Source organism: Emydura macquarii, unplaced genomic scaffold (assembly GCF_026122565.2).
Source record: "Emydura macquarii macquarii isolate MOO-44397 ecotype Brisbane River unplaced genomic scaffold, CSIRO-AGI_Emac_v2 contig_1477, whole genome shotgun sequence".
Classification (NCBI taxonomy): Eukaryota; Metazoa; Chordata; order Testudines; family Chelidae; genus Emydura; species Emydura macquarii.
Genome location: NW_027131614.1, coordinates 5,689,659 through 5,751,244, shown reverse-complemented (window position 1 = coordinate 5,751,244; position 61,586 = coordinate 5,689,659). Strand labels below are relative to the sequence as shown.

The 61,586-nt window shown below is 41.8% G+C and overlaps 1 protein-coding gene and 1 long non-coding RNA gene across 2 annotated transcripts; one reads left to right on the top strand and one right to left on the bottom strand.

Annotated features, from left to right (window-relative positions):
• Positions 1 to 22,947: 22,947 nt before the first annotated feature.
• On the bottom strand, positions 22,948 to 43,463 carry IL7 (interleukin 7). The gene is made up of 5 exons (XM_067553835.1): positions 43,454 to 43,463; positions 36,439 to 36,578; positions 33,752 to 33,838; positions 25,153 to 25,308; positions 22,948 to 24,148 (listed from the first exon to the last, which is right to left on the bottom strand). Exons 1-5 carry the CDS (start codon positions 43,461 to 43,463, stop codon positions 23,999 to 24,001), a joined length of 543 nt encoding a protein of 180 aa, XP_067409936.1. The 3' UTR covers positions 22,948 to 23,998.
• On the top strand, positions 43,189 to 57,247 carry LOC137156803 (uncharacterized). The gene is made up of 3 exons (XR_010920900.1): positions 43,189 to 43,323; positions 50,978 to 51,116; positions 56,176 to 57,247. It is a non-coding gene; the product is annotated as an uncharacterized lncRNA (long non-coding RNA).
• Positions 57,248 to 61,586: the final 4,339 nt, after the last annotated feature.

Here is a 61,586-nt window from a genome sequence, read left to right as displayed (position 1 = left end):
AAGGTAGTATAGTGAAGCATTTTGCCACATATGGTATGACCTTGCAATATTTTCAATTAATGTAATCCAAAAAGGACTATTCATATTTTTAGAGACTATAAATAATGGGGCCAATTACAAACAAAACATGTTTGATATCCATTTTGTGGATAACTTTCTCTGATTTTTATGGATATCTTTAGGGATTTAATGCTGTCACTTTGTAGGCCCTAAACTATTATTGCTGTTTTAGCATGACCAAATTCAGTGGAACAGAATTGTTTGGTAATCTCTCTGAGAAATTAAGTGCTTCTAGGAATTGTCTCTTTCCTGAGTGTATTGATATCTATTCTAATTCTACAATATGGCCGCTGAGCTGCCCATGTTTAGTGTGTAAGACTGGATAACTATGAAATGAGATGTATAAGAAGTAGACTTGATAGACTTTAACCAGATTTGGCTACAAGAAATCAAGAGGTATAGAAATACCTTTTGGCAGTTTCATATCTACGTGTGGAAATTACAGTCCTGCATGCATTGTGTACACAAATTGCAAGGGAAAATCTGCTACAGAACCCCATTAGGGCATCCAGTATCCTTCTGTGGGCCCTCTTCTCTGGTACGAATTTCGCCTCACTGATCATTGGGCGTTCCAAGTGCCCAAGGGATGTAAGAATGGGCCTAATATGGGTTTAGCCCATTATAGGGACACTGATTCTCAATATCTGACCTATTTAGTTTCTGTTCTTATATCTATTGGTGAATTAAATATTTTTTAAAATAAACAAATGGTAGCAGCCCAGCACTTGTGAGCAAGCCTGTAAAAACAGCAATGTGTGCCTACAACATAAAGGGAAAATTTAGTAAGGAAACAGATTAGTTTCAGGCTTCCAAAGATTTTATTGTGAATAGAGAAGTGAAAAAATTATTTACAGAATTATGAAAAATACCTTGAAAGTCTGTCCTTTGAAACCATAAATGCCAAGTTTGCCAATTCAGTGCATACGATACATTGATTTATATTCACTGTTCTTTGAGCTGTTGTGTAATGCAGTGCTTCAAAGTCAGGTTTCTGAAAATTATCCTAGAGTTATGCACCATTTATTTTCTTTTAATTGATATTTTGGATTTATTATTCTAAAGTTTAATTCAGCATTACAACATTTAAATGTAGATAACTTGACAAAATGTAACCTTTAATAAATAATGTGCATGTTTGAATCTTCTACAATAAAGACATGAAAACAGTAACATAAAATTTGATTAACTTCAGTATGCAGTAACAAACTGGATATCAGAGGCTTATGGTATATTCAGGTTTGTTTATCAAAATATATTTTATCTAATGTTATAAATTTTTTAACTATCCAATGCTATGTACAGATAACTGCATTGCACACTGTAGCAGCCCAGACTGAAAGATTGAATGGTTTTCGTAATATGAATGGTTTTCATAATACTCATTGCAGAAGCTGTTTGAACAGTATATGAAACACATAACAAGGAACTTCGTTAACTATCATATAAAAGCAAGAAATTAACATGTTGATTGACGGGAGATTAGTGAAGATCTTGAAAGCTTAGTGTTAGTCTCTCCAAGCATATGTATATGCATATGTTCTGTGTTGTTATCCAAAATTAAATTAAAGTTAAACTAATTTTTAATTAAAATGGACAGAACATAAGAGGAGGATTATGAACCCCAAAACTGCTGAATAACAGCATACTCACTGCACATTTTAAAAATCGCTGAATGACTTTGTTGGTTTAATTCCATGGTTACAGTATTACTTTAAGCCCCTATGACCTTGATGACTTTTATTGTCTACCCTATATATTATGCTAATAGTTCCCTTGCAGAATTTCTTTCACTCTGTAGGAGGGAGTCAGTGATGGGTTCCTGCATGAAGAGCAATTCTGAGGAGAAGTTTTGTGGTAGGTTCTGCATGAAGATGCTGCCATGCCCTCTTCCCTGTCATGAAGATGTTGAGTGCTGCCTCTTTTTAAGATTTAGGCCACCAGCACCTAGTATGAAGGCTGTGAAAAGAATTTCTTTGTCCCAGAAAGCAGCCACCAGACAGACTTCATGTTTTGCCTTCCCCTCTGCCTCTCCATTCCCTGTTTTCTTTTACTTTATCACTCTCTTTATCATTCTATCTCACATTTTCTTTAAAAATTGAACTTTTTGGCTGAGCTTTTCAAAGGCATTTGGACTCCCATTATATTTCCCCTGGTGGCTTTGAAAATCTCAGACTTTAAGATTTGTTGCCCAGTAATGAGACCCAGGTTGGTGTTCGGAGCTCTCCATGGTGCTCTGGCATGGAATCTGCTCCTGCAGTGCATCTAGTAATCAGTCCTCTATTGCACATGCTACAGGAAGTGAGGGGAACAGAGTGCTGACTGTAAAATGCATTTCAGCAACAGCCCCACTCTTAGAACATCCTGGATAGTGTCTGTTATCTGGGAGGCAGTAGCTCAGTGCGGTGATGGTACAGTGGTGGGCAGGGAGGAATGGGTGAAGACAATTTTGAAAAAATGAACATGAAAAAATTGTCACGATGGATATAGCAGAACAGTATCTCACTGCAGTAGCTTAAATGCCATTGAGTGAGGCACATCACAGTGCATGTTGGCATCCCTTATAACCATGAAATCAAATAATATTGTCTGGATACTACAAAAATCCCCTAGAAATGTTAGTTATCAGTCACATTGATTCTGTATCGTATGAGGAATAAAACTCTCCCAGTAGAAGCTTTCTTAAATTGTTGCTGGAAAAATTGTGTTTCTGGAAAAGGGGCTATTTTATTACTTTTATTTTTGCTAAGCAGTGAAACTTAAATGGGAACAAGATTTAGTGCTTGCAACTGTGTGTCAGACACTGAAAATAAATTTAAATAAAATGATGGTTAATGAAATTGAATGAATTTTATTTGCCTGCCTAAAAATAAATTACTTGCCTGGGGTCAGTGAATGAGTGCGATTTTTCAAGGTTCATTTATTATTAATCTTTGGCTATGTATCTTTGAAATTCAAAACATAATGGAGTACATAGTTCTATTGCCTTTCGATAAGCACGGCTGATTCCAAATCAGACTAGCCTATTGTGTAGCTTTTTTTTATAACCCCACCAGTAAGATTATCTGTGTCTTACAAATAATATTTGGTAGGAAATTATTATCAGTGTTTAGTAAATTAGCACTCAACTGCTTGAGACTTTCTTCCTAGATGTACAGTACACGGTATGAGGGATGACTGGTAAATATTTTCAGATGAAAAAGTTAGTTTACTTTTTTCTTATTATTTACAAATATTGAAGTGCAAACATGTTACCATGCTCATGGACAGTGTTGTATATGTATGTCGTAAGCAATTGGAGAATTTAGATTTTCCCTTTACAAATACGACCATTCTTCATTTGATGTGTACTAATTCAAAAGAAAATTATTTTACCCCATGTAAATACTAGCCTTTGAGACACTAATCAAATGTATTTTGAAGTTTCGTTCAGTTCAAAACCACTGTTGCAAATCTAGTTCTAGAATAAAAGCGGCCTATGCACCATTTCTTGTGTGGGCTTTTGGCGGATAAAGTGTAGGATTTGCCCTAGCGCTGAGCACTCCACATCTGCTCATCTCCAGTGGAATTTGTGTGCACTTGTCCTCTTTCAAGCACTGGCCCTTTGTGTGAGTCTCTTGTATGCATCTTCATAAGCCAAATTACCCATTTATTTATTTTTATGCCAGTGTTCACCTGTTTTATATAAATGGTTCATTGTTGTATCTGATATTACAGAGTTATCATTATTACATCTGTCATTGTTTGTGCCTGGCACTTTAATGCAGTGAATACTCTCACATTGTCATTAGCAAGAGTCTGATTTCTATCAAATGGCTTGAGTTTTTTGGTCACTTATTTGCTATGTTAAGTTTGAGTTCTCAAGTTTTAATTCTAGTTTAATTTGCAAATGTAATTTGTAAATAGCTCACCCTATACAATCTTGCCACTTGTTAACAATAAAGCAAATATGCCATATAAAACACTCTTGCATGTTTCTGTATTGCCAAGTGTAAGTTGTTAACCCTAGCATTTGTTTTGTTTAATACTGTGTATTTGAATCATATAAGTAATTTGAATTCTCAGGGTCCACAGGAAATATACTTACACTTGGGCCATGTAGTGTCTGCTTCAGATATCTGGGCCATCTAGTATCTTCCCCGGGACTTGAGAGACAGCTGAAACACTGCAGGTAAAACTTTCAAAAACATGTAAATGAATTCTATTGAGAATTAGGCTCCCAAATGCCTAAATTCATTTTGAAAATGGGATCAAGACACTTAAGGGGACCTTTGAAAATGTTATCCTGAATTTTAATTTAGTGTTTGTACAACTCCTGGAAAATGTAAAGTTCTGTATAACTGAGAACTGTTATCTTCATATTTATATACCTACTATTGAGTATGATCAGTATATAGAGAGCTTGTAGGGTTCTGTTTACGTTTTTCCGACTGTAAAAGAGTTGATTTTATACATAGTCAATCACTGGGATATCTGTGTTGAAAATGTAAATCTCATCTATATGGTAACTGAAAAGGCTGGATTCTCATTTTAATAATTTATCTATCTAGTCCAGACTATTAGATATAATCAACTAGTTGCATGACCAAACCCTGATATAGCTTTATTCTGCCATGTGAGGTAAATGTATTGCTTGGCTGTTTGCGATTATCCCTATTGGCAGTGAAATGGTTAAGTGTTGTTTCCGTACTAAAAGAACCAGAAGCTATATTTTTCCTGTCTTAGATTCACTGATGTGAACAGAAGCTGTAATTCATAATTTTTTGTCCAGTCCAGTTGAATTGAAACAGAGTTCCTCTTTTCATTTTACTTTTTTTACCCCTAATTTTAAAGCTGCTCCAGTTAGCATTTTTTTCTGGCCGCGCCACACCCTCCTCACGTCCTATTTTTGCTGCAGAGAAAAGCAGATACTTCCTCTTCAGCGCTCTGGGTGAAACTTATCTATCTGTAGAGGGGCCACAGAGGCCTATGCTCTGTTTAGATCCACTGGAGCCCTATTTTGAAGTGTAAGTGATGCATAGGCCTTGTATGGGCACTCTGCACAGGATGAATTTCACATTCCCTGAGTGAGTAACCTTGCAAAAGATTCCTTTCTCTGGGGAAATGTCTTAAAAAGTCTCCCCTAGGAATTCTGCGTTTTGGAATTGAGTGCAATGCTTGGGCTGTTTCCCCAAGTGCTCCCCTTCCCTCCAAACCAGGGAGTTTCAGCAACTCCTTATCTGCTCCGGTAGCCTTTGGTAGAGCTGTCTCGTGCTTTATTGCATAATAGATTGGGGGGAACAACAGGGATTTTCAGCCAAGTGGATTTAGCACCCGAACATTGGCTTGCCCTCCTTCACGATCACTATTGTGCTTCCAGCGTGAGCCCGCCCTTCCCTTTGCTGATGAGTGGTGGGGGGGGGGGAAGAGGGAGCAGTACTGGAGCAGCTTTTGAAACACTGCCAGTTTGTTCCCCACCAGAACCTGTGTCATGCCACAAAGCCTGCAAGACAGTTCAGGTTAAGGGAAGGAAAATGCCCTCACTGAGGCTCTACAGAGACAATTATCACACTGGCTTCCTTTTGTCCTGAGGACTACAGAGCGGACTACAGAGCTGGAGGAGGCTCTCCCAAACCTCTTGCTAATGGAGCCAGCCTTTTAGTTCTGTAAAGGAGATTCCAGGGGTGTATATTTTGTTGTTGTTTTTAACAACAAAGTCTTTCATCCCTTTTCCCTGCGAAGAAATCCTGGAAACCAAACACTGCAAACCAGATGCAAAAAACTGAAAGGAAAGTGCAGCTGAGCTTCCCATCTGCACCAAGAGGCTAGTGGGACCTAAAGGTCCTTCCACCACTAAATGTCGCTCGCTCGCTCGCTCACTCACTCACTCACCCACCTCTCCTTCCCCCCCCTTCCCCCCAAAACGGGCACCCTATCCAAAAGTATCATCCTACTAACCCTGCCTGCAAGCCTTAAGCCAGCCCTATGCAGAGTGGGCATGATGATCAGGGACAGCCGTGTGTTGCAAGTCGTGAGGGAGCAGGGACAGATGAGACATGACTAAAAGCTCACTTACAGCTGACTTTGCATGTTCAGCTCTTTCTGAATGTGTCCAGTACAGCTGTGACCACTGCCACAAGGGGTGCTCCTTGTATTTCCTACCATGCTGGAACAGGCCAATTAGTCCCTGCATCCCAATCCAGCTGGGCAAGAGCAGGAGAGGCCAGGCCACGCTGCTGTATGAATGAGTTCTCTAGCTACTGCAGCATGCCTTTCCCTGCCAGTGTCCAGCTATCTAGACCAGCCTGGAGTCTAAAGAGCTGGTGTTGGGAGAGTGCCTAGAGCCCTGTTCCACCCACTAGGTAGGGCAGACTGGTTCCCCACTTCAGCTCAGAGAAAGCTCCAGCAGTCACAGATGATCGCACCTTGAGACCAATTCCCTATCTGACCACTCAGTCCATCAGCAGAGGGACCCTAGCTAGATACCCTTTTTGTGCTGCCTATGGTGCGCAGCCAATACTGCTAAACTGCTAAAATCCTCTTGTGCCAAAACCACTTCCTGTCTTTGCACTGGTTTAGTTTAAAAATAAAAATCTGTCAATCAGGAGAAGCTGCTTGTGTCACCCTTTAACCTTTGTTTCATAGAAATCTGAACATTGAGGTGATAAGTGGTCTTTTCAAAATTGCTGTTTGTAGCCCATTTCCTGTAAAGCTGGTCATTCTTGGGAATGTTTTTTTTTTGTTTGTTTGTTTTTTAAATACCGGAGGCTATAGAAAGTTACAGACTGGAAGAGAACAAATTAAAGCATGCAAGTCATCGTGCCAAGCAGTTAGCATTGGTGACTAAATGATGATTCAGTAACCTTGGCAATAAGACACAAATAGAAAGAAAAACAGCCAGCAAACAATATTATAGTTTCTCAAGTAAGAATTATGATCCCCACTTGCTTGCAGGCACCTATTAATGTTGATAGAGTAAGTGGGCCTAGAGAGTCAAAGGTGCTAACATGATCCTGTGGAAAACTCCATTAAAAATCTTCATAATTGTTGACTAAAGATACAGAAAAAGAAGGGAACCTACCTGTTTCCTTTTAGATGGTAATATGCCTTTTGAGAAGAAAATAAGTTAATTGAGATGGGCTGGAGCTGCTGCTGCTGCTATTAAAGGTCAATCCTGCTTCCTTTAACACTAAACAAAACACACACATACATACAAGAGGGGAGAAAAGATAGAAAACGCAACTTCTGACTTTGGTGCAGATTCTTAATTTCAACCTGGCTGCTGCAAAAACACAGGCACTGTCTGATCAGCCACCCCGAGCCCTTGCAAACGTCCCAGTTTCACGGTATTCCTTTTACTGTCTTATTGGTCACGGGGCTCACGGCACTTGTGAAAGAAACAGTCTTGATTGGCTAAGCCCGGCTCTTCTTAAACAGAAAAAAAAAGAGAGGGATGGGAAAGAGGGGAAACAAGGTAGGGGAAGAAAAAGAATACATGAGGGAGGGAGGGAATGAGAGCAGGAACTAACATCTCATATCCTAGGTGGTATTTAGGACTTAACCCATGCTGGGAGACGTAGTGATGTAATTGGTTTCCCCTTTCTTTGGCCACGGTCTCAGGATCAGGAGATTGAAGGCTAAATGGTGCCACGGTGGCTCCTGGGATCCCAGAAGATGGCTTGAGTGACAACCATGATGGCACAGCTGATTCCTTTCAGTCCTCCCATCCTCTGATCTGTTTAATCCTCCTTCTGAAGCCTCTTTTTAAGGACCCACAAAAGGGAGCAATAGGCGCAATAAACCATCTCATTATTTTGCCCACCAGTTATGACTAATTTTTGGCACACCAATTTCGGTCCATTCATTTCCGATTCCATTCTCTTCTTCGGATGGTTTAAGAAGATCTTTTTGTTTGGACCTATTCAGTCTTTCTGTGTTTAAATTTTGCCAACTTTTATAAACAAGTGGATGTGACTGCTGAGTTGGATTTTCGTTATCATAGACAATGCAGAGTACAGGCCTTGGCAAAACGCACCAATATTTTGACTTCTCGAAAGGACCATGCCAAAGTACTGCACTTAGCCTCTTTTAGGGTTCCAAGAGGGCTGCTGCTCATGCCACTTGTTAGGCAGCCCATACTTTGGGATTTCAGTTTCTTGGAAGCTGCTAGTTATACATCTGTGCTCTTTTCAGTTAGTCCCTGTTGGGCTCTCCTTTGCTAATGGTAGTGATTATGAGGAAATAGGTCCTGGCTTGAGATGGTTTCTGAATTTCCACTGAAATTCAGTTGCTCCTTTCTCAGGCAAAAAAGCTGTTTTTTCCATTAGGTGTTACACAAGTGTTTCCACAGAAGTTTCCACAGTCTCCTGAATTACTGCACTCTCCTTGCAATCTATTACTTCCTGGATTGTTGTGGTAAAGGACTATGGAAAAGAACAAGCCAACGTTCAAAAAAGGGCTGGTTTCTTCACTGTGCTGGGTGAAAGCTACAGTGATCTGAAGCCAATAGAGAGAAAAGGAAGATCAAGTGAGTCCCAATCAGATTTCTTCTGCAGCATATGCACATACACAGCTACCTCAGTACTTAAAAGGAACATCCCTTAGGTTCCTAGAGGAGTGGGAAGTTTCATCCACTCAAAGAAACTCATATCTTGGGTTTCTAAATACATACAAATGAGGAGATGGCAAGAATCTCTATTCCTTACCATGAGTACTCTGTCCTCCTCACCAATCAAGAGCCCAGAGGCCTAAAAATGAAAACAAGAAAACCTAGCACTTCCTTCTGAGGATCAAATACCCACAGGCAGCATATCTATAATGCTTGAGAAGGATGACGGGATTGATTATCACAGCATCTTCCACTATACGAGGTGAATATCTAGGTTTGATGGATACTAGGCCTTAATCTGAATAACAACATGCTGGCAACATTCTCCCATCTGGAGTGTCATCTGCTTTCTCTTTCTGAAGGATTGGGAGAAAAATTTGAGGGGAAAATTTTTCTTTTCTTGTATGTTAAATCTTCTGTGACCATATTTGCTGCAAGAATCGTTGATCTATCTGTAGAGCTATGGAGTTTTGTTATCACAGATGGATGTTTTCTTTAGAAATAAGTCTTGGAGTTGGTAAACCCTATCTATTTTGATTTTCCCCCCTTTTACCTTGACTATCAGAAGCTTTGGGATCCAAAAGGAAAAACACTTAATCAGATCTGGGTTGTGTCCTAGTTCATAGGTGTGAGATAGCATTGGGGGAGAGATTTTAGCAAGATTCAATATGGGATTAAATATTTGTATCATTAACACGAATATCCAGATCTGATCCTTGGAAAACTGAAATGTCTAGTATTTCTGAGAACTTAAATTCCATTGTGGATGGTAAATTCAGGATCAGGTTCTTGTGTTGTTTTAGGAGTAGTTACTGCTTGCTGTGGATCTTGAATTTTTCCCTTGTCTGACCCTGCTTTTCTCGGGTTCTGTGTCTTTATTTGAGATTTTGTAGGGAATTTCCTTTTTGGAGATTAGTAAATACATTTTTATATCATAATCCAGGCAACTGATTTGCAAGAAAATCTATTTTTTCCCCAGCACTAAAATCCAAGATTCTAAAAAGCATTGACTTGGAATTGAAAGGATTTTTGAGGAGCAATTACATTAGGATGAGTCAGGAACTGACTCTTTTTTAAGTACCCTCTGCATAGTCCCACACTTGGGAATGCACCGATCAAGTGCAGTTAACACAGTGAAACCTTCTAGCAGTGATGCCTATTATATGCGCCTTGCCCCTCAGGCTACTTCATGATGGGATGACCATCAACGTTCTCTGTAATGGGATGGAGACAGAGCAGTAGCAGGGCTGTGTTATTACCCAACCCTTTTTTCCATCTATTTTACCATAATCTTGATTCTTATTCATGACCACATTTCTTCTGGAATTGGAATTGAGTATCACATGGACAGTCAGCTCTTTAATCTGCAGCATCTTCATTCTAAAAACGTATGCCTGATTCTATGGGAAGTACTGCCAGTTGGACCAGAAAATCCACTGACTCCCTGGCGGGACACCTGAAGAAAGCTGTTCCTGTATACAGCCTTCTGAGTGACTGCTTAGCTCTCCAGGTTTAGTGAGTATGATATATTGTAGTTAGTTTTAGGCTTTGTATTTAACTAGTATATTTATAGAAAACCTTGCACATTAAACCTTATTGATCTGCAAATCGGGTGTTCCGCGTCTCACTGGTATCCACACTGATCACTAAGCGTCCAGTATCAGCACAAAGCAAGTCCTCTTTTTTTCAACTTAGACATGGTAAGAGGATCCATGTGGGACAGAGGAAACATTCCTGAAAGTATATCTTTAAGAAGGGAGGCATTGACCCCCAAAGTGGGAAGAGCTGGCTGGCAATAGACTGCAGTGGTGTCACATCACACAACGAGCCTCAGTCTGTTTTGAAGAGAATTGCCTTGCTCAAGCGGATGAGAAATGGCAGATGAGGAAAGAAAGGGTATGGCATCCTGGCCACCAGTTGTGCTGTCTCCAAGTAGCCACCTGTCATGTATGTGGAAAAACCTGTAGCATACGAATCAGACTCCTCGGCTATCTTAAGTCCCATCAATGACTTTTCCCCCGGCATATATCAACCTTGTATTGATGGATAGCCGCTGCCGCCGGTGGCCCCTCCTTTTGTGTCCCTAGTACTCATGCCAGATATGGGGCGTGGCACGATTATCGCCTCAGTTCCTTCCAAATGCTGCAGCATTAGAATGTAAATCTCTTACATCTGCTTCTTTCTGTAATTAGTGCCGTAGCCTAAAAACCCTGAAACACTCCTATGACAAATAAATAGGATAGTGATTGTAATAGTTTTAGATGAGTAGTGTAGTAACTTAGTAGCTAAATAGTTAGTAAAGTTTATAGTTTAAAAAAATTTCTTTTTCTTAATTAGATTAGAAAGAGATAATAGCTATGATGGACATTAGCGCAAAAAAACAAGGCTTCAAGAAATGTGCATTGTGTGTGGCAGTCTTCTTTCCTCTGATGTGCAGGTATAGTGCTTGAAACGTTTGGGTGAAAGTCACTCACCAGCATGCTGCCAAATATGCAGCACACTCACCCCCTGAGCCAGGAGGGGAAGACAAAACAGACTGCAGGTCCTTCTGTTACAGGAGGTGATAAATGCTATGCCTGTCAGATCCGAGACTTCAAAGGGATCTGGCAGAAAAGGTACGAGACTGGAGTCAGTTTAATCTACTTCCAAATCCAAGAAGTCATCTGGATCTGGGATAAGAGCTTCAGTGCCAGGCTCCTATTCCAAGTCAATTGAGGCTCTGATGGTCACATCCTCAGCTCTGACCTCTGCCAAGATACAACCTACACCAACCCCAGATCCAGGCAGAAGTCATAAGGATCTGTGAGATGTGCCCAGAACATTTTCTGCAGTTCCAAGGAAGAGGAAAGCTAAGCATGTCTCTACCAGCAATTCTGATCACTCGCATGGGATGGAATCAAAATTTAAGGACTCCAGTTCCTGACCTGTATGCAAGTCTATGGGCCTGAGATCAAAGCCTGTGGATCCATCAGCAAAGGACCAACAGTGCATGATTGAGGTGAGGGCTCAGATTCAATTGGCTCCACACCCTTCTATGAATCCAACTGAAATGCAATCTACCCCAGACAAGACACCTAGACAAGAGGGTGTCAGAGAAAATTCCCCAGTTTCACTCCCTCTTCCACTTCAAACCCCTACAGGGTCACCAAGTAAAATCTTTTCCCCATCTTTTCTGTTTAGGATTCCCACATCACAGGCCTCACCATGGCTTCACTGTCGGACCTGAGATTGGATCCAAGGTCGGAGGTATGGATCTGGTATGGGTGTTGACTGGACAGTTGTTTCCTGGAAGAAGTGTTCTAAGGAGGGATCCTGAATTTCCTTTGGAGACTGCTATACTGAACTGGACAAGCTGGCAGGACTACCCTATGCCTCTGTGGATGCCATGGCCATATTGGCCAAGTCCTTCTCAGTTTTCTTGGCATACTAAAAGACTGGACTTTCCAGGGCTAGAATAAATTCCACCATGTTCTATGGAACAGAGGTGTCAGGATCCTTCAGCCATGGATCATCTCTTGCCTTGTTTCCCTTTGAGGATGTAATTCATTCTGTGAGTTAGTGGATAGGATGTTATCAACCCTGAATTTACCATCAATTTCTTTGGAGGAAACTGCACATCCAATGTTCAATGTTTTAGGGTCGACAATGAAACCTACACTTTTTTTGCCCATATTAGAAGGGTTATGGCAACTGGCAAAGTCCCTTTGGTCCAAACCCTCTTCATGTCAACCAGTTTCCAAAAAGGCTGATAAACTGCTTCAAATCCCAGAAGAGGGTTTCTTTTGTTTTCATGTGCATCCTCAACTAAACTCCCTTGTCATAGAAGCTACATGGAATGGGGAGGAAGTGAGCAGCCCTCAGTGCTGAAAGAACAGGTTCAGAACTATTTAGAAAGGCTGAACATGCACAAGTCCATGGGGCTGGATGCAATGCATCCAAGGGTGCTGAGGGAGTTGACTGATGTGATTGCAGAGCCATTGGCCATTATCTTTGAAAACTTGTGGCAATCAGGGGAGGTCCCAGATGTAAGGCAAATGTAGTGCCCATCTTCAAAAGAGGCGTAAAGCATGAAGGATTTTTTTCTTAAGAATCAGGCATCACAGATGAGACTGAAGAGGTTTATTCACGATATCGGGAAGTCTGACAAATCAGCTTCAACTTCATGGTGTTACAAAGATCACTTTATATACGTTTTTTCTCACTTAAACAATTAATTTACATTTCTTTTATCTATTACTTACAAATACAGACTTTGTTCTTCTCAATAAGAACGGGTGATAAAGACAGAAACAGAAAAGGATTTCTGACTATCCTTGGGGGGGAGAAATGGGTGGAATCTTTGCAGATAAGAGGGTACACCATAAGGGGTGTTGGCAGGGGTGTATAGAATGTGCTGTTCACATGGAAAGGCAGAATCACCAAGTGGGCATCTGGTCTTCGAGTTATCTACACTAGCCATTGTCCTTGAGGTTTTGTTATGCATACCCGTTAATTATTGTGGGTTTCAGTTGGGCTGAAAACTGCTTCAGGTCTAACAGAGGGAAGAGGAAGATCTGGGGAACAACAGACTGATCAGTCTCACCTCTGTCCCCAGAAAATCGTGCAGCAAGTCCTTAAGGAATCCATTTTGAGGCTCTTGGAAGAGAGAAAGGTGATCACGAACAGTTAGCACTGATTCACCGAGGGCAAGTCATGTCTGACCAACCTGATTGCCTTATATGATGAGATGACTGATTCTGTGGATGTGGGGAAAGCAGTGGACGTGATATATCTTGACTTTAGCAAAGCTTTTGATACAGTCTCCAACAGTATTCTTATCAGCAAGTTAAAAATTATGGGTTGGATGAATAGACTATAAGATGGATAGAGAGCTGGCTAGATCATCAGGCTCATCGGGCACTGATCAATGGCTCAATGTCTAGTTGGTAGCCGGTAACAAGCAGAGTGTCCCTGGAGTCGGTGCTGGGGATGGTTTTCTTCGACATCTTCATTAATGATTTGGAGGATTGGGTGTATTGCACCCTCAGCAAGTTTGAAGATGACACTAAGATGGGGGGAAGTGCTAGATACCCTGGAGGGTAGGGATAGAATATAGAGTGACCTAGACAAATTACAGGATTGGGCCAAAAGAAATCTGATGAGGTTCAACAAGGACAAGTGCAGAGTCCTGCACTTAGGATGGAAGAATCCTATGTACTGCTACAGACTGGAGACCGACTGGCTAGGCAACAGTTTTGCAGAAAAGGACATGGGGGTTATAGTTGACAAGAAGCTGGGTATGAGTCAACAGTGTGTCCTTCTTGCCAAGAAGGCTAATGCATATTGGGCTGCATTAGTAAGAGCATTGCCAGCAGATTGAGGGAAGCGATTATTCCCCTCTATTTGGCACTGGTGAAGCCTCATTTGGAGTACTGTGTCCAGTTTTCAGCCTCCCACTACAGGAAGAATGAGGACAAATTGGCAAGAATCCAGCGAAGGGCAAAAAAAATGATTAAGGGGCTGGAGTACATGACTTATGAGGAGAGGCTGAGGGAATTAGGCTTGTTTAGTCTACAAAAGAGAAGAATGAGGGTGGATTTGATAGCAACCTTTAACTACCTGAAAGGAAGGGCGTTCCTGGGAGGATGGAGGTAGGCTGTTTTCAGTGGTAGTAGATGACAGAACTAGGAGCAATGTTCTCAAATTGCAGTTGGGGGGGAAGAGCTACGTTGGATGTTAGGAAAAACTTTTTCACTAGTAGGGTGGTGAAGCACTGGAACGGGTTACCTACGGAGGTGGTGGAATCTCCATCCTTAGAGGTTTTTAAGGTGCGGTTTGACAAATCCCTAGCTGGGATGATTTAGTTGGGGTCAGTCCTGCTTTGAGCTAGATGACTTCCTGAGGTCCCTTCCAAATCTAATCTTCTATGATTCTATGAAAGACCAAGATTGGGCTTTCAACCTTCTATCCCGGGATAAGAAAGGAAGGAAATTAGCCTCTTTTGGTAGAAAGTTGTTTTGTTCTGCATCTTTGAATATGCATATAGCCAGCTATCAAGCTGTGAAGGCTAGATACCAGTTTTAATTGTTGGAGAAGATGGCTCTTTTTACCAAACATCTACTAGAGGACCAAAGGAAACTAACATCAGCCATTATTAATGAAGGCCAAAAGGTAGCCAAACACACCCTTAGGGCTCTCTGTCAACAGCATTATCTCTTTGTAGACCTGCCCGGCTATGTTTATCCTCTCTACCACTAGACAGCAGGGCTAAAACAGAAGACTTACTTTATGAAGGAGATGGATTATTTAGCATTAAGAAAGATGATACATTGGGTAATTAAAGGAGAGACTGTCCACAGCTAGGTCTCTAGGACCTATGCCACTTTATAGAAGAAGATTTTCTACCCCCCTGTTCCATTATCACAGGCAATGCATGCCATCGTCTTTGTCTACCTCCTAGCAGAGGAGGCAATGATACCATCAGCACCAGGCTTACTCACAGACACGACAGGAAGAAATGCTTCAAACCTCATAAGAGGACAAAGAATCCCTCAGCCAGGCCTAATTTGCCACATCTCAGAGCTCAGGTTTGATTCGTTTAGTCAAGAGCTTTGAACCAATCTTAGCAAATCAGTTTGGAGACACTATGTCTAGATTTTAGAATACTTGGACAGCTTTCACCTTGGACAGATAGGTTTTGGATACAATAAAAATGCTATACCATCCAATTCAGAATACTTCCCCCATCCAACTTCCCCACACACACTCACCCCCTCTTCAGGGAACACTCTCATGAGAGATTGATATGGATAGAGGTACAAGCTTTGCTGTACATGGAAGCTATAGAACAAATTCCCATGATATCCATAAAACAGGGACCCTAAAAGCATTTCTTCTGCAGATACACAATTCAGTTATCCAAGTTGCCATGGCCAACATGGCTGCAGTTTATTATGAGAACAAACAAATGGGGACTCATTTGATCCACCTGTGCAATGAAGTGATAGAGTTATGGGATTGGTGCGTACATTACTACATTTACCTGATATCTTTACATATTGCTGGAGAACACTTGCCACCAGTCTCAATACAAAATGCCCTCTCTTTTGCTCATGAGGAGGAGCAGACAGCCAGTCTTTAACAGATCATTTCTTCTAAACTGGGGAATGGATCTAATGTGTGCATTTCCCCCATTCCCCTTGATTTCTAAAATTTAAACAAAGTAAAGCAAGATTCGACCAGGATGATCTTATTTGCACCAGCATGGCCGAGACAATAATGATACATCAACCTATTCCACTTATCCAAGGCAACCACTGAATTCTACCATTATTGATTAATCTTTTAAGGCAGCAACAGGGGAAAATGCTCCACCCACCCTTGAATCTCTACATCCAACAGCTTGGGCAATAGGACTTTGACAAAAATAGAAAGTTCATGCTTCTCTGAGTTTCAGCAAATTCTTATTAATGCTAGAAAACACTCAACTAGAAGGTGTTATTACTGCAAATGGAAAATATTCACTATATGGGGAGGAGGTAGGAATGTAGATCTCATTTCAGCCCCCATTCAAATGGTCTTAGAATACCTATTACACTTTAAAAAAAGAGGGTCTATCTGTGTCATCGTTGAAGCTTTCCCCTTCTGCTCCTCTTAGAGTTCATAGTACTAGGAGGGTGGCCACATCTACAGCATTTCTCAGACATGTTCCTATTGTTGAGATTTGCAAGGCCACTGCTTGGACTCATTATGCAGTAGATTTAGAATCCAGGTCCAATGCTTATTTTGGTAGGGCAATACTTCAATCGTCGTTAAATTAGGGCTCCATCCCTCCTTTCTTATTGAGTTACTGCTTGCCAAACTTTCCCAAGAGTAGGAATATGCAGAGGAAGAAGAAGAAGAAATGGAAATTACTTGTAACTGGAGTTCTTCGAGATACACTCTGCATATTCATGCTCCTTGCTCGCCTTCCCTGCTTCAGCAGAGTCCTAATTGTATCTTTACTTGATATTCTTCATTAGCATTTGGAAGGAACTGAGGTGGCAATGGCACCAATACCTCTCCTGTACCCATGCCCTGTGTCTGGTGTGAGTGCTAGGGACAGAGGCGCCTCGCCCCTCCCTTTCTAATAGGCACTGATACGAGAAGGTTCCACCATCCTAGCTGCACCAGATCAGCACATCCCCAAGAGTGTGAACATTCAGAGTGCATATGGAAGTACTCCAATTACTAGTAAGTAATTTCCATTTCCTATGAACCCACTTCAAGCTGGATCAGGTTGAAGGTTATTTGTTTGAGAGACCTGGTTCAGCAGAGAGCAAAATAACTTGTTAGGAGTCACTAAGCCTTTTGAGTGTTTGGACTCCTTGGTGCTATGTTAAGTGTTGGTCTTCCATCTATTGAGGTAAGTGTCAGGAGTCATTTTTTTCTTGCACTCTCTCTGCTATAAATGTTGAAACATATAGGGACAAAATCAGAAAGGTTAAGGCACAATATGAGTTACACCTAGCAAGCAACAAAAAGCAACAAGAAGAGGTTCTTTAAATATATTAGGAGCAAGGGAAAGACAAAGGAAAATGTAGATCCTCTACTTATCGGGGAAGGAGAGCTAATAACTGATAACATCAAGAAGTCAGGTGTTTAATATTAATTGTGTCACAAAGAGGGCCTTGAAACTTTGATACCTGGAATAATACTGGAACAAATTATTAAACAATCAATTTGTAAGCACTTAGAAGATAATAGGCTTATGCGAAATAGTCAGCATGGATCTGTCCAGAACAAATTATACCAAATCAGTCTAATTTCCTCCTTTGACCAGATTGATGGTGGGGTAGCTGTAGATGTGATGTATCTTGGTTTTAGTAAGGCTTTTGACACAATTCCACATGACAGTCTCATAAACAAACTAGGGAAATGTGGTCTAGATTAAATTACTATAAAATGGATGCGCAACTGCTTGAAAGACCAAACGCAGTGCTTATCAATGATTCACTGTCAAACTGGGAGGGTTTATCTAGTGAGGTCCCACATGAGTCAGTCCTGAATCTGCTACTAATCAACATTTTCATAATGACCTACGTAATGGAGTGGAAAATATGCTTATAAAATTTGCGGATGACACAAAATTGGGAGGGGTTGTAAACACTTTGGAGGACAGGATTAGAATAGAAAACAACCTTGACAAATTAAGACACTTGGTCTGAAATCAACAAGATGAAATTAAGTGAAAAGTACTACACTTAGGAAGGAAAAATCAAAAGCATATCTACAGAATGGGAACAACTATCTAGGCCAGCGGTTCTCAACCGGTGGTACATACCACCGGTGGTATAGGCCAGCGGTTCTCAACCGGTGGTACGCGAATCTGCCGCCGGAAGTGCCCTCCCACCCACCCTCACGAAACCCTGCTGCTGAAAAGGGGCAAACAGTGGAAGGGTTTCGGTGGAGGGCATTGTTCCTCCCATATAACCCGCCGCCGCCGAAAGTCCGCCGCGAAACCTTGTCGCCGCCACAAGTCCCCCCCCACCGCCACGGCGAAACCCTGCCACAAGTCCCTCCCCCCCCTTTTTTTTCCCCGAGTGGTACTCGGGTCAGGTACAGTCAGGTGAAGTGGTACTTGACCTGACTGTACCTGACCCGAGTGGTACTCGGGGGGGAAAAAAAGGTTGAGAACCGCTGATCTAGGCATTAGTAGTACTGAAAAGGATCAGGGATTATAGTGGATCACAAACTGAGTATGAGTCAATAATGTGATGTTGTTGCAGAAAAAGGCTAATATTCTGGGGTGAATTAAAAGATAAGTCTTACATAATACCCAGGAGATAATTCTCCCACACTACTCAGTTGGAGCGCAGTGTCTAATTTTGGGTGCCAAACTCTAGGAAAGATGTGGATACATTAGAGAGAGCCCAAAAGAGAGCAACAAAGATGATAAAAGGTTTAGAAAACCTGACCTATGAGGAAAGGTTAAAAATTGTGCATGTTTAGTCTTGAGAAAAGACTGAGGGGGAACCTGTTGGTCTTCAAATATGTTAAGGTCTGTTAGAAAGAGGATGGTGATCAATTTTTCTCCATATCCACTGAAAGTAGGACAAGAAGTAATGGGCTTAATCTGCAACAAAGAAGGTTTAGGTGAGATACAAGAAAATCTTTCTAACTATAAGGGAAGTTAAGTTCTGGCTTCCAAGGGAGGTTGAAGAATCCCCATAATTGGAGGTTTTTCAGAACAGGTTGGACAAACATGTTTCAGGGATGGTCTAGGTTTACTTGGTCTTGCCTGGGGCTGGGCTTAAGGACTTCTCACAGTCCTTTCTAGTCCTACAGTTCTATTTTTTGTTGTTGTTGTTTTTAAAAACACCTTTAAATTTCATAGAAACACCTTTTTCTTTCTGCAGGTAGCAGGGGATTTTTTGGCATTTGATAGAAAATTGGACATAAATCCTGGAAATCAAAGTAATTATAGCTCCAACTATAGACCTCTTGAAAAGTAAGACAGTGTCTTTCAACAGCTATGATGTTTGCTTACTATCTTGACAGTTACAAAAATTACTGCACCAGCTATCTTTTCTGTATTACTTTGACCTCCATTACTATAGAGACCAACTTTGACTATATAGTGACAGGCGTGTAGAAATTTCTCCTTACTGTAAGTTTGGATTTCCAAATAGATCTCGGTTTACAACAGCTTAATTTATAGAGCACTATGATGATTCATACTTCCTGTAATAAGCTTGGCAGGCAATGTTGCTAATTAACTCTATTGCGTGTATTCGGTATAGATTGGCCAAATGGAAAGATTATGTTCTGGTGAAGCTGGAGCCATGGAATCCCTTCTTAGACACACTGTGACCCTGAAAGAGTAGGAATTTCTTACAAAGCATGGAAAAGTCTCCAAAGTTGCAAGTCAGTGAAGGCCCATGCAGTTTTATGGAATGGTGGCTTCCACCACGCTCTAAATACCAGCTCTTAGTCACATTCTGTGCCCTGGATAATTTATAACGGTGAATTTGTAGGGTTACTTTTTGTTATGTAACAAACACCCAGAAAGCCTGTGTTCAAGAAAGGTTAAGGTGTTGAAGTCAAATACTCAAAAGTTAGGAAATTCTGGAATATGCATCTTTAATTCTACATGCATATGCAGTATAAGCTTTAAATGACATGATCACACACTATTTTTCCACAGGCCCTCTGCTCATCAATGAATGAGTAGTTCTTCAATATTTTATGTTTATCCACCTATACCTACACCACTATCCCAACCCTAACCTGAATACAGCATTAACTTCTCCAGGGACATTTCTGTGGTGCTCTTGCAATAAGAACAGAGTGCTTCACAAACATTAATGAATTGTCTTCACATCTCCACTGTAAGATTTGATAGTAATATTATATCCCCATTGCATAGCTAGTTAACTGAGATAAACTAAGAACAAAATTTTCCAGTGTTCACTCACGTTGAGTGCCCATGTTGGGGGACACAGGACCTAATTTTTCAGAGCACTTAGCACTTTTGTAGGACATATTCAAAAGGACAGCTCCACCTGACTCCGGTTGCAGTTGTGAACACCCAGAACTTCTGCAAGTGAGGTCCCAGGTGCACCCCTAAAATGAGAAACACACACCTTGTGGCCAAGTGTAAACGTTTTGGTTTACTAACTTGTCCAGCATCACACAGGAACTCTGTGGCAGAGGCAGGTGTGGTGTTCAGGAATCATTCTGAGCCAAGGGGTCTGAAAGTGTTTCACTTCATTCCATATCTGACAACTAACTGACCAGAATTGCACAACACATGAGCCACTGCATAACACAAGTTGTTCCAATTAGCTCTTGCCAAACCCTCTTAAAGGTACACTTCCCCACAACCGGGATAGAATCCAATTCTTCAGCGTGGCTTTCAACTTTCCATTATCCTAAGACTGTCCTTTCTCTTTCTACTGTCACCTGCCTCCTTCACTACATATCTTCCGACTTCTGGGGCAGGGGTCCTGCAGACAACAGCTTCTTTCATTACGCAACCCTGATTCATTCCCAAAGCACTGTCTATCCTGTGCACTGAATGAGCGGAAAACGTGTAATCATGTGATTAAAGACTGCATCATAATGCCTGGCACACAGGGGCTGAGTTAATGTTATGCTCAGTTCCTGCATCTCTAGGCTGCAACATGCTCAGTTGCTCTTTGAGGACGGTGCATGCTCAGTGCAGGCTGAATCTTCTGAGAATTTAGCTGCTAACCTAACATTCTAATTAGGATGTGTAAACTGCAATTTTTTGAGGCTTATAACTTGGATCCAATTTTCACAAACAGAGCAAAAAGCACAACCCTGACAGCAGGGTGACCCACCCTGCCAAATTTCACGGCCTTAAAAAAATGCTGTACTGGGTCAGACCAACAATCCCTCCAATTCCATATCCTGTCTCTGACAGTTGCCAATACCTGTGCTTCAGGGGAAGTGTACCAGAACAGGACAGCTGGAATGATCCACCCTGTCTTCCATTCCCAGCTTCTGGCAGCGAGAGGTTGAGGATTGCCCTGAGCATAGGGTTACTCCCCGACCATTTTGGCTAATAGCCATCGATGGACCTATCCGTCCATGAACTTAATTAATTCTCATTTGAATCCAGTTATACTTTTGGCTATCACAACACCCCATGGCAATGAGTTTCACAGGTTAATTGTGCATTGTGCAGAAAAAATACTTGCTTTTGTTTTTTAAACATGCTGCTTATTAATTTCATTGGGTGACCCCGGGGTTTTTGTATTATGGAAAAGGGGGGAAATAACACTTTTTCTCTACACCATTCATGACTTTATAGACTTCTATCCTATCTCCTCTTAGTTGTCTCTTCCAAGGTGAACATTTTAGTCTCTCCTCAGCTGTTCCATACCTTTGATTGTCTTTGTTGCCCTTCTCTGAAATATTTCCAGTTCCACTGTATCCTTTTTGGGATGGGGTGACCAGAACTAGACCCAATATTCAAGGTGTGGGTGCACCTGAATATATATATAGTGGCATTATATTTTGTCTTATTTCCTATCACTCTCCTAATGGTTCCTAACATTCTTGCTCTGAAGCATGGAAGTGATAGAGTTTGTCAATGGAACAACTGCAAGAATTTATTTATTTTTTTTAAATGGACAAAATGGCTACCCTGATCTTGTTCCTTGAAATAACTGGAGCTTTCAACAAATAGATATTAGCCTGTGGTAAACATCTGGCATGGAAAATTTCAGCCTGAGCAGTGTGGAAAAGTTATAAGCAACTGAAAACAGGATCTTATGGTGGGAGGTGTCAGTGTGATGGGATGTGCTTCCCCCCATGAGCTCTGAAGAAGAGGAATTAGGCCAGGTGGGCCCAATCAGCCAAGTTGCAGGGAGGAAGCCTGTAGTCTCTCTCCCTGAGGTAAGTGAAGTGGGGGAGATAGGATTTACTTAGTAAGGCTAGGAGAGAGGAGTCTGACTAGGAAGGCTGGAGAATGAAAAGCTCGGGGAAGCACGGTATGATGTAATCCAGGGACGAGAACAGTAAGGTTGGTGTAGCCACAGACCTTAACTGCTCGCTACTGGGCCCTGGGCTGAAACCCAGAGTACATAGAGGGTGGGCCAGGGTTCTCCCAGTATCCACTGCCAAGTGGTATTGCTTGGGGCAGCAAATGGGAAGCCTGCCTGAGTCACTGCAGGACTGACATAGTCAGGATAGTGGGCTTAAGGACTGTCTGATGCTGCTTGTGCCTCAAGACTTGGAAAGATTCCCCCAGGAGAGAAATCACTGCGTGACTTGGCTGGAGAACTGAGGCTATGTCTACACTGACGGCGGCAAAGTAGCCACTGTCAGATCGACTTATCTGGATCGACTGAGCGGTCAATGAAGACCCACTCAGTCAATCCAGAAGTCGACATTATTAATCCACCCCTGCAAGTGGTGTAGCGCTGCGTTGACGGGAATGCAGTTCCCGTCGGCGCAGTGCAGTGAAGACGGCGCGTAGAAGAGAAGCACAGCAGTCAACGGGAGTTATGCAAGTTATTTGCGTACTTTGCGTAACTCCCGTCGACTGCTGCTGAATCACAGAGGTAAGTTTAACCAAGCCTGAGTCACAAAGCGGCCATGCTGCGACTCCATCCATGGAAGGAGAGCAACAATGGCAGAAGAGAAGAAAGGGCGTGCTGAACCTGGCAGAGTTAATTGCCAGAAGGAGGTGCCACCCAGCAATGAGTAGAGCACACATAATTGTCAGTTAATCTTCACAAAAGGTAGCATTATCAGCTCTAGCTAGGATATTCTCATGCCAAAAACTAGAACAAAAGCAAGGATACCAAAAGAGAGACCATTTTGTTAGATATATTACAAGTGATATTTGTTACAAAAGGAGTAGTAATATCTAAATAAGAAATTGTGAGGTATAAGCAACTATAAAAATATTTATAAATTCATCAAATTAAATATAAACATTTAATTAGTAAAATGCCAATATATTATTCTCTGAAAATATTCACACATCTTAAGTCATGTTTGTTTTATGTTAAATACACTATGTAAAATATATATACATGTCATCAAAACTAATGTAAGATACTCTAAGTATTCCTGTAGCTAACTAGGATTACCAAATCCACAAAGCTAGTGTTTTCTCCAGTCAGCTGATCTTGCTCTCGTTCAGGAGTTACACTATTTTCCATTCCACAGTCTTTACTCTGTCTTCTCTAGTTACTTCAGCAGCTTCTGTGCTAGATCTCTCCAAAAGTGATACCTCTTCTGGTTTAAAAATAAATCATTCCCCTATCTTTCGCTGGCATAGCCCTGGTTCCATTTTTTTGGTCCTAAAGCAGCTTGCAGATCCCAATAGATACTGTTACTTGAAACATTATTGCATCATCAGAACTGGCTCAGTAGCCACTCTTAATTAGCAAAACTGTTAATTGTGATCCATGACGTGATTATATAAATCATATTAATTTGACATTTTGCTATCTTTGCAGTTTCCAAGAAGATTATTGCAGTAGGCACCTCACAAGTTTCTTCTCATCTTAAAGTAATATAAAGTTCCTCAAAAGACATGACCAAGTACTTGTAGATAACTACAGAGCCTAAGTACTTTTCACTGTGTGAAGGTGGGGCTACAGCATTCTATTCTGTTTGTCTTTGCTTCCAGTTGTGTTGTTACCTTCCACTTCTTAGACTTCAGCAGTCCAACTTGTTAGTTTCCAATGGCTTTGTCCCCAGGAACACGGTATATAGTAACTTCTTATCAGGTCTTTGGCTCAAAGTATATAAGTAAGCAGACAGAGATACCTGAAGAATGCATGTAAAGTGCAAAGGTATCTAGCAATGCCACTTCGCAAAAACACAGGATTGCATATTTTAAGTTCTAGAGTTTTACCTAGAAATTTCTTTTTCAAATTTATTCCAGCAGGATCTAAGACTAGATATGGTTTCCTTTAGTTCACATAATTCTTGGAAACATTTTTTCTTGGGGCTTTGTGCCCCTTCTGTGTCTTTGCTGGTTTTTATAACTGATCTGCAAACCTGCAAAACAATAGTTTAAATTGTTAATTGAGATGCGCTTATACTCTTTTCTGCATAGAAATACTTTAAAACATAAAACAATCAAATTACATATCAATAAATGTAGTTATCTTAATTGAGCCAGAACGCTGGGCTACTCACAAATGGCCATAGAATCTTTGTGACCACAAGTGACTATCAGCACAGTGCCCCTTTACACCAAACCAGAGAACTCAGGTTTGGTCTACACTGCAGGCGAATTTCAGCGGCAGTTGACGGGGAGACACACAAATTTGTACTTATTTGTACTTTGTATTTATTTGAAAAGTGTCGGTGTTTACTATTAAATGTCTTTTTCTCTAAAAAGTCAGATATGAGCGATTAGTATATAAGCTTTGCAATGCATTCTTTAATTGCTGCAAGGGGAATTTAATGCATGAAACTCCTATTGGTATTAATGTAAGCTGTATAAAAATATAATATAATATATAATTAATATTTATTATATAAAATATTCAGTGTAAAAATGAGAGGAAAGCCCGCTTTGTTTTTAGTGTACAAAAATCAGGGATCACTAGAAAGTCAGACTTTACTTGATGATGCACAGACTAACTTGAAGGCTAGCTTTCTGGCTGTGTTTTCATCAGTTGTATTGTGAGAAGACAATAAAAGTAGTAATTTATATAAACTTTGCAAATAGTCATTATATTTAATTGGAACAGAGAAGCAACAACAACGCTGATGCTCTTGTCTACAAAGCTGTTGGAGTGAACCAACCATTAAGAGGCTGATCCAAAAAGCCAACTGGAGTCAGTGGGAGTCTTTCTATAGATGTCAATGGGTTTTACATCAGAGCCTTAAACTCGGTTATATCAAGAAACATACTATATAGGGTGAATTTTATAATGTGTTTGATTTTAGTTGATGGTAATAACTTCCTATTCTAAAGGGCCTTAGAGAGCAACATACTTCCTTTCTTGTATCAAAACGTGGAAGGTAATTTGTAGACTCTCCCAACAACTTACCTGTCTATTTCTTCCCACTCTATCGCATCTGCAATGTAGAATGTCTAATGTCATACACGAAACTAGAGCAGTTTGCCATCTGAAATCTCTGTTGATCTTTTGCTTATTAAAGAACTTAAGCAAGTCACATGCCATATTCTGTAATGATCCTATTTCCTGTGAAGAAAGAAACAAAGAAAAGATGCTTTGAATTCGAATGTCCTTACATTTTATATAATTGCTGGTTGTCTTAAGGTCAAAGCTCTTTCTGTAGGCATTAGCTTGTTTAGAAGCTACTATGCTGTTCTCTGACAATATAGCATGTGACTAATCTGACTAAATTTGCAGCCCCTTGTAGTGTATGAAGCATTACTAGATGTGTTGAATTCAGTCTGCATTTACAACTGACACTCGTGGGTTTTGACCTTGTCTACACCAAACTAAATCAAATTTTAAACAGTGATTCTGTGGTTATCACAACTATCTACTTATGAATTTATGAATACTAGTAAGTACAGAAATGAGATTTCCCACCCCACTCCCATTAACTACTTTGGCTTCTACAGGGGGAGTATTTCTACCACAACATTATTTTACAAATATTTCCTAATAGGAAGTGCAGATTATTTTGTAAAAGATGTCTTTTAGAAAATAAGGTTTTACATACTTGGAATTAAAAATCAATATCTGAAGTGACAGTTCAATTCCATTGATAAGACAAGAAAAATGTTTTGGTGGGAATTAAAACCAAGCATTTGAAAGATTAATTTTTACTTGTTAGCTAACTGACACAAAGAAGACATTCTGTTCTTCATTCTTTTTGGATGAAAATAATATTTTAAAAAATCAGTGGTTTGATAAGTGAATATAATCTCTGTAGTATGAGATATTGGCTTCTTTGGATACAAAATTACTACTTAAAATACTTGATTTTTATTTGATAGTTTATGTGCAGTATGCTTAATTTTAGTTCCAGACAAAATTAAAAGGAAATTATTATGTTTTATTAGCTCCTAGGAGCCCACTGTGCTTGGCTCTGTACAAGCATAGAACAAAAAGATGGTCCCTGCCCCAAAGAATTTATAATCTAAATATAAGAAACAGACTGATGGGGGGGTACAAAAAAACAATGAGACAATATTAGTCAGTAGGATAGGCTGTGATCTCTGCACACCAGCAGTCTAACTGTTGTCAGGTTTTAAAATGAACAGTTCTATAATACAAATTCTGAATACCAGGACTTGCTGTGATTACAATATAACAGTACCCATTAGCAGAATTTGTTACATGGGAATTGAATTTTACAGAAAAGAAATCTAGAACACACAAACGCAAGTAAACTCTGAAGAAAGACATTACTAAGCTTTCTGTAAGTATTGTTCTTCGAGATGTGTTGCACATGTCCATTCCAAAGTAGGTGGGTGCACAGCCCAAGCGCAGTTGATGGAAAAATTTTCCCTCGGTGTATCAGTCAGATCAGCTCCGGTGCTCTCTGCTGCTACGTTCCATAGAATTGGTATATAGTGCAGCGCTGACCCCATGCCTCCTCAGTTCCTTCTTTCCGGCCAACACCAATAAGAGAGCTAGGAGGGTGGGACTTGAAATGGACATGTGCAACCTCTCAAAGAACAACAGTTACAGAAAGGTTAGTAACCTTTTTTTTTTTTTTTTTTTCTTCATGTGATTGCACGTGTCCATTCCAATGTAGGTGACTCCCAAGCAGTTGTATGGGTGGAGGGCTCAGAGTTTACTGACTGCTGAATGATGGCATAATGAGAAGCAAATGTGTGCACCGACAGCCAAGTTGCTACTCTACAAATGTCCTGAATAGGGACCTGTGCTAGAAACACTGCTGAAGATGCTTGTGCCCTTGTGCTCATATCCATTCCAATATAGGAGTTTGCGCACCTCGTGCACAGATTTCCGGAACTTTTTTCCCCTTAGCAAGCCCCATAGGGTCGGCTCAGGCGCCCCCTGGAGTACCGCGCTCATGCCGCAGTACATAGGACGCCGCTGACCCTGCGGGCCCTCAGTCCCTTCTTTCTGCCAACTCCGACAGCGGGGACGGAGGGTGGGTGTGGAATGGATATGAGCAACACATCTCGAAGAACAACAGTTACTGGTAAGTAACCCGGTTTTCTCTCTTCGAGTGATTACTCATCTCCATTCCAATATAGGTGATTAAATAGCCATACCTTGGAGGTGGGTAGGAATCAGCGTTGAGCCGCTCTTGCCAGCACGGCCCTGCCGAAGCCTGCGTCCTCTCTCGCCTGCTGCATGATGGCGTAGTGGGACGTGAAGGTGTGGACCGACGACCAGGTCGCTGCTCTGCATATCTCCTGCAGGGGTACTAATTCCAGGAAGGCCGCAGATGAGGCCTGGGCTCTGGTTGAGTGCGCTGTTACAGTTCCTGGGAGCGGCACCTTCGCCTGCTCGTAGCAGGTCCTGATGCAGGCGGTGATCCAGGTGGAGATGCCCTGGGTGGAGACGGGTAAGCCTTTCATCGGGTCCGCCACTGCCACAAACAGCTGCGATGACTTCCGGAACGGCCTGGTCCACTTGATGTAGGTGGCCAGGGCACGTCTCACGTCCAGCGAGTGCCATCTCCTCTCGTCCTCTGAACCGTGCGGTTTAGGAAAGAACATGGGGAGGAAGATATCCTGGTTATAGTGAAACTGGGATACCAACTTAGGCAGGAAGGCCGAGTGGGGTCTCAGTCAGACCTTATCTTTACAGAAAACCGTGTAGGGGGGCTCCGAAGTCAAAGCTCTTATCTCGGAGACCCTCCTAGCCGATGTAATGGCCACCAGGAAGGCTACCTTCCAAGAGAGGACGAGCAGTGGGCATGTAGCCATGGGCTCAAAGGGGGGTCCTGTCAACATGGCGAGGACCAGGTTCAGATCCCAGGGAGGCACCAGGTCGCGGACCTGCGGGTATAGCCTCTCCACCACTTTAAGGAACCTGACTGACATGGGGTGGGAGAATAGAGACCGCCTTTCCATCGGCTGGTGGAAGGTGGAGATGGCCGCCAGGTGCACCTTCAGGGAGGCCAGTGCTAGACCCTGGAGCTTCAGATGGCGCAGGTACTCCAAAATCGCCTGTATGGGCGAACAGCTCGGTAGGATACACAGGGACTCCACCCAACAGGTAAAACGCTTCCATTTGGCCCGGTACACCACCTGAGTGGAAGGTTTTCTGCTGCCCAGCAGAATCTGTTGGACCTGTATGGAGCAGGCTCTCTCTCTCCCTCCGTCAGCCACAGAGTCTCCATGCCGTCAGGTGGAGGGAGTCCAGGTCTGGGTGCAGCAGGCAACCCTGGTCCTGGGAGAGCAGGTCGTAGCGCCTCGTAAGTGGGATCCGTGTGGTGATGGACAGGTCGAGCAGCATGCTGTACCAGTGCTGCCTCGGCCAAGCTGGGGCAATCAATATTGTCCGCCTTGTCCCTCTTGATTTTCAAGAGGACTTTGGGCAGCAGCAGAATGGGGGAAAATGCATACATAAGGGTCCCCGTCTAGTCTAGAAGGAACGCGTCAGAGGGAACCCAGCTCGCGACCTCAGAGCGAGCAGAACCTCAGGCACTTCCTATTCCAGGACAACGCGAACAGGTCCAGTTGGGGAACCCCCCAATTGTGGAAAATGGAAGTCACCACCTCCGGGTGCAGTGACCAGTTGTGGCGGGGTAAGAACGACCTGCTGAGGCGGTCCGCCTCGTTGTTCCTGACCCCCAGGAGGTGAGAGGCAGATATGTGGAAGTCGTGCTTCACCGCAAAGTCCCAAAGACGAATGGCCTCCTGGCAAAGAGCTGAGGAGCGCGCCCCCCCCTGCATATTCATATAGAACATGGCCGCCGTGTTGTCCGTGAGGACCTGAGCCATTCTGCCCCTCAGGAATCTGAGGAAGACCTTGCAGGCCAAACGGACTGCTCTGAGCTCCCTGACATTGATGTGAAGACAACTCTCGTCTGTCGACCAGAGCCCCTGGGTGCTCAGGTCGCTGCTGATGTGGGCCCCCCATCCCACATCTGAGGCGTCCGTAATCAGGGTTACTGATAGAGCCAAGTCTCTGAAGGGGACACCCCTTAGAACTTCCCCCGGGTCCATCCACCAGATGAGAGTAGTCAGTATCTGCCTGGGAACTGTGACTGCTCTGTTTAAGGAGTGCCTGGCTGGTACATACACCGAGGCCAGCCATGCCTGGAGAGGCCTGAGTTTGAGGCGAGCCAGCCTTACCACATACGTATAGGCTGCCATGTGTCCCAACAGCTGAAGGCAGTGCCTGGCTGTTGTCATGGGGGACCTGTGGAGACTGGCGATTATGGCAGCCATCGCCTCGAAGCAAGGCTGTGGGACGAAGGCTCTGGCCTGGATGGCATCCAGGGTGGTCCCAATGAATTCTATGCGCTGCACCAGGGAGAGCATGGACTTCTGCTCGTTGATGAGCAACCCCAATCTGGTGCATATCGCGCAGGTGAGTGCCAGGCTGTTCCTCACATGGGCCCTGGACCTGCCTCGGATCAGCCAGTCGTCCAGGTATGGGAAGATCTGGACCCCTCTGCGGCACAGGTGGGTCGCTACCACTGCCCTGCATTTTGTAAAGACCCTGGGGGCAGACGAGAGGCCAAAGGACAGGGTCGAGAACTGGTAGTGGCAGCCAGATACCACAAACCTGAGGAACCTTCTGTGACCGGGGAAGATAGTAATGTGAAAATAAGCGTCCTTGAAGTCGAGGGCAGCATACCAGTCCCCTGGATCTAGAGTGGGAATGATGGAGGCTAGGGAAACCATATGGAACCTGAGGCGTCTGATGAACTTGTTCAGATGGCAGAGGTCTAATATTGGCCCCCCTTGGCCTTGGGGATTAGGAAGTACCGTGAATAAAATCCCCTTCCCCTTTCCTGTGGAGGAACCTCTTCCACAGCTCTGAGCAGGAGGAGGGAGTTGACCTCCTGTATGAAGAGTTGCTTGTGAGAGGGGTCGGTGTAGGGGGAGAATCCAGGGGGAAGGCCATAAGTTGCAGGGCATAACCCTGGAGGACTATCTCGAGGACCCAGCGGTCTGTAGTGATAGTTTTCCACTCGCCATAGTACGGCTGGAGTCTGTGGGCAAAAGGCCAGGAGAGATCCAGGGGGAAAGGAGGAGTGCCACCCTTGTGTGCACTGTCAAAACTAACGTTTATTATTACTCTGGCCCTTGCCTGGGCCTTTCTGGGACCCCGCCGAGGACCCCGGGCAGTCGTGGCGATTGGGTGCTCGGTACCGGTGTGGTATAGAGCCCTATGGACCTCAGTGTAGCCCGGGAGTCCTTCAGAGCATGGAGCTTTTCATCCATCTTGTTGGAGAAGAGGCCACTGCCATCAAATGGTAGATCTTGACTGGCTTGCTGGACCTCTTGGAACAGCCCTGATGCCTGGAGCCAGGAGCAGCGGCGCATGACGATGGCCGAAGCCAAGGCCCTGCTGGTGGAGTCCACCTCATCGCTGGCAGTCTGTAAGGCCGCTGCCAACACTGTAGCGCCCTCCTGGGTGACAGTGGCAAAGTTCGCAGCCTGGTCTGGGGGCAACACCGGAGCAAACCTCTGCAGCGAGGATCATAAGTTGAGGTTATACCTCCCGAGGAGCGCCTGGTGGTTTGCGATCCTCAGCTGCAGGGCCGCAGTAGAATAAATCTTGCAGCCAAAGAGATCTAATTTTTTGCTGTCCTTGTCTTTAGGGGTGTTGCCCTGGCCACCCTGCCGATCCCACTGGTTAGCGGCATCAACCACCAAAGTCCCCGCGGCAGGGTGGGTATATAAAAAGTCAAACCCCTCTTTGGAGACACAGTATTTGCGCTCAGTGCCCTTGGAGGTGGGGGGCCACCGAGGATGGGGTCTGCCAAAGGGCCTTGGCTAATTTCATGATCCTCTCATGCACCGGCAGGGTGACTCTTGATGGCCCTGCCGACCCAGATACTCCAAAGAGGGGGTCCTCCTCCTCAGACATCTCTCTGAGCTCCAGATTGAGGTTGCTCGCCATCCTTTTAAGAAGATCCTGGTGAGCCCGGAAATCGTAGAGGGGAGCCCTGTGGTCCCTGGCAGCCGCATCGTCCGGGGACGAGGAGGGGGACTGCGGGAGGGGCCCCGTGGAGGGACCCTTCTGAGGGCCCGAACTCTCATCAGAGGGACGGCCCTGGTCCGGCTGACTCGGAGGTGGGGGCACTGGCTGGGCCACCGAGGAGTAGATTGACGTGGAGACATGGAGCCCTCTCCATGGCATGTGGCTGGGGCATCTCCTGGGTCACCCCTTGTTGTACCGGTCGCAGGGGAGAGTCCATGTGTACGGCCTCGGGCCGCTTCTTTTTCTTCGGTACCGAAGGCTTCGGTATCGGTGCCGGCGGAGCGCTCCGCACCAAGGAGATGCTCGGTGCTGCCAGAGATCGAGATGGTTCAGAGTCCGGGCAGAGTGCGGACTCCATCAGTATCGCCTTCAGCCGGGCGTCCCGCTCTTTCTGGGTTTGAGGCTTGAAGGCCTTACAGATCCAACACTTCTCTTTTCTATGCTGCTCTCCGAGGCAGCGGTCGTGAGGGTCACTCACGGGGGAAGCCTTCACGCATACAGTGCAGGCTTTAAAGCTGGTGGAGCCGGGCATGGCTCAATCGCAAGCCCCTAAGGGCAACTATCTAACTTACTATTAACTATTGACTATCACCAACTACTTAACTCGAACAATGAACTGTACTAGAATGCTAAAGGGGTGCTACTTGCTACAGCAAGAGGCAAACGTTCCAGCAACCGTCACAGGTGGAAAGAAGGAACTGAGGGCCCGCAGGGTCGGCGGCGCCCTATGTACTGCGGCATGAGCGCAGTACTCCAGGGGGCGCCTGAGCCGACCCTACAGGGCTTGCTAAGGGGAAAAAAGTTCTGGGAATCTGTGCACGAGGTGTGCACACACCTATATTGGAATGGATATGAGCAATCACTCGAAGAGAGAACTGCAAATTGCTAGTGCATGTGATCCACTATGAATCCAAGGAATCTCCTGTGTCCCTGAAAAATTGAAATGTGAAAATAGGTGTGTCTCAAATCGAGGGCAGCATACCGGTCCCCTGGATCCAGAGAAGGGATGATGGAAGCCAAGAATGTCTTGTGGAACTTTAGCTTCTTGAGATAACTGTTGAGCTGGTGTAGATCCAGGATGGGGCTGAGATCTCCCTTGGCTTTTGGGATTTCAAAATAAGGGAAGTACAACTCTCAACCCCTTAAATTCTGTGGAACCTCTTCCACAGCTCCCACCCGTAGGAGCAACTGACCTCTTGGGCCAGAAGTTGCTTATGAGAAGGATTCATGAAGAGGGATGAGAGGTTTGAGGGACAAAACTGAACTGAAGGGTATATTCCACTTCCATTGTGTTCAATACCCAAAGGTCTGTGGTAATATGGGACCATGCCCAGAGGAAGTGGAACAAGCGGTCTGCAAACAAAGGGTAGGTTGGATCCAAAGATGGTACAGCATCCTCAATGAAAGATCCCCATGAAAAGATCTGCTTAGAGCCCCCCGAATGTCTGGGAGGAGGAGGCATTGATAACAAGCAGGACTGGGGTGGACGCCTCCACCTGAAGCCTCTGCTCCTCTTTCTATGAGATCCCTTCTGGGCTGTGGATGGAAGAACTGGAAGAAATGCTGGGGTCTATAATGTTTTTTCGAAGATGCCAGGGCAAAAGCCTTCAGCATGGATGGTACTGCCAAAGTGCTGGTGCTGTGCTGCCCCTCTGGTGCCAATGGATCAATCGGTGCCAGACTCAATGGCACCTGCAAAACAGGCCGGAGTCAACAGTGCTGCCTGAGCTGTTGGAGCTGCAGAGCGACCCAAGGCAGGTCACGCTCCACTCTGGTCTCCAGGCTTGCTGTCCTAGGGGTTCGGGAACATCCTCTCTCAGCCGCTGTTTTCTTCTGTTTTTTCCTCTGCACTGGAGATGGTGAATGGTGCCGAGGTTCCTAGAGGCCGGCAGGAGCCCTCCTCACTGACACTGAGGTGCTCAGTGCCGAGTCTGAATGGTGTGGCTCTTATGGAGGTCTGAGTGCTGCTTCCATTAAGATGGACTTCAGCCTAGCGTCCCGCTCCTTTTTGGTATGGGACTTGAAATCCCTGCAAATCTTGCAGCACTCCTGAACGTGAGCTTCTCCCAAGCCTAAGGCAACTGAAGTATGGGTTGCATTGTGGCACAGCCTCGCTGCAGGAAGCACAAGGCTTGAAGTCCAGTGACTGAGGCATGCCTTGGTATCGGGCATGGAGGAAACTCCACTAAAAACAGAGTAAACTAACTCTGACAACTACAAAAGAAACTTAACCAACTATGAACAAAACTACATAGAAAAGGAGAGGAAACAAAGTCCATTGAGGAAGACTTGCAAGAGCATGGACAGAGCAGTTCCAGTGATCATTACAGGCGGTAAGAAGGAACTGAGGGGGCATAGGCTCAGCGGTGCCCTATATACTGACGCTATGGGTGTGTGGCACCAGAGGGCACCAGAGCTGACTCAATAGATGCCACTGAGGGAAAATTTTCCTGAGACTGTGCTTGGAGCACACACAAACCTACATTGGAATGGACATGTGCAATCACTCAAAGAAGTTGTTTTTTTTTACCTGAGTGTCATTGCAGAAAAACGCACTGGGGTTTTCACGTCTTTTATTCCTGCAGCACCTGTCACGATACTCTTCAGACATATTTTCCTATAATAGATCGTATGTTAAATAATGTAACAGTTCTAATCAAGTTGGCTGGGTTTCTCAACAGTTGGTGATCTGAACTCCTTACACTGCTTTTTGCTCTGGCATCAAGAGTAGCAGTGGAAATAGAGAATTCTGAACTTTTTCTTGGCAATTAAGCAAAGGAGGAAATAATTTAGCTATAGTTTGCAAGGGTAGCTATTTGAAACTACAGATTCTGCTTAATTACTTGATTCTTAACTTTTTAAATAAAAAAAGTTTATCCCCTTAAGCAATATACAGAGGTTGAAATTTTCCAAGGCATCTCTATGGGATTTTGGCATGCATCTTCTATTAACACGACTAGAAGTTGCATCTAAATCCCCTAGATGTCTTCAGCTATAAGTCTTGCCCCTTTGCTCCACCACTGTTGTCCCCTTTGTTTCCTTCTTCCATGCCTTTCTTTATGTCACCCAGATGCTTGTAATAACCTTCTGATCTCAAAGATAACATTTTCTCTCTCTCCTCTTTCCAACTCCCCTCGAAAGCCTCTCTGAATCTTGCAGAAGAAATGGGTTAATTCATATCAATATTATGTCATCCTAAATTTTAAAAAATACAAGAAAGGTTTAGTCATCTTCATCTTTGGGTTTCCCTGTGTATTTTTGTCTAACTCTGTCAGTTTCAGAAGTACATCTGAGCCAAACTGAATTCAAACTTTGGAAACATTAGATTGGTTAAGCAGGGAAGTAGTGAATAAACAAAACTCTTAAAAGTCAAATATTCGAAGACATAAAACAATTGGGAGCATCAAACAGTTTTGTTTGTTGAAGTGCTGAAATTCCATTCCAGACACGAGGCCCAGAATTTAAAAAAAAAAAAAAAAAAAAGGTGCTGAGAGTTAAACTCCTAAATCTCTGTTTACGCACATAAATAAGTGGCCTCATTTTAAAAGTACTGAGCCACTCAGTTTCACAGTAATCACTCAGGTTGGTAGGTAGGTCACTGGGTGGGACTAAAAGACAGTGGATGAAACCTTGGCCCAACTGGAGTTCATGGCAAAACTCTCAGACTTCAATGGGGCCAGGATATAATCCACTAACTATCTGTAGTTAATGCCTCCAGTCACCAAATGAGGAGCAAAAACACAATGAGCATTGCCAGTCGTAACATTTCAGAGAAATATATTTTACTCTTGTCATTCTTTTAAACCAGCCTATTATTTGGGGGGCGGAGGGAGAATGATCATGGAAACCTTGGCTCTTGAGAATTTAAGAAACAGTTCATCTACCAACACATACCACAATTTGGGAGAGAAATCAACATTATTCTGTGTGTGTGTGGTGATATTGCTTACTGACAGTCAAAGCTTTTATTTTATTCTTTAATATTTTTTGCCACGTGAACCAGTGCATTTATAGAAATCTAGATCATATTTAGCCATGAGCATAAACTTAAAAATCCTGCTTTGAGTCAGACTAGACAGAGATTAGTAGCTAAAAGGAAAATAATAATATTATACTCAACACATTGCAGCAGCATGGTAATTATCAGAACTATTAATCATGGTGGCTAGCTGATTAAGGATAAAGAGTCTTTTGCCCCTAGACTGGAGGTTCAAAACCAGATACAGGTTTTGTAGTGACTCTTGAACGTTATTTGCTATTGCTATTTCAGGCAAGTGCCTAGCAGACACGTTCTACCATACAAACAGTATTACCAACTATTCTTGCTGGCAATCTAAGCAGACAGACAAGCATTGCTTAGACAAGGAGATTGGACTAACCTCTTCAGAGCTAGGATAACACACATTGGCGGGAAAATGACAAGACCTGACCATTAGGTGCTTGTGCTACACCTATTCTGTGAAGATTTTAAGATTTCAGAATTCACAATCCCACACCTTTCATGAGCACTGAAGTCACAGCTCTTGAATAGTAGATACTTTGATTCTTTCCTAGTCTCCTGTGGAATTCTAACAACTAGGAATGATGCACATTAGAATGGAAAAATTGATTTGTTGATTAAGCTCCTATTTTAGATGAGGTGGAGAGCTGCTGACTGCAGCATTCCATTTAAAGTGCTGGCAGACAGATACCGGTACATCCTGGCCTGTAGTCTAGTATTTTATCAGCCTTTCCCTTAACTGGCCTTCATATGGCTTTTAAATATGGTGACTATTTCCAAAATGGGATCATTGTCAGTAATGAGAGCTAGAACTCACAACTAAGGGCCAGTTTTTAAATGCTAACTCCAGTTTTGTGTCATATTGAATAACATTTACAAAGACAAGTAGTCTCTGTGACTTCAATGCAACTACTGCATAAGTGCTCTCCAATGTGATTAGGTGTTACACTCTCTAGACCTAAATGTTTTATATCCCTAACTGCCCGTTGCAGACACAATCATGAGACTTATCATTTGCATCTGCAGATAACTGCATTCACAACTAGGCGTGAGTGTAAAATTAGAGGTTGCATCACATGACCCCTAAATAAACCTGCACACCCACCACCCATGTGTGCCTTTAAATATGATATTTAGCATGAATTATCCTTAAAATTATTCACAAAGAAAAATTTTACTTTTTTTTTTAACTTAAAACAAAAAACATGTCTACCTACCAGCAATTCAATGTCGTGGCTTAGGATATTCTCATACTTCTCACGTATTACAGTTGTATTTTCCATCACACAAGTAGATGAAGTTACTGGCAACAGAACTACGAACAGTGACAGAATCCCAAAGATAGACCTAAAAAAAACTAGATTACAACAATATCAGTTAAGTGCATATTTAATACCACAGATTATGCTCATTATTAACTGTTATATAATGAATTCTGTTATAGTAACTTATCAGGAACTTACTGTACATTTCTACCAAATAACTGTTACATTAAAGTCCATTTTGGGGATGAAATATTGTGAAAATGGTTTTAAACATACCTTTCTGACAAGGTATCATTGAAATGCATTTTCAGAGTATGCTGCCCTAGGATTATTAATGTAAGCTTCATTAATGCTAACAAAAGTAGTAACTGCTGTGGTGACAATAATAGCCTTTAGTGTATTGTTAGAACTCTTAAAGTACTACACTGTAGATGAAGTATACAAGTTCGCAAGTATAATTTTACCTTTTAAATATTTGGATTTGTGCTTTTTTTTTTTTTTTTTTTTTGGAAGTTAGTGCTCATAAAAGACACTGTCCTCTTTGACCGCAGTTGGAAAGGTTGGGCCCCTGGAAGGATCATACAGTGTACTGGTCTGACAGTGCTAGAAACTAATACCCTCCAGGTGTCCAAATCTTCTCTGAGAGATGTCAATCCCAAAATCCAACTGAATTGAATGGGACAGAGTTAGGACCATAATCCATGCAACAGCTACAGCACAGTATTCTGTAATGTATGCTTTGCCAATGGGCTTTAACACTGTCTTATTAGGACTATCTCTAGGAATAAGAATATAATTCAGTCTTCATGCCCAGTCAATCCCTTCCTGCCAATTGTGATAATGTTGATTGTGGAGTACACAGCTGCCCTCTAGAAACTGAATTGAGAAACTCTTTTCACCTTTCTGTTGGTCAAATTTCATGGTCTTCATTTGGGGAAATTCCCCATTGATTTTTAATGAGAGTTTTGCTTGAGTAACAGGCAAATTCTTTATCCCTAATTTAGGTATGTCTAGAGGACACATCACCAAAATTAAATGCCACTGAATAGCCATCCAAGGGAAATAATTTATGGTCACGAACAGTCAGGGCTGGATTTAAACAAGTGAAGTAAAGATGAAAGACTCCATATCTCATTATACATTCCCTGATCTAGACAGGTGCCAAGAACATGTACACAAGAGTATGTATAACACACTCTGCTGGAAGCTTGGGCACCTAACTTGAGGCTATGGAGTCCATTAACTGGCAGGGTATCTAAAAGTTAGGCACTGCAATGCTGAGTCTAAGTCCCTTTAGTATATCTAGCCCTAGGCACCTATCTGCAACTTCAGGCTCCTAACAACCTCTGAAAATCTGGTCCAAAGTTCTTTGTAATCCTTTGAGATTAAAGACATAAATATTGTAATTATAAGGCTGTAAAAGTCTATAATTTATTAAGCCTATATCTAATCTATGTATCGTATAATATGTCCCTGCTCCTGCACTCAGACCTCTGATTTCTACGAGTCATAGAATTTAAGGCCAGAAGAATCACCAGATCATCTAGTCTGACATGTATATCATATGCCACCAACATCATCCTGTACTCACACCCTATTCTAAATTTGGTAGTAGGGTGTAAAGTATTACAGATCCCGAGAAACTAGACTATTGGGCGCCACAAGGAGAGAATGGGAGGGATCAAGATGCACCAATGGCAGAGGCCCCTGTAATAGTAGGGAAATGATTAAGTGAGATGTACCCAGATAATTCTGGCAAGCGACCAGCACCCATACAATGCAGAGGAAGGCAAAGAAAACCAAGGTTGCTACCAATCTGACCTGGGGAAAAATTCCTTCCCATCCCCATATTTGGTGATCAGTTAGATCCTGAGAATGTGAGCAAGAACCAGCCAGCCAAGCACCTGAGACACAGAATGCTCAATGCCAACCCTGGGCCCTGGCCCACCCCATCCAGTGTCCCATCTCCAGCTGTAGCCACCTCTGATGCTTCAGACGAAGGGGACCAAAACAAAAAACAAAGCAGAATGAAAAAAACCCAGCAAACTATCTTCTAATTTCCAGCCTTGATTTGTTCATGGCCAATTTATATCCATTTGTTTTTGTGCCAACATTATCCTTTAGCTTAAGTAGCTCTTTACTTGCCTTAGTGTTTACCCCCTGGATGTATTTATAGAGAGCAATCATATCTCCCTTCAGCTTTCTTTTTGCCAGGTCAAATGAGCCAAGCTCTACCAGTCTCCTCTCATAAGACAGGCCCTCCATCCCCCTGCTCATTCCAGTAAATCTTCTCTACAGCTGTTTCAATCTGAATTCAATTTTCTTGAACATGTGTGACAAGAATTGTATGCAGTATTCCAAATGAGGTCTTACTACTGCCTTGTGCAATGGTATTACTGTAATACTTCTCTAGCTCTACTGGAATACATCCTAGAATCTCATTTGCCTGTTTGATAGCTGCATCATATTGGTGGCTCATACTTATCTTGTGATCAACGAACACAGCCATGTCTGTTCTCCTCTGTTGGTTCCAATTAATGAACCCTAGCTTGTAACAGAAATTATTATAAGACCATAAGTACATGATCCTTGCACTTTGTACTATTGAATTTCATCCCATTTGTTATTCCAGTCTTCAACATCATCCAAATCTTCCTTTATAATATTCCAATCCTCCTCTGTATTGATGATGTTTCCCAACTTTGTATTCCTATCAAATTTCATTAGCACACTCCTATTTTCACACTCCTATTTTCTAGGTCAATAGTAAAAATATTGACTAAAATTGGTTCCAAGACCAATCCTGAAGAATGCCACTACTAACCTCCCTCCAATCAATTTTTGGCACAATCTGTTGCTTTCTCCTCATTAGCCAGTTCCTTATCTACCTTACAATTATTGTACTAATCCCTATCTTCTCTAGTCTAATAATTTCCCATCTAGTACCATGCAAAAAGTTTTACTGATCTACTGCATTTCCCTTATTTAAAAAATCAGTTATTTTCTCAACAAAGAAAATCAGGCTAGTTTAGTATGATGGTCAACTTATGTTGCCTTACATTCCTTTAATCTCCATGAATTTATTCTTTCCTTCACAATATCTTCTGTAGCCTTGCATACTATTGAGGTCAAACTAACAGGTCTCTAATTGTCCTGATCACTTTTTTCCCTTTCTTAAATACAGGTATGACATTAGTTATTCTCCAGTCATATGATACTACCCCTCAAAAGGCACATTTATTAAAAATCCTTGCTATTGGAATAGCAGTTTCATGTGCCAGTTCTTTCAGTATTTTGTGATGGAAAGAATTCTGGAATGGAAATTATCCAGTTCCCTTGGATTAAATTAAGCGCATTGTTTTAATTCCTCAGGTGTGGTAATTTCCATTTCTAAACACTCATTTCCAGCAGCCATCCTGCCTTCATACTATTAAAGCTGCAGTTTTGCAACTAACTATAATTTTCTAATTGAAGCAAATATGTAATGGGCCAAATTATGCTTTATCATAGCTGTCTAACCGATACATCTGATCTGATTGCAGAATTTGGCTTAACCGTAGGAAGCAGTTCAGGACATTGCCTGTGATGGTGCCTTTCATCATCCAACTTGTTGCTCTTTCTTGCAGTGGAAGGATACAAACAGAACATGTTTTTATTAAAAAAAAAAAAAGTTTTCTAATCACTTTGAACTGCCACCCCACCCGTGCTGCTCTCTTTACCCTAAGACATACCAGTGTGTGTATTGTATAAATGCATGAAGTGAAACAGTACAATTCATGCCCCTGCTGGGTCTTTTTGTTTTAACTGTAGATTCAAGTACAATATTTATATTGTGCTGATCTCATGCACCTTGGTTCACTGTTTTACCCCCTAAGCTTTCTTCATTGATATTTGACGTTCTTATTTAATCATCGTACATTAGAAATTCTGATATTGAATTGTGTGTCTGTGCTATTCAACAAAGAGGTTTGTTTTTCTAATGTAAAATTTTCAGCACCTTATTACAGTTACTAATTTGAGCAGATGTGGTAGATGGGGTGAGGGTGTCGGCATCTTCTTGTTTTTAAACTGTTCATTTACCGATTCATGAAGAATGCATAATTTAATCTATGATGTTGCCTGGAGCTGTATTTAATATTGATCTTAATGTTTTTATTTATAATAGTGTGGTAGAGCTGTGTATCATTACAGTAAAAACTTTACTGTGATGATTTAATCAAACATTAAAAATTTCTGTATTCCCCCCCCCCCCCAAAAAAAAAAATGTATATCCATGTTCCATATTATCATCCTTGTTTAAATCCAAGGCAAAGTATTCATTTAAGTTTCCTGGTCCTACCTAGGTTATCTTTAATCTCCTTCCCATTCACACTGCATATCAGCCCAACGTCATCCTGCCTTATTCTTCTTATTTTACATAACTAAAATACCACCTTATTTTAATTTCCTGGAAAGTACTAATTCAGCTTGACTTTTAGCAGCAATTCTCACTTTATTTGTACATTTTCTCTTTGCCTAGATATTGCTTTCTTTGCTGATCAATCCCTTTTTCCATTTCCTATAGGCTCTCTGCTCATTCCTAACAACTTTTTTGAAGTGGTTATTCATCCAGCTGGTTCTGGGGCCTTTCCCTACAAGTTTTTTCCCCTTGCTTGGGATACAGATTTCACATAGGTTTGTATAGTTGATTTAAAGAAATCCCATGCCTCCTCCACATTTAAATCCTTAAGCTCTTCAGTCCAGTTGACTTATTTAACTAATTCCCTTAATTTCCCAAAGTCTGGCCTTCTGAAATAATAATAATAATTAATAAAACAGTTGATGACCTGTATTTGATTATCCCTGTATTTCATTTAAATGGAATCAATTTATGATCACTTGATCCAAGGTTATTTCCTATGACTAGCTCTTCTGTGAGTCCTCACTAGTTATCAAAATTAAGTTTAAAATTGCATTTTAGTCTTATAGGTTTGGCGTTGATTTAAAAAACTTATCACATCCAGGAATAACTGGACCCTACCACTATTAGTAGCATTTATACTCCAATCTACACTGGGAAATTAGTTTCCTCTTCTAGCCCTTGCAGATCCTTTCACCCATGCAGAACCTCATTAATTTGCAGGATTAGAGTCTAGATTTAGAACTATGCTGTTTATGGAAAAGTACAAGAACTGTAGTAGGAGGGACCTCTTTCTTTTAAATACCCTATTATCCTTTTTGCTTCCAAGATTAAGAAGGTAACTTTAATATGAACAATTTTAAATTGTTTTAGATTTCAAAAGACAAATAACAATGGTCTAAGTCTGTCATCAATGCAACAGGTTTCATCAGTAACATCAAACAAGAATTAATCACATAGTATATGGCAGCAACATGGTAGCCATAGACTCCACCTAATCTAGCAGCATTAAAGATAACCTGCAAAGGAAAAAGAGTTGGGCAGTGGCAATTTGTTTTGCTTCTCTATGATGCATAAACAAGGTCTGAAAGGTTTGTTGGGGGCAGATGTTTTTTATATTAGTAAATTAGGTTACAATGACCTGTAATACTGATACCATAACAAGAGCCAAGAGAGCCAGCAGACTGAGAAGAAAAAAGGATTTTCATTCAGATTGTTTATAACTAAAAATAAGTTAACATTTTTTTTTATCTGCAATGACTCATTGCTGTGCTGAAGAAAGGAAACTTTCAACAAAATGATCACCCTGTTCCTTCAGTGAAAATATACGAACCCATAATTCACACTCTCTAAAATGCCAGCCAGCCAGAGATTTAACGTTCCTAGGAGTCCCAGGGAGAAGAAAAAGCAGGTATTTACAAAAAGCAACCTTTAGTCGCTTCAGTGTATAAGGGGGCCAGGCACCGGATCAGTGTTATACCACCGGGGTAGGAGATCACTTCAATTCTCTCAGCAACACCTTTGCACTTAGGGTGACCAGATAGCAAGCGTGAAAAATAAGGACACTTATTTTTGGGGGGAGGTGGGGGAAGGAAGAAAGGTTAGTTGCCTATACAAGACAAAGCCCTTAACATCAGAATCTCTGCTCCCCCTATTTGCACTACCTGTCAATTAAGCGACACTAATCCAAAACTACCAGGATCTAGCATCCCCGCGGGATTTCAAGGCTTCCAAAAGCCTCCACTGGAGGCTGCTCCGCAGGTCCAGGCTGAGCTTTCCCTGCTGCGGATCGCAACAGTGAGCGATCGGGGCGGCTCCGCTGCCTCCCTCAGCCCGTGGAAATGCCCCGTCTGCGGACCTGGAGAGCCAGCCTGTCTCTCTCCTGGGGCAGAGGCTCGGCCAAGAAACGCTATCACCTCCCCGGCGTACCTCCCTCAGCTCCCGAGAGCAGCGATTCTGCCAGAGCCTGCGAACGAAGGGAGGCTTAACACATCCCCCCTCGGCTGAGGCGCCCCTAGCCGGGCGCAGGTGCGGCAAGCGGGAGCCCCTCAGAGGCACCTGTGCGCTGGCAGCCTCGACTTTCTCCAGGGCTCGGTGCAGCGCGCCCGCCCCTGGCTTGGCACAGCAGCCCGTGGGAAGGCGCCGAGGAGGGAGCGCAGCCAGCGGCTCTCGCAACGCCAACCGCTGCCCGGGGCTTTGCACAGGTGTTTGCACCTGGGCTGAGAGAGGGGGCGGCTGCGCAGCGCTGGCGGCGCTCCCGGACCCTGGCAGTTCCCGGCTCTCTCCTGATTTCCCGGCACCGGGAGGGCTGAGAACCGCAAGCTTCCACTTTCGCTCTGAAAAGCTGGGAAATTCCCGGCCGGGCCAGTGGGGATAAAAGCACCTTCGCGGGCGCCGCTGCTCCATTGCGGGCGGCAGCAGGGAGCCAGCGGAGCCGGGTGAGACGCGGGGCAGCGCGGGCTGGGGGCGGCGAGCAGCGGGACTCTGCACGCCGCGATGCAAAGTCCGTCGTGGCTGCAGGAGCCGCCGGGCTGGTGGGGGGGGCTCCCCGGGGCGCGCGCTCCTTACCATGGAACATTGTCCGCAGGGGGGAAGTGGAGAGAGCTGCGCTGGTGGCTTCTCGGTCATGGTGGCGGCAGAGGCTTATCCATGGCGCGTGGCTGGTGCAAAGCGCGAGGATGGCTCCGAGCGTGCAGAGTCCGCCGGGCAGGGCTGAGCCGCGCGCTGCTGCGCTGAGGAGCGGGAGTTCCCTGACTCACCAGCCCTCCGGCCGCATCCTCCTTAGGGGAGACGCGCTGGCTCCGCGGGGCGCTGCTTTTCCCATGGGACTTCCGCGTGCCCTAGTTACTTTCACTTTCTGCTCAGGCCGGCCCCGGCCTCTCGCTCTCCAGCCAAGCCTGGGGTGCGGACTCCACAGCTGTACCGCGGCCAGCGAGGGCTGGGGCAGCGCGAGCGAGGGCGGGAGATTCCTTTCCCGGGCGCTCTGCCGCGGCAGAGCAGGTGGGACGGCGAAGTTAGCGCGCGCGGAGGAGAGACGCGCTCGGAGACTCGCCCCGGCAGGGATCTGCCTGAGATTGCCAGAGCCTGGCGGGTAGAGCTCGCGGCGCTGCTTGTTCGGTTTGTCCCTGTCAGTGGCAGAGTAGGTGGGATCACACATGCCTTCCACGCCCAGTCCCTCAGGGATCCGAGGCAGCGGGCCGATGCAGAAGGATCAGATGTTCCTTGGCAAGGCGCGTGGAAAGAACCGTCCTTTAGTAACAGGGAAATTCTGCAGAGCTGCTTCTGCTGTTTGTTTGGTTTTCGTATGTTTGGCGCGGGCGTGCTCGTGCTGCCTAATCTCTGGCAGCCTCCCCACCGCAGGCATTGCAATGCTGCACCAGCTTGCATGGAGTAGCATGTGATTAACATGCAGCGCCGCCGAGTGGAGGTTACTTTGGGACTTCCTTGGCTCAGGCTGAACGCTGCTGCTAATCTTTAGTTCCTCTGAGTCGTCCTGGAAATGAGCCACTGGTTTTATCTTGCTGGGTTAGTTTTTTTTCTTCTTTAAGCGAAATGGCAATGAGGAGTGAATGCGGAGTGCAGCAATGGGGGGGCGGAAATGCACTGCACTCTGATCGATGGGGCAAGGTTTGAAACGTTACGTGTCCATAACGATCTACCTCTCTCCCGGGGAGTTTGCTTTAAGCAGTCACTTCACAGCAGAAAACCCCGCCCGGATCCAGCAAAGAGCTTGTGTATGCCTGGACCCTCACACTGAAATCTATGGAGCTCCGCACAATTCCAGGCGCAGCCGCATGCTGCTCACGTGGGTCCCCATGCAGGAGCAGAACCTAATAGCTAGTTTCAGTATCTTGAATGTGAATGAGAGTTTTGCCTAAGTAAACCCTACCAAATTTGGCCCCCAGAGCTGTTCATGAGACTATTGAATTCATCCCCTTCTTTTTATTGGTTCTACGCTGAGCATGCCTTCCATCCAGGGGGGTTGAAACAATTTTTATAGTGGAGGTGCTGAGAGTCATGGAACCAAACTGTAAACCCTGCATATAAAGGAATCCACTTCAAGCCAGGGGATGTGGCAGCAAGTCTTCACACCCTAGTTCCTGCATCTATTCTTACACCCCCATCTGTGTCAAAACGTGCCATTCCCGCTGGTCTAAAGTAGACTGACTTGGCTGATCTTTAGTGCATGCTGCAGGGCTTCTTGTTGATGCGAGTGGGGAAGTGGGAAGCAGCTTGCAAGGGGTTTTAAGGAGGTTTAGTATGGGGCATGATTTAGGGTGTTCGCTGGCCTGGTAGTATCTGAAGGGGGTTCAGATTACCTGTTCGTGATTTAGCAAAAACAAGGAGAGTCCTGTAGCACTTTAAAGACTAACAATTAATTTCTGTAGGTGTAAGCTTTTGTGGGCTGCAACCCACTTCCTCAGATGCAAGAAATAGAAATCAGATGGGGGTATATTTATACATCCAAGGGTCAGGAACAACAATGGGGAGGGTAGGTGTCAGCAAAGTCCATTCAGTTAGAGTAGATGAGGCCTGTTCCTTACCCTGGATGTATATATATATACAGACCAGGAAAGTTTATGCCTGCAGAAATTAAATTTGTTAGTCTTTAAAGTGCTACAGGACTCTCATTGTTTGTGCTGTATACAGAGTAACACGGCTACTCTTCTGGAACTGTTCATGATTTGTGATTCATGGTAAAGCACTAAGAACTCTTGGGGGCGTGTGGAAATTTTGCATTGTAAGGCCCCAGTCCTGCAAACACTTGTGCATTTGCTGAACTTTATTTACTCCAGTAGTTCTACTGACTTCTGGTGGCACTACTTCTATGAGTAAAGCAAGGTGTCTGTGTAAATGATTGCAAAATCACAGCAAAAAGTTGTACCAAAGTAATATATGCACATGTTAGCATGTACAACTTACAGGAGTACTTTATTCAGCTGGCTTTAGATATGGATGAAAAAACTAGAAAATCAGCATATCAAAAAGATGCAAATACAAAATACCATAATTAATAGAATCTTTGATAGTGTGACTCATTTAGTTAGTAGGCTGTGTTCCTTTAAAAGTCCATTTTGAAACTGAGGGTTAAATCCTCAAGTCAGTGAGAATTTTGCTGTTGATGTAAGTGGTGCCAAGATTTCACCCTGGGACTTCTAAATACAGTAGAACGTCCGAGTTACAAACACCTCAGGAATGGAGGTTGTTCATAACTCTGAAATGTTTACAACTCTGAACAAAAACATTATGGTGTTCTTTCAAAAGTTTGCTACTAAACATTGACTGACTTAATACAGCTTTGAAACTTTACTGTAGAGAAGAAAAATGCTGCTTTTAACCATCTGAATTTAAATGAAACAAGTACAGAAACAGTTTCTGTACCTAGTCAAATCTTTTTTTAGTACTTTACATTTAATACAGTACCATACTGTACAGTATTTGCTTTTTTTTTTTTTTTTTTTTGGGCGGGGTCTCTGCAGCCTGATTGCGTTACTCTGGTTCCAAATGAAGTGTGTGGTTGACCGGTCAGTTTGTAACTCTGAGGTTCTACTGTAAATGTGGGTGGATTTTTTCATGTTAATATATTGCTGAAATATGGCACTTAAAGTTTTTTTCTGTAATCAGAGTGACAAGCAAACTGTCTGATCATTTTGGCCTTGGTTCTGGAATTAGATCCACATGCATGCAAGGATCTACCTGGGTTTGAAGGCCTTTCTAAGTCAAACATGAACAAGTAAATACTCAAATGCCATCATCCAAGGACTTTATTTCACAAATTCTGCTTAATATGCAAACATCACTCTGTAGTAGAAAAGCATCAAAAGTATAATAGAAGCTTGATTCCCAAAGCATGTATATTTACTGAAAGTAGATTAGAAAATGTAAATTTGTTTAATAGTCATACAAAAATATATGTAGTACTTCTTTCATCTCTGTAGTAGTGTCATTTTTAACATGGTCATGACATTTGTTAAACTTATTCGATTATGTAAAGATAAATAAGACTATTGTGAAATCCACTCCCATTTTATGACTAAGATTTATTCAGCAAAAATACTCATTTTTAAAACTATAAGGGACACGAATCAATCTGAATGTTAAAAGCAGCAGGGATTGAAAATTATGGTTGTGAAGGCTAAATGTAAATCGGTTTACTCCATGTATTATGGGAATATCCCAGCATTCATAAATTCTGGATGAAGGCTAAATGTAAATCGGTTTACTCCATGTATTATAGGAATATCCCAGCATTCATAAATTCTGGATGGAGAATCAGTGGAAGATCAATTATATTAAACGGGCTAACTGATCTGACCGTAAACTAGTCTAATTAACAGATATCATTTTTCAAATTTTAGGGAAACTTGTTTGATACGTAGGACCAAACCCTGCTCTGAGTGAAGTCAGTAGTAAAACTCACTCAATTGAATGTGACCAGTCTTACAGTTTAACAAAAAAAAATCTTAGGTCTTGATTCTAGAGTCTTTACTTGGGGAAAAACTTTAATTGACTTCAGTGAGAATCTTGCCTAAAAAGTACTGTAGCATTGGACACATTTATCGTATTGCAGTGCTAAACAGTGCCAAAATATGAAATATGTCAGTTTACTATTTGTGATTTGGCTAACTAAGCAAGAGTGGGAGGAAGGTGGCTTTCAGCAAGATTTATTTAGGTGGTGATTCTTTCTGTATATACAGTACTTTTTGTCTGTTTTGTGCATAAATGCATATATTTCCTGTATTCATTCACTGAAATATAACTTTGATTTCTTCCAAGCTTTGAAAAATAAGCAGAAATAATTTTGAAAGCAGAGAAAGAAAGCATTTACGTTTGTGTAGCAAACAATTCCAAGATACCAGTAACATTCTCAATTCGTGGATGATCATACCTCATGAGTTTAATATACGACTTTGTGAAGATAAGTGCTGTTCATCTAAATTACCTTCAGTAGGTATTACTAGAATGAAAAATTAGATTACTTTTTTAAAGTAGACCTGATAATCTTCCAATTTTCTGCAACTATTAAAAAGAAATGCATAAAATACAGCAATTACTGCAACGTATTAGTTGGAAGAACATTTAAGGGCCCAATCCTTCAAGCTTTCACTTTAGTGGGACTATTCATGTGACTAACGCTGTGCATACGCTGAAGTGTTTTTTATTACATGTAACACAATTGCAATAACTACTTTTCAATAAACAATAACATCTTGAGTACATAACTGCATAATTTAGATCATGGCCTATTGTGTAAATCATATTTCCAAAGTATTAGTGAATGATTAATATTGAAAAACAATGCTATCAAAATACATATGTAGCAGAAGAGCGTGTTTTTATTTTGGGGTAAAAAAGCTAAATGTTGCAATTGAAATGCATACTTGACAGAATCCAATAAATTATGGTTGCTGCTTCTCATCCTTATTTTTTAAGTATAAATATGTGACTGGGTGTCTGGCCTAATTGAATTTTCTCGTTCTCTGTTGGTTATGTTTAATGCTAACTATTCTTGTGTGGTTTTCTATACTTTACCAAAAGTCTTTGCTTCTTTGGGATTCAGTGTAAAATGCATTGTTCACCCAGAACTCTCATGGACTTGCAGGTTTGGATTTATTTTATATTGCAGCTAGAACTAGGGTTCCAATCCTATTGTTGCACCAAAAACTTTCATTAACTTCTGTTGCTGCATGATGGATGCTTTTTTTCCTGCATACAGTGATTACCTTTAGAGTTGTATGTTTATAAGACAAACAGGCGCAATGACTGTTTTTTTTAAAATGCACTACTTCTCTAATTGAACCAAATGTATATTTTTATGTGAGAACTCAATCATAGTCTTTTCTCCCCACCTCTCCTCCAACCTTTGGAACTTGATCCTGCATTCCTTTTACACCCCAAATAGACTTCAGTAGGTATTTAGTGTTTAAGAGAAATTCAGGATTGGGCCTTTACCATTACTTTTTTTTCTTTGTCCCTCCCCTCCCTACAAATGATAGCTTTGAAAAGACTCTCTGAAGAAAATTTGTATTTTAATTATAGCCATAATTAGATTTTAAAACAAAATTAAAAGGAAAAACAAAATAGTTGCTGTGGTGGTTTTTCATGGATCTAGCTAACTAACTACACAGGACATGAACTATTAAAAATTGCCGTGCTAACATTGTGAATTGAATTAAATAGTGTTCTCTCTTAGTGGACACACTGCTTGGTGTACTACCTCTGTGCGTTGCAGAAAAGTAGGCACTTATATTATTTCTGCCCTTGTAATCTGTAAGAAGAAAATATATGCGTTTCTTGTTTTTTAGTTTTAGTTTTTAAGTTGGAAGTGTTTATATTTATTCAACTTGCATCAAAATCTTAAAGTAAGAAAATCTGAAGGCTGTAGGATTGAGCCCTTGGGTGTTTTGGAAGGGAAGCACAAGAATTTGTTTCTTATAAGCCTTTTTGTTGGAATATTCTGCAATTGTGATGCGTTTTGTAGTATATAAAGAAAATACTTATATATGTTTAAAACTATCAAAGTTCATTTTAAAAAATATCTCAAAATAGGCTTTTGCAGACTTCCTTGGGAGAAAAACTAAGGATAAAGAAATGTTTCTTCAAGACTGTTACTGCTTTGACATTATATATTTTTATGAAAGCTATCTAAATTTTGAAGTGTTCTGTAATTCATATGTCCCGGAGGTTTTTAAAGCAATAAGCTTCTTTTGAACATTGTAACATCCCTAGATTTCTAAATCTTATGAGGAATGCCCTATACTGACTTTTTTTGTACAAAAAAAGTTATGGTGGTCAAGCCATACATACTTATAGACTGTGTGTTGATACGATTTGGAGTTGAGAGGAGAAACCAGAACTCTTCCATAATGTCACATTTCTCATAAAAACATCACAGTAAAAATACTAGAACACTTCAAAGGCCAGAATAAACTTCACCTGTTAGTTGTACAGAGCATAATTATGAGGACGGGATTGAGTTAGGACTGGAAAAAGTAGTGACCTAGACACAAGTTTTTTGTTTTGTTTTGTTTTTTTTGTTTTTTTAAATCACGTGTTTTATTTTAAACTGGATTATGGATGGAATCTGAATTTTGACTAAAATCTTACTCGTAGCTTTCTGAAAAATGTAAGGATCAAGCACACCTTATCTGACTCTTCCTTTAGTGCATGACACCAGGGGTACTGCTGCTTTACAATGAGAGATATTCAGTGTTTTCTTTCTTGATTTGTATTTATTTCCTTTCCTAACTTCCTGGTAAAGTGTATCATAATTTGTAAGGAGAGAGACTTTCCACATCTTCCATTAGACATATTATGTATACATACTTGGAAGCTGGGTTATAATTAATTCATTCAGCCAAATGTTTTAAGTTGTTGACATTGAGAAGCTTTTAGCTCATTTGTCTCGTCAACAGAACCACATTTTTAAAGAAGCACAAAAAGCATGTTTCTCTCTGTATGATGCTGTTGGGTGTCCTACCCAGAACTGTCTGATGTGGTAGAAAACAGTATCTGAATACTCCAAAGACACACTATGCGAAAATTCTGCAGCATGTCAAACCACTTCTTCAATTCTTTTCCTAAAGTAACCATGTAGAAAAGTGTGTATTCTTTGAACATGATTGACTTAACTTTTTATGTACATTACTGTGACTTTTGGTGTAATTACCGATCTTCAGTAGTATTGGTACCTCTCCAAATGCATGTGTGCATGTTTCTTCTCATTTGGTTGTTTTTATGAAGGTGCTATTGCTTTTTGTTTTTGGGTCTTTTTTGCAAACTTAAAAAAATTCTGAATGCACATCTACAACCTGTATTTCTATACTGTTGGCTGTACAAAATACATGATAGCGGTTTTCTAGCTCTTGCCTGCCTTAATTATTTATGTTTTTAAAATGATTTGTCATCAGAGGATGATAGAACCAAGAGTTTGGTGAATAATATCTGTAGTAGAGAAATGCTAGAACAGCCTGTTTTGGGGGAAGGTCTTGTTTTTTTTAACTGGAAGTTTATTAACCTTCCTCACACTCGTCTAACCCAAGAAATATGGATACCTTATTTGTATTGACCTGCAGTTATATGCTTTCTTAGGCCCTGATCCTGCAAAGACATGTAGTTACTCAATTTTATACACTCGGTGAACTCCAGATGCCACTGAAATCAATTGGAGTTCTGTCAGGATTTCACTGAACAGTCTCACTGAAGTCAGTGGGCAACTCAGTGTGTAAAGGTAAGCATGTATATACATCTCTGCATGATCATGGCCTGTAGGTCTTAAATATTGTCAGCTCTAAAATCTTGTTGGTTTTTTGCTATGGTCTATTGCAGCTTTCTGTAAATATGCACTATTACATCATTTATTAAGCCTAAAAAATTTCTTCTAATGCAATCTTTGCATGAAATTTCAGCAAGCTTTAACTACAGGGAAGATTTTGCATTATTTATATTTATGTTGCATTATTTAAGATCATTCAGGCCAAAAATGGTCATGACATTGGGTAGATGTAAGTAAAAGCCAGTGTCACAGCAAGACAGCCATTTTGAACTTAAAATTTAAAAGTTATGGACCTGCTCCTATGAACATGTAATGCTTAACTTTAGCTTTGACTTGAATGGGACTATTTATGTGTTTAAAGTTAAACACGTGCCTTAGTGTTCACAGATTAGAAGCGGTGGGGCAGCTGCATTGAAAAGATGGAGCATCTCTGGTTTGATGCTTTGATTTGTTTTACTAAGACTCCTGGGTTGGCCTTTTACTCTAAACCAAATATTTTATCTTTCTTTTTCTAAGCAGTCTCATTTTAAAAGTCCTGGCTGTAAATGTTCAGTGCACTGGGATAGCAATAACATGGACAACTTTCTCCTTTCTGTACTCTGCTTTGGTCTTCTTTTCAGGATTGTTTTAATAATCAAACATATAGTATATCAATAAAACTTTGTTACCAGATTTGCCCCTCACGTTGGTGTATGCTCATTTATTAGGGTTACCTTCCTGGAAGGGGGTATGTGATTCTATTAATGTACTGCTTGTGTTACTTGTGTGTTCATATGGCTACAAGCCCCCTCCCAATGGAGTTATCCTGCAGGACCTAAGGTTTTCAGGACTGGATTCCTCTAGCACCAGATTCAAATAAACCCCGCACAGATACACACACACATATTCCAGATTAACCGAGTGCATCTGAGCGGACCATGCTATCAGCACTCTCAGCTGATCCCTTATGTGTCCCTGAACTCAGCAGGCTGGGTGACACCACACTTTCAGTGGCTACCCTTATATGCCCCTTTGCCACACACCAGAATAGAGCACACTTCTTGAGCAGGCTGGGTCCAAACAGCACTTTTCATCTACTCCCCTCTATTGCCCCTGGACTCAATCAGGCTGGGTCAAACAGCACTTGAGCTGCACCCTTATTTGCCCCTGGACTCCATAGGCTAGGCAGAGCAGCACTTCTCAGCTGTCCCCTTCATATGCCCCTTTACACCACTATTGTTCTAGCAGTAACCCCCTTGGTGAGCAAACCCCATAGGATTTTTGGGCACTCCAGAGATCTTTGACTTAGGTAAGAGAAGTGTTGCCACAGAGAAAGATAGGGACCAAGAACACAAAGGAGTAAAATAAAGTTTGGAGAGAGAGAGAGAGAGTGAGTGGCAACCAGCTTGATTATAACAGTTATTTTATTGCTAGGTTTATAAAACTTATGATACTAATAGTAATACCATACAAGGAGAGAAAAACAATCAAATGCTTACAATACTACACAATTACAGTTGGGGTATTGGAGAAAGCTATCCCAGGTTTGATTACAAAAGTAGAAAGTTATACCTGGACTGAGAGAGAGAGAGAGAGAAAGAGACAGGGTGTGTTGGAGGAAGAAGTGGGGGTTGATCTCACCACTCCATGCAGCTCAGCGATTCCCAGGAACAGGCTTGTCAGTTCAGGGTCTGGAGGGCTTTTTGTCTGGCAGAGCCCCCAACACAATCAGTCAGGAAGAGAAGACAGGTTACAGTGGAACTGATACAGCATTTTGGATCCAAGCATCAGATCAGACTTCTGATAGGGGTTTTTTTAGACCCCAGGCTTGTTTATGGAAGGGCGGTTTTCCTTGAAAGAGAGCTCACAATGCAATCAGGTTACAGTGTTTTGCATATCAATAACTAGAATGGTCTGATAACTGGGGAGCTGGATGTGTACAGGTGTTAGTTCATTTACATCGAGAGCAGGGATTTCCCAACACGCAGTGCTTCCCTGCTTCAGCAATCCCAGAGTTCAGTGCGTGTTCCATCTTTGATGTAGATGAGGCTTCTGTTCTCCATTCATGTGCTAACTTAGATGCTTATGAGGCATGGGGAGCTATCTCACCCTTGATGGGAGGGTTTTCCATTGCCTTTTCATATTTAAATGCCTTTGGTTTCTGGTTCAAGCAGCCTGGCGGGCGGGGGGAGGGGGTATTCAGGTGAGCCAGAGAGAGAGTTGGGGTTTTGCGCCCTGGTTCCCCAAGAACACAGAGCTGCCAGGTAACAACTTACTGATACAAACTTTAACTCCCCAAACCTAATTGTGCAGTTATCAAATAATTAGATCCTGGTATGCACTAGTGCACAAAGGAAAAACAAATTAAATACTTGAGGGTCTAACAATAAGGGCAAGATTGTAGGGAATACCCCCAAAAGTTTGATGAATCTTAAAATTTTGTTAAAATAATTAATCAGGAACATCTAAGGCCTTGATTCTGCAATCTGATCCCACTCAAGTGAGTGAGATTTGGATAGGCATGGGGGTTCAGCTCTGTGGAACTTGCTGCAGAATTGGGGCTCAGTGCAACTCATACATGCTGTCTGTCTTTTTGGCAATATTGGCATGTCAATCTAAAAAAAGTACTCTTTTGGTGTGTAGCTTAGTGAGGGGTAAAACTCCACTCTCCTGTAAAATAGGGTTATTGGGTTTTTAAAAAAAATCTTTTGTCTGAAATCTACACCCCAGCTCTGGTCCCTTTATTCTGGATAAATATGATGGAGCAACGTAAAGACCCCCTAAAAGTCCTTTATGTTCCTTTCTGTATCATCAGTCAGCTATGAAGATGACAATATGGGTTCTCAAAGTTGTGGAAAGTCAGAATGAGTGACCTGGGGGCAAGATCTAAAAATTAACTATATAATATTAAACGTATTAAAGTGTCTCAAATTATTGATGCAAAATTTCTTCTAAGAATAATGGAAAATTGAGTGAATGCTCTCTGGTAGGATTTTCTAGTAGCTGTAATATTCTCCAGAGTTTCTATTTTACAAGACAGTAGAGTATTATTTTTAATAAGAACTCCAGTGAGTTTGTATTTTCACCCTCATTTTAGAAGACTTTACCAAAAATGTTTGACCCACAAGGTTAAGATTTTTTTCCATCACTCCCCATCTTTTTTCCAGTACAATCTTAGAATGTAGTGAATCAAGCCTTGATTCAATAGTCAGTCTGATTTGGGAAATGTTCTGCAGAAAATATGGCCTTGAGTGAAGTGTAAAGTCTTTTTCAAGGAAGGCTTATAAAGAGAGATCTTTAATCTGAAAGAACAACAGTGTGAGCAGCTGCATGCAACTAACGAAGTCTGGGAAATGGAAGGACAGACCACCAAATCTTCCACCCACCCAACATTTTCCTCTTTTAGAAATTTCTGAAGTAACATACTGTTCTTCTCTGTGCCTGTCTCCTACTTAACCTGTTGGTTTCTCCTGGGAGACATCTTTTAAAAGAGGAAAAAAATATTAAGGTGGTAATAAAGCATATAACTTAAGTTCCTTCCATATCACTGGAATGTTGCATTGTATTTTTAAGTAACATACCATAACTATTTGTATAGTAGCAATTGGATCTTGCCCAACTGCAAAAGTGTGGTGTGTCACAGGTTTCCATGTTGCCATTCCTCTTACTCATGGGGTGTGGAATTCTCAGTATTTGTGACACCCAGCATTGTCCCTTATCTCATCCAACCCAGATGATGCAGTTGAGTGTTTTGCCAATGCCTTGAGAATAGGGTGTTGTGGGTAAGCTAGTGGGTAGACCAGGGGAGATTGAGGCGGTGATGATGATTGGGGAAGCAGCTGCAGATTATAGTGACAATAATATTGACCTCGTTTCAGACTAAGTCCAGTATGAACTACCAAGTTCCTAAAGGGTAATGTTAGATGTACACTTGTTTTTAGACAATCGTATGGCAGTGACCAGAATTACTTTCCCCCCTCTCACTCTGCATCTGGCCAGGAGATTGTGCTCTCTTAATTGGATGCAGACCTTGATTGACTATTGCAGTCCACTCTACTTGGGAGATCTCAGAGGCACAATGTGAGCAATTGACTGGATACACAGAACTTCTGACTTATCCTGACTCTGAATCTGACTCCTGCTGGGCACTGGGATAAATCACTCAATGTCTTTGCCTCAGTTTCCCAGTTTTGAAAGTGGGATAATACTCATCTACAAAGGTGTTACGAGGATTCTCAAATTTGTAAAAGCACCAAAGATGAATTATGCCACATAAATGCTAAGTATTTTATTTTTTAAAAAGAAATTCTCCTCTTAGTTAGCTACAGATGCTACTCATAAAACTAGCCAGACCTCTTTAAAAAACAAAACAAACTAGGGTGTGTGTGTGTGTGTATCTATATCAATGATCAACCCATGGCAGTGAATTCCACATTTGCTGGTCTTTGGGTTTTCCATTAATGTCTCTCTTAACCGTTGCTCTGGTATAATTACATAGACCAACACAAGATAAAGCCTGTCTGTAAGGGCTTATCTGCATGGTGTGGCAAAGTGTGCCAGAGGGGTCTGATTTTGTAAAGTGCTCTAACTGTTCCACATAGACCCTGCTGGCATGCCCACAAAGGTACCTAGTTCACATGAACGCCAAGTGAACGAGGTACCTTTCAGAACATGCCAGCAAGGTCTAGAGTATGCCTAACTGTGGGGTAATTACAGTGCAACGTATTAAAGTGCTTCACAAATTGCATCCCTCTAGTGTGGTTTGCCAGCGCCGTATAGACAAGTTGTAAGCCCCACCCTTCAGATCCTTCTTTCCCCAATCCATTAACGCTTCAGTTTGTCTGCTGGTTTGTTTAATGTCTGTCTGGTTTTCTTTTCCTTATAGTACCTCTGGGTTCTTGCTCCTCTCCATCAGACTCTGAGACACACCTGCCTAGCTCATATAAGTATTTTGGTTAACTTTATTGTTCATTCAAGATCAAATTAATGTTGATGTGGTGGCTTTCTCTTTACAGTTTGTATTTTTCCTTTTTAGGTCCCCTAACGCTTTTTTTTACCAGCTACAAGACCAAAGGATTCCCAGCTCACGAAAATGAAAGTTAAATATGGAATTAGTAACTTATAACATGTGCCTGCATCATATATTGTAACTAATTAACTCAGGCATTTTTCGGAATTCTAAATTGTATATGCCTGTTTTGTGTTTGACAAATCAATGTAAAAATAAAACTTAACTGCAACATTTACATGAAGAGAACATAGAAGTGAAGTTGAGACAACCATGCTTGTCTCATCCCAGAGATTCCTAATGATGTAGCAAACGTGCACTCAAAGGCTCTCTCCACACCGGGAGCATAATTGTGCTAGCTGCAAAGTTGACTAAATGTGTTTATTGCCAGGGTGCTATCCTGGTTTTCTGAGGATCAGCTGGAGGCATTACTACCTAGGGCTAAAGGAATAGTGATAGGAACCCACCAGAAATGATTTTGCTTTGCCACAGTTGTAGCTAACCATATTCTGATTCTAGTGTGGACCAGGCCTAACACGCTCATCTTAAGAACTTATTGTTCGTTAATACAACAGTAGTGCTAAGATCAGGGCCCCATTGCACTAGGTGCTTGCCAAACCCATGATAAGCTGAAGAATGTACAAAGGGTAGAAGAAAGGAAGTTTCATCCCCATTTTATAGTTGGGGTATAGAGTGATTAAATGGCTTGGCCCAGCTCTCAGAAGAGCCAGGAATTGAACATTGGTCTTGACATCCCAATGCAGTGCTATTACTACAAGACCGTCCTTCCTCTGATCTGTTATTCCTCTGATATTTTACTCCAAATATTGGCATGACAACCACTTCTCTATTTTAAGTCTTCCCTGGTTCATTTAAAAAAAAAAAGGTTATAGAACAACTTTAGCTAATTTCTGAGCCCTACACTGGCTGACCTGTGCTATAGAGTTACTGTAAAATTCTGAAGGATCTTTTGAAAAATCTGTGGGATTCACAGTATGTAGTAACTCCATTGGAGACAATTGTAACTTCATAATTAATTCTTCTCTTAGCCACTACTTTGTGTAAACTTGTAAATAAAATCCTTTTATTATACTTATAACAGCTTTGTCTTTGGTGCAAACTACTGAACTATATTTATGGAAATCCTATGAACACTTTCCATTTTCCTCCAATTTGTGTTATGTCCACACAGCATGGTAAAGCATGCCAGAGGGGTGCAATTTTTAAAGCGCTCTAACATGTTGTGTTGTCATTGCCCCATATAGACCCTGTTGATACACTCTAAAGGGTACCTAATTTGCATTAACTTAGTCCTTTTTTGAAACAGATGTCAACGTTATGTTAACATGAATAAGCTATCTTGTGAAGTATGCCAGCAGAGTCTACACAGAGCAATTGGAGCACAAATCAGACCCCTCTGGCATGCTTTACCGTGCCATGTAGACAAACCCTTAGTCACCAATGGTGCTTTCAGATTAAAACTTTATTGTACCCATTTTCATCAATGAAAGTAAATCCCTATCCCTTTTCCTTTTAAGGGTGTACATTAAATGTAGTTGTCACAGTTTCCGGACAACTGCAGCTGTACTTCTTTTTTTATTTCTCCACCAAGATGACTCACTTAAAGGTTTCCAACTCCCAGCTGTCACCTCTCTTGGACAGAGACTCATGTCTCTCTCCCACCTAACAGGGTTTTTTTTAAGACTGCACAGTTCCCTGCCCTGTATTGTGATACTCCCAGCAAACCAGACTGCCTAAAACAGGCCTGCATCTGCGCTTTGCCATCTCTCTGAAGGTTATGTCTAATCTAATTGCCAGCAGTTACAATTTATCACACAGCTCTTTCTAAACAAGCACATGTATTCTTGAGGTGAAGTGATTAAAAAGAAAATATAATAAAAAACAATAGAAGAACCTACACACATGCAAAAAGCTTAGCAGAGGTCACCCCCAAATCCAGTCTTGGTCTCTGGTAGATGTTAGTCCTTCAAAACCCATAACTGGGCTTTCCCCATGGTTACAAGTTATAACTGTCCCAAATCCAGAACCAGAACGCAGGCTGGGCAGTTCAGCTGTTTCTTTATACAGCTTGGGCCTTTGGTCTCCAATCTCCAGCAACAGGTAATCAGCAGACAAGACCCTTTCCTCAGAGTATAGCTTCAAAAGGCAGAATTTCTGCATAACCAGAGGTGGGGAACTCACATTAACTTCTCCCTAGGCATTCCGCAGGAAATCCCCTTCAGGCTTATTGTTCCCAAAGTCCATTCTTGTCTGGCATATTTTCAATATAGACCTTTGAATGCCTACACCTCACATCACATCTCCCCCCCTAGAAAGGTTACATGCAATCCTGGCCCACAATAATAATAAACTTTGTATTTAAATATCTTTGGGGTCCATTGTATTTAACTTAATTCAAAATTTCTCCCGAGGATATTTCAGGAAATAGATATCACAGTCAATTTCCATAGGGACATGTGTCCACACCACAGGAACCCACCACAACTGGCAACCCTATTTGAGAGGAACCCAGATACTGAATGGGAATGAAGACTGAACTATCTTTCATCCAGAGAGCCACCAGAAAAGCACTGATGGACAGTTTTGAGAAGTTAACACTTTTGTTGCCTATGCTGTATATCTGCAGTCTATAGATGTCCATAAATATGAGGGCTTCTGTTTCCAGTGTTATTACTTTGGTATCTTGCCAAACATTAATTTTACTAAGAAAAAAGAGGACACTCTTCATCTAAGATGTAGGCAAAAACATCTGGCTGAGCTCTCTCCCAGCCTCTTCTCTGCTTTCCTATGCTTTTTTAAAAAAAATCTGTTTCTGGAACAGCTTAAGCTGGAGAAAGGGGTTTCATAATACAAGGGTAATATGTCTATAATTAAGCTTGCAAAAAAGATTCCCATCTAAAGGATCACTTTTTTTGGTTGCTTTCAACTTCTTAGACCTTACTTTTCATGGTGAAATTTGGCATATTTGTTCTCAGTCTGGAAGTAAATTTGTTTGTAAAGTTTGAATAAACAATCAAAGGCTGTGGGAAGAGAATACGTGTCTTGTTACTTTTAAATGTAACTTGTGAACAGCTCTAGTGATTGAGCAATAGCAATTTGACAGGAATGTGGTCCATAAGTCACAGATATCTCTTTATTGTTCTGCTGAAAACTGGGTGTGATCTATCACTGCTAGTAAATATATTTCCCGAAGGAACACTTTTTTTTTTTTTTTAATCAACTGTTGGTCGGTCAGTGTTCATTGGTCTGCACGTGCATGCAAATGTTAAGAAGGTTTATAGAGTCCTATGCCTTCCCTAGGACACTTGAAGCTGCATAGGAAAAGGAGGCGCAGAAGGACCCCTGCTTGCATCCACACAATGAGAGGATGAGGATAGGAAAGAAAGTAGGATATGTGAAGGTGCATCTGTATGGACCATAATTTGCTGGACATAGAAGTCTGCTCCTGACTAGCAAATGCGTGAACATGGAAAGCAAACAAACAACTTGTTTAAATGCAAAAAACATCAGACAGCTCCTTTCAGTCCTAAAGAATTTTAAAGAGTTAGAATCTAACCCTTTGTTCCCTTGCTAAATTTATCTGAAAAGAAGAGGGCAGTGTGCTTCTGACTGCCCTTTTCAATGGTGATATGGAGCAGGATTTACATTGGGTTTGGAACTAAGGTGATACCCTCTGAACAGCATTGTGGAAACTAAATAAAACGAGCTATTTAGAAATAGTTAAATCATTTCAGAAAACCAGATTTCTCAATATGACATGCAAGTGACATGGTAACGTGTTTGAGTGCCATCATTTTGAACGTATGTTGTTTATTGTGTATTGGTCTGAGTGCTATGGTGATAGGTGTGATATTAAATAATCAGTTACTCAGTCTCTGTAGTGTATGCTAACAATCTGCCGTTAAATATCTCCGCTATATACTATTGCCACTAGGTGTTGCCTGGATCCCTAGATGTGGTAACAGTGTAAATAAGGCAGCTATAAAATAAACACAGTGCTGTACTTAAAATTGCTACTACTCAGCATGATAATAGCCTTTTCTGTGACTGGATAGGATGTATCTGAGTGGAAAATAAACATACAGATGTGACTTATTTTGCTCAGCACAAGTAGCAAATGACCTGTTTGATAAAATTAGTCATATACCATTTTATAAGGCACAATGTAAAAGGCAATGTCATGCTGATGATTTGAAAGCAGGATACCTGTGATAACACTTGGTGTGTTATTTTTGGTAGGGATTCAAGCCAAATGGATGAGCCAGAAACAGCACTTCTGAACTCTGCTACAGCTACATACTTGTTGTGTAATCCTGAAGGTCTTATAAGGTCTGATTTTCACATGCACTGAGCACTCATAGCCCTTACTGAAGTCAGTGAATGCTCCAGGTACTCAGCACCTCTGAAAACCTGGCCCCAAAACATGAGGTTTACTATACATAAACCTTTAAATCTAAGTGCCAGCCAGGGTCTAGTTTCTTTTCAAAATATTTTAAACAACAACAAAAAATGTTTGGGTTGACAGGCTCTTACAAACAGTCCAATGTACCTGAGCTATTTAAATACATTGTTTTGCAAAACTTATTAGATCTGAAATGAAAAAGGATTCATTCAGGAAACTTGTTCTCTGCTTTCCATATATAAATCTTAAGTGGTAAGGATAAATGCAGATTGATCACAACAGCAACAGTGTGCCTAAATGTGATTTCCAGGTAGTATACCAAACATTCTGAATAGGTGTCTTTGGCAAAAGGAGTGTCCATATTACTGAAAATGTTCTGTGCTTAGACCGATGACTTGAGTTTATATTAGAGAGAGTCATGTTTTACAGCAACTGGATAAAGGTAGCCATCCAGATCTAATTGAAACAGGTGGATTTTATATATGTAATGAATCCATAACACTGTCATGCTTTTTTGTTGCCTTAAAGATTTTATTAGTTTTATTGTTTTGTGTAAACCTGTAACTTTGGTAAGCAAATGTATTTGCAGATACAATATAATAGTTGTGGAGTTAAATGTTTGAGATGCAAATTACATAATGCTATTCAGTAATTCTTTGACTGCAATTGATTACATTTCTTTAATCTGGCATCACTGGGTTATTCTAAGGTAAACATGTCTGCAGAAGAAATTAACCATTACATCATGAGCTGCAAAACATGTCCAGGGAAATACAACAGAATTGTGTTTCCTAAAGAACGTTATTACTAAAAGAATTTTCAATAGATTGGGAGTATGAAATGCCTGAGCTATGCCTTGCTTACAAAACTCCCATGAAGACTTGCATAATTTACATAATGACTCTGAACTCAGTCTCTGTGAAGCTCTATCCATCATTACTGATCTCTGACCAACAAAGGAAATATGCTTGATAGAAGTCCAGTTTATATGACACGTTACCTAGTACCAGAAGAT

Coding starts and splice junctions, on each gene's coding strand:
- IL7 (XM_067553835.1), bottom strand. Junction 33,839..36,438: donor GCCACGACATTGAATTGCTG/GTAGGTAGACAT, acceptor GATCTATTATAG/GAAAATATGTCTGAAGAGTA. Junction 25,309..33,751: donor TTTTCTGCAATGACACTCAG/GTAAAAAAAAAC, acceptor CTTTCTTCACAG/GAAATAGGATCATTACAGAA.